The sequence below is a fragment of the Schistocerca piceifrons genome, chromosome X (assembly GCF_021461385.2).
Source record: "Schistocerca piceifrons isolate TAMUIC-IGC-003096 chromosome X, iqSchPice1.1, whole genome shotgun sequence".
Taxonomy (NCBI): domain Eukaryota; kingdom Metazoa; phylum Arthropoda; class Insecta; order Orthoptera; family Acrididae; genus Schistocerca; species Schistocerca piceifrons.
In genome coordinates, this window is record NC_060149.1 from 862,666,554 (window position 1) to 862,738,642 (window position 72,089).

The following is a 72,089-nucleotide window of genomic DNA, read 5'->3' on the forward strand; positions in this document are numbered from 1 at the left end:
TAATCTACTTCGTAATAACGTATGTGATACATACCGGATTTCTGGCAGGTTGTTTACTCTTCCTGTGTTAAACCAGACAGCAAATATGTCACACACATGCTCCATTGAACAGCCTCAAATTGTTGTGCAGACATGGTTGAGTTATATATAGTATATGTCCTGACTATTTTGTTAAAATTGTGAGACCGAACTGTTGGCCATAGTCACTTACAATAGGTTACAAAGCTATTCTACCTCTCAAAGCTAAAAGTGTCTTCCCAGGGAGGAGAGTGTGATATGTCGGGGGGGGGGGGGGGGGCGAAGGTTAAAAAGGAAAGGCAAATCACACAAGCTCCAGGATGAGAGGACCTGGAGAGGCCAATTTAAAACTACCAATGTATCATTTTTTACATCACTACATGCTTCAGCTGGTCATATATGTGATCAGTTCAGTACAGATAGAAACATTGTTTGACAATAATGAAGAATAAAGAAAATACTAATAGGCATGTCACTTTGATTTCCCAAAGTAGAAGGGAAAAAACATGTGTTTGCCAAAATTTTTTTTCATCTACCTCAAATATACCAGAAGCTATGGTGAGAAGTGCTCTTCCTAAATACTGCGAGTGAATTTTTGATCAAGGCAAATGTGACAAACACAATCCCCATTAATGGACAGTCTGAAAGGGTATAGATCATGTAAGGGAGAAAATTTTGAATCTGCCTACCATGAAATCCAACTGCTATAGACAGAAATCATCAAGAAGCTTTCTGTCTAAGATTACAGTACAATATAATGACTATAAAACAAAATGTAAAGCTTTCAAAATACAGCCTAGTTTTCACCAGTACAATTTATGATTCTTTGGGCTGAAGACAGATGAGTATCAAATGTGCCGCATTCAATCTGCTGAGAGAGTGTGGATAGCATCTGAAGCAAGACAGTGGTGGCAAAATTTGCAGACAGGTGATCTGGTTCAAACGAAGTGTAATGAAGACAACGTGAAAGTACATAGCGACTTTTTCAGCTAATATTTCTACCTACTAGCTCTGTTGGAATACTCCAATATAACACTGTGCCTATATCTTCTACATGTGACGACTATCTGTGCGAAATTTAAATACACACACACACAATCAGGATAATACTTTATACTAATGAAACAAGATGATCACTAAAAGATGGTCTGTTAAAATCACCAGGTATGTTTATGCCTATGTGATGGCACTACCAGACATTACAGAGGTAAGGATGTCTGATGGGTCTGGAGTCAGCAGCATAATTCTACATTATCAGCTTATTGCCCTGCACAACAATCCTGTAAACTTTGTGCGTATTGATCACACATTTTTTGGTAAAGGTCACACAGAAATTGAAAATATATATTCATTCGAAGCTAGAGATGAAAAGAAAGTATGTCCCACTGTACTTCCTGAAGGATGATTCAAAATGTTCAAAAATACTGGAAGAAGATTCCTATGAAATTTGATGAATAATATTGCAGTTTGTGAGGACAAGAGTTGTGTAATGCATTGTCTGAATCAGACATTGAACAGGGCTGACACAGAATTACATTTTTTACTTACAGCTTAACTGATAACTGAATTTTTGTTTGCCATCTCTCTTGCCTTCTCTGTCTATAAACAGTTTTTGTATGTCCATCCTTCTGGTTGGAGGGATTTCAGCCATTCACTTATGTAATAAAATGGAACACCTAGTCTTAATCATGATGTTATTTTTTTATATGGTTACGTGTTTTGGTGCTTCCAATTTAACACGATTCATCACTTGCCACCATTCATGAACTTAGTTTCGCAGACTACCTGCAGTCGATGATTGGAGACACAACTTCGTTGTTATAGGTAGTCTGTGAAAACCAGTTCATAGACACTGGCGATTGATGAATCATGTATACAATTGGAGTTAACACCCTCAGTGTTAGTTAAGACCAGAAGATGGTGCACTGAAGCACCGAAACTGGTAGCCATATAATAGATAACATTGTGAGGATGGCTGTAGGTGCTCCATTTTATTACTTTCTATAAAAGGTACTTTGAAGCCATAAGACTTAAACTGGCACAGCCAGCAGATTTCATTTACCTGTAGTACCAATGTGAAAATCCAATGTTTCTAATTCCAGAAAAATGTATGTTAAATGGTTATCAATACCATATCTTAACATTTGTAAATGTGGTAAGAATAAATAATATGTAGGACAATTCTTTAAAATATCATAGTTGGTTTTTAAAACTATGTAGAATGCTTTATCACCTATGTCTCAAAAGCTACTGAAATGTACACTCATTGTTTTGAAGAAACTAACATGATTAATGCATTCAGTGGTGATTTGATTCATTGTAACACATTTACTATCAGGAACAGGAGTGTGAATTTAGCATTGACACTGAGACATTAAACTGCAATATTCCTTCGTTTTTAGCAACATTAAGCCGTCACATTCAAAGACTACAATGCATGAAGTAGAGTGTAGGTGCCTCTTGTCCTATTTCCAAGAGCCACACATTTCCACAGACTGAAGGAAGTTACAAGTGCTCAGAACTTCAGGAACAGGAAACTAAATGGCCAACAATCACATCCTACAAGAATGAGATAAATAGTGTAGCTTGAACTGAGTATCCTTTTACTTACTACAACAAAGCTTCTGTATTGTCAATATAGATCCAGTTACTGCTCATGAGTAATAACTTATCATATGAAAATGATGGAATTCTTAAATAATTCTTGCCTCTTTGGGTTCCAAGGAGAAATCACACACACACACACACACACACACACACACACACACACACACACACACACACACAATAACTTCTCTGTCATCACTGTGAGCTGCCTGTTGGTCTTTTATATTTAAAAATTACATATTAAACACCTCCACACAATTAGTTACGACACCCAGCTCCTGTTGATGACTGTGTAGGAAGCTGCCAAAAGCTGAAGTTCTCTTTGTGCCCTGACATTGGAAAACTTTGTTTTAGAATGTTGTCCCAAAAGAAATTTTGTTTACTGGGAAATTATGTTTCAATATAGTATACGGTCATACAAATACAAGTGTTTCAAAGTTTTGTATTTGATAACAGCACATATCACAGACATTTATCTTCCACACATTATGGACAAAAGTATTGCATAATTTTGTTTCATCTTAGGGTTGTCATGGGAGAGAAGTGGTAAGTGACCTATACTTGTAGGGACATGACATAAAAAAGTTGTGCATGTCAAATAGTATTTTATTTCATTCTGAATGATGGTATAGCTACTTACACCATCACTGGATAATGCTGTGGGCACTCACAGCGATGCCTGTTTCTAAAGGGAGTGAACAATACACATGTAAAAATAGACCAACAAGTATATAAAATCAATTATTTTAGAGGTGATTACTAACAAAATAATGTGAATGAGCGGTGGATAAGTGAGAATAGATCAATAAGTAAACATTAGGTGTTTAGATGTTTATTTATTAGCCTTTCAGCATGTTTATCATGCAATTAGCTTTGTCAATTGTAATTATACATGTACATTTACCTTTTAGTTAAATACACATGGTTTGAAACTGCAATTTTTACTTAAATATAGTTTTTTAAAACATTTCCAAACTGATGATTCTCATTACATAGTTTGCATTACATATCATTATCCACGTAAATATATCATCACTTCCTTTATATATTAAATGCATATTAATTACATGAGTACACACGTTATTCTAGTTTCACATTATGTTATTTGGTGTATCTTCATTTTACATGAATGAAAAATTATGTTATGATTATACAGAATGATACTCTTATTTACTAGTAATTACGGTTGCCTCCCTCATTATGCATGTCCTTCCAGTTATTTTGGAAGTACTGTAAATGCAGGCTACTTGAGCCATGGAAGTTAACTTCAGCCCAAAACAGAAAAATGTTGTTTGGTTCTCTGTGCACTCTCAACAACAGTATAGATGTAGTTTACTGCTTCGCTGGTAGGCGGCAGCACTAAGCAGACCATAGCGTGAGTCTAGGTGGTTCAGGAAGTTGCTACTAGAAGCAGCACTGGTTATGCTACCTAGACACGTGTTTGTTGTTTATTTCACTCTGCAAACTTTCGTCTGTAGAGATATCACGAATAGCCTAAAACTGGCGGTAAGTGCATGTATTTCATATTTAGTTTATCATCAAAGCCAAATGAGGGCAGTTCATGTCCTGCATAACTCATTAATTGTATAATATGTGGTTAAGTACAACTGGTACATGTTACCTGCAAATACAGGTTACTTGAGCCCATTTCTTGCTGTTCTGTATATTAATAAGTTTGGGCTCAAGTTGCCCAGAAGAATTAAGGTTCCGCACTGGAAATCCTAATTTTGTGGTTTTCTTCTTTCAGGATTATCTGACGCAATGTCTTGTAAATATATAAGACTACCTGGAAACCGGACATACACTGACTTTACTCCCGAAAAGTTGGAAGAATGCCTGGAAGCTGTATGAAGGAGGAGGATAACACAGTGAGAAGCAGAGAGTTTTTATAATATTTGCAGAGCCAATATCTGGAGGAAACTAAAAAAATCAACATACAGGGAAACCGGGCCACCCGAGAGTTTTTACGGATTAAGAGGAGCTAATGTTTGCTACCCACCTCCACATGCTGTGTGACTTTGGGTTTCCTTGCGATGAACTTTGTTTTAGATTTGCCATAAAAGCTTCCTTAGGTTGAGAGGAATGTACCATTGGTTGTTTTAAGAATAATTTGCCTGGAAGAGATTGGGTTAAGTCCTTCCTACATAGGCATCCCAGTGTTTCAGTTTGATTTGCAGCTAACATAAAAAGAACAAGAGCGGCTGTCAATGAAAAGATCATAAGTGAATACATTCAAAATGCGGGAAAACTGCTCAAGGATAACCGTAAGGTTAACTTGAGCCCAAATAAAATAGAAAAATAAAAATATTTACTACATCACAAACAATACATACTGCACGTTAAAGTATCCATAATAAATGATAGTTTAATGACATAATGTGAGCATGGCGGTGAAAAAAAATCCGTTGTCCCCATTTTTAAATATAACGTCAGAAGTTTCGAAATCTGGGCTCAAGTAGCCCAAGTTTACCATATGCCATATTTTTAAACCATATTGCTAATACTACCTTAAATTTACTTAAGTGTGAGAACTTTTACTGAATGTGGCAAATATTATACATGTCCAGACTTACATATTTGTGATAAATAATATACATACATACATACATAATTTACATATGTATTTGTGATACATAATATCAGTGACAGTGACATCCTGGAGTATGGTATATAGAGCCTGCAGTTGTCACACACACACACACACACACACACACACACACACACACACACACACACACACAGTAAATTTCTATAAATTTTCTTTGACATATATTAAGCAGTTATACATACAAAGACTTAGGGGGACCATTATATTGAGTTGACTGAAAAGTTTCTTACAGGGTTCTCTAAGGCCTAATCCTTGAATACATCTGACTGCTTTTTTTCTGCCATCTGAAAATGCATTTTGTACCTGGCCAATTCAGAGGAGAAACAAAATATTGTAAACGATTACAATAAGAATAGGAATGATTACTATTATTGTTATTGCTGCTGCTGTTATTATTGCTGTTAATTTTGTGCTCTGCATTATTCACACAATATAATTAAATATTCCATAATTGGTTGACAGTATTACAATCGTCACATAGGGCAACTGAGCACACACACTTAACATTTTGTGGATATTACAAAAAATATGAATGTTTAGGTACCACATTTAGAACAAAACGTTAACTCTTTGCAAAATGCTGTTTTTCTCCATAAAGCTGACACCAAATATGAAACTGAAGAACTGTAGCTGCTGATACTTTGGGGCCAGGCAGATGGGTCCTGATAGCACCACTAGCTTCCTCTTCGCAAGGAAGCTGCAGTGCCTTGTTGAGTGTCAAATACACACTGCTCTGTGATGAGAAGTACAGACGGCAGATGCAAACCAGCAACATCAAGATGAAAAGGATCAACTTGGGAATCCAAGAAGTCTGAAATGGCCGGTACATCTAGGAACAGAGTGCCTGCTGGCTGCATATCAAACAGAAAAAAATCTGACAGAGGACTCAAGGGCAGCTTGTGCCTCACCAATGCTCATACACAGCAGATTGCTCTGATCACTGCACTAGCCCCTGGACCAACCCAATTGTTGAAACAGTTCCATCATTGCACCAGCCCCACGGTCAAACCAATTCCATCGTTGCACCAGCCCCACGGTCAAACCAATTCCATCGTTGCACCAGCCCCACGGTCAAACCAATTCCATCGTTGCACCAGCCCCACGGTTACATCGAGCAGCATATGTCCTTCAGCACAGGTCCTTGATGGCTAGAGAAGTTGTGAAGTGATGCTGAGTGCTACCACATATATCCATTCTGTTCTCATTGCCATCAGAGGCTCGTTCAGTGGTACCTAGTACTGCAGCGTATTCTTGCAGTAATGGTAGTGTGAAGTGCTGTCCACCAGGGCCATGACATCTTCTAGTAATGACGTCTTCATGGTAGTGCGCCAGCACAGCTCCTGTATATGCATTCCAGACCTCGACCCTCATATTGTCTCCCTAACGGACACAGATTGGCAAAACATCTTCCATTGCCCCACTTCAGTTTCAATGCACACAGTTCCTGTTGACACTTCTGCAACAGACTCCAGTGTTACTGCCCAGTGAAGTCACTCTTAGTCTCTTGGAATACACACTACTTTCAGTAGTACCAGCAGTAGAACAGGTTGACGGTGCTTGAGATGGAATCTTGGTGGTTGCTCACATTGGTTGATGTGACTACTCTTGCTGATAGGATAAATGTAATGGTGTTCAGTTTCTTTGACCATTATGCTGACTCCACTCAAAAATGTGTGTTCAGGTATGCAGGGGTAATTTTGAGAACATGAACAGCACAATATTGTTAAACCAACAACAACAACAACAACAACAACAACAACAACAACAACAACTGTTTCAAAGATAAGCTTAAATGGAAACAATATACATTACAACAGAGACAATAATAATATGAAAATTTCACTGTTCATGTAGAAATTACTTAAACAGGAAACATTACCTCAAACTTGACTGTCACTAAGCATGTATAGAACAACAGTATGAGAACTAGTAACAACAGGCTGTTCAGATCAAAACTGGTATGTATATACAAGCTAGACATATGATGTTTAAAGTGTCCTTACAAATAAATAAGGCAGTTTCTTAAAAATTTGGACTTATGGTATGTGGTAAACTAATAACCCTTGCAATACTAATGTGTGTAAAGACTTTACAAAATTTTAAAGGTATTATTGATTGTTGTAATTACTATTTGTAACACTGAATACAAATCGTATATATACTTCCACAACTGCAGAATTATTATTAGCAATGAAACATAGATAATGACCTCAACAGTCATGAATGAGCTTACCACAAAGTTTACATGGAATCAACAAGACAAAGGATGATAACCCCAAAAATGCCAAAGGATTGTCTGGGGAAAATGAACATGACATCATTAAGTGTTATGTAACAAAGGAGTTACACACCTACAGACACAACTACGCTATTTTACTGTGATGTTCTGATTACCATTTGTAAGCACATCCATACATATGCATAAGATTTAAGCAAATAACACTGAATCTAACAAAGATAGCAGTTACACCATCAAGTACCAGTACAGCACTTTTACTTTTAGAAGTGTCTATAGCAGAAATATCTATTTGCGGAAGTCAGTATACAGTAAGAAAGGAAAGAGAGTTTTTAAACATGACTTGTATTTTTAGTTACCTTGCTTGTAATTTTAGATGAAATTTTCACATACTTTGTGCAAAAATTATTTTGAACACCAGTGTATACTTTGAATTCTGCTGACATCTACGTGATTGCATAGCAAACACATGCTTACACAACAAAATGTATGAACAGGTTATGATATAACAAGAATAAACTACTTATGTTGCCAGAAGACTTTCAACATTAAAAGAATAATGATTCTATCAACGAAACAAGAAACTTTCAAATAGCTATAATTTTTGTAAGCACTCTAATTGTAGATTTGGATAGTGATGGCTACTATATTTAGGACATAGATCTTCATGTCATTTGCAGTTTACAGTAAATCATCAATTTTTTAAGAACATCCAAGAAATTTCAGTTAATTTCATTGGCACAATATTTGAGCAGTGTACAATTTGAGCAGTGTACAATTTCTTCAAATTATAAAGTTTCAAAGAAGCATCTTTGACAAAAAATACATGCACAACAAGTGTCACTCACCAACCTATTTGTACAGGGGAAATTTCGACAGGTAGAAGTTCATTTATAGTTGAGCAGTCTATTTAAATCTATATATAGCATAGGCTTTAGATAATCTTTTTCATGACATTCATTTTCATTTATTGAACAATATGTTTACTGATCTTTAGCAGTGCCCTTTCCCAAGTAATACCAACAATGACACAGTTTGGACACTTACACAACATCAAATTAGCATCATTCATGATCATGAAACAAGAGCAAGACTAAACTTACATTCACTGAGAGTAAACAGACAAAAACCACAAAACAGCATTATTTACAATGGAAAAAAAAATCTCTATTACAATGACATGGCTGATATAATTCTGTAAATGATCTTTGAATGAATGAACAATTAACTACTATTTTTTGCACATTAGTGCCATGATAATTTTGACTATGAACATAAAATTATACATAACACTGCGAAACTTAACATAATTCACAGCACCAAAGCCACCAGCACGTTTTTAAAAATCAGGAATATACAAGATTATTTGTGAGAATTTCCCCAGTTATTATCTTGTTTAGACTAGCAGAAACTGTAATATCATACCATATGAACACATTGGTGCTTTTAGATTAAAAATTTAATTAAATCTGTAGTTGCCATTCCTACGGAACAGACATACTGTTTTAAACATTAAAGATAACTCACAGGTGTCATATACAACTAACAAAGGCAAGAAAATGGACCTCCTGTAACAGTGGTTCCCAATCTGCAATCCCTTCAAGTGTAACATCAAATTTTCTGAGGGGTAAATACGAGAAGGGTTTGACCGTTTCAGTTGTGGAACTATAATTTTTAAAAAGATAATACTGATTATACAAGGTATCAATAATTACTTTTTCTCAATCACTAACACTAGTGTGACACTACACAAGTACACACATACTTTATGATTTCTAATATACATTTATGACTGTAAAAATGAGACATATGGGCCTATGCATAACAAACGCTAGATATATGATTAAAATGTCTTCTCCAAGTTATGCAACAAACTGGAAATTGCTTCATTACTCACTTCGAAACACGTAAGTGAATTAATCGGCAGCATGATACAACAGTAACTACATAAGGGCTATTTCAGTGGTGTGTATAGTACTATTATTACAGTGGCCAAACACAAAACATTAACACCATGAAATCTTTCAGGCTATGTCCATGCATAAGTAAAGAGTTCAACAATCAAGTGATTTACAATCAAGTGATTTACAATCAAGTGATTTACAATCAAGTGATTTACAATCAAGTGATTTACAATCAAGTGATTTACAATCAAGTGATTTACAATCAAGTGATTTACAATCAAGTGATTTACAATCAAGTGATTTACAATCAAGTGATTTACAATCAAGTGATTTACAATCAAGTGATTTACAATCAAGTGATTTACAATCAAGTGATTTACAATCAAGTGATTTACAATCAAGTGATTTACAATCAAGTGATTTACAATCAAGTGATTTACAATCAAGTGATTTACAATCAAGTGATTTACAATCAAGTGATTTACAATCAAGTGATTTACAATCAAGTGATTTACAATCAAGTGATTTACAATCAAGTGATTTACAATCAAGTGATTTACAATCAAGTGATTTACAAACAGTAAGTAAAGTGCACACATTTTAACTTGGTTGATCTGAAATGCGGTTGTAAGTTAAGCAATTGCTGCTAGGGAGAGGAGCGATGAAGAGGAAGCGTGTTTTCTAACAAGTCCCCACCCTCACTGTAGATTATTAGCTTTCTTACCTGAGAAGGAGTTGTAGTAGCAGTCACAATGCACCAGCAAAAAGCTTCATTCATTCATTCATTCATTGTATAACCCCACACCCCCAATCAGGCACCTTCCTGGGTGGTGGATAGGGGAAAGCCTCCTAGATATAGGTGGTACTGAGGAAATGAAATACCAGGGCAGACCAAAAACTGACAAACACCACAAACCCACTGGCATCTGGGATCCGGCGGCCACTGGTCAGCGTCTGTTCCTCTTGTTAAGATGGCTGCACTTAAGTCTTCAACTCGAAAATCGAGTGGTACACATGTGATCTCAGTCGAGATCACCACAAACCTAAAATTCAACTTGAAAGCATGATGGAAAAGATGATCATTGAAGCACTTCCCCCAGGCACCAGTTGATAGACTGGACTCACCTGATCATCGAATTCCTGGGGATGAGGGACACCATGCAGGAAAGAATAGGAGCTCCTAAAAAACTCCTAACTCTCTCAAGAGTGAATGTAAGAATTTTATTAGCGCAATTAATGTGAACACACTTACCAAAACAGACAAATTAAAAGATCTCACCAAAATCATGGAAAAATTTGACATGAAAATCACCGCACTCCAAGAGACCAGATTTACTGACAAAGGACACTTCAACACACAGAAATTCAGAATCTACAAGGGCAAACCTGCCAAAAGAGCCTAAAGGGCAAACCTGCCGAAAAAGTTAGAGACAAACTACCACTCCTGGGAACCACATTCACCGTACACAACTCAGCACACGACTGACTTCACTTCTCCCAATGAAAGACTCTTATTACTGTCAGTAAAATCATCTAATAAAGCTCTCACACTAATCAATGTTCATGCCCTTACAAATCAACATTGATCCTGAAGCTGTGGATAATTTCTGGGAAACTCTGGAAGATAAAAACAATAAAATACCAAGGCATTATATGAAATTCCTATTGGATAATTTTAACGCACAGATGGGAAAATAAAAAACAAAATACAACACACAAATGTACCAACGAGAACAGTGAGAAACAAATTAACTTATGCAGGAACTTTGGACTTAAAGTTATGAGCACCCAAATTCAAAAACCTACACACAAGCTAATCACGTCGTAATTGCCCAATCTGAGGCAGGGTGAATACCAAATTTATCACGTTTTGATTTCCAAGGTAAATATGAAAGAAATTCTAAAAATCAGACCTTGCAAAGGCACTTTTGAATCAGACCATCATCTCTACAAATAAAGACAAATTTTCAACCCAATAGAAGTAAAAAATATCCACCCAAAAACATGAAGCCAGATCCAGAATACCTGAAACTGAACAAAGCACAAATCATCAAACAAATCAATCAATCAGGAAAAATCAACAGACTGGAAGAAACTAACAAGGAAAATTCAGGAAGCCATGAAACTAGGAAGACCCCCTCGCACCATAAAACACCACTGGTGGAACAGTGTCAGCGATCAAGCAATAGACAACCAAATAAAAGCCTGGAAAAAATTCAACAGCTACAAAACCGAGGAAAACTGAGACAACTTTCTTAGAACTCTAAAACAGACCGCAAAGGTGATTCGAAAAGAAAAATGAGGATATGATAACAATAGACTCCACAAAATCCAACAGGATTCAAACAAAAATAATACAAGAAAGTTCTACAAGTCATTTAAAGAAAACCTACAGGGATACCAAGCACCCGGTCTGTGCTTCAAAAGACCCGAACTGCTCATTGGAAATGAACTCTAGGAAGAACTACAAAATATTAGCCCAGTATTTCTGCTCCCTTCTTAACTGCGAACCATGACAGAAGGAAACTTGACTTCACACCCCCAGTACTCACACATCCAGACTCGCAGATCTCAGAAATTATGGCAATAATGAAGCAGCTCAAGAACAACAAAGCACAAGGAGAAGATGGGATTATTGCAGAACTCTGGACACTGAATGATCCTACACTGATACAGAAACTTCATCACCTTATCTCTAACATATGGGAGACTGAGGAAATACCAGAAGACTGGTAATGCACTCTGATCCACCCATTACATAAAAAAGGATGACAAGACTGACAACTACAGAGGAATCTCCCTGCTCCCAGTGGTGAACAAAATCCTCTCCAAAGCACTTCTAAAAATAATCAAACCCCAGGCAAATCCACTACTTGGTGAATACCATGCCGGCTTCAGAAAAGGGTGATCATGTGCGGAACAGATCTGGAGCCTAAAGACAACACTACAAATGAGAAAATACAGTAATTACATTCATCGATTACAGAAAAGCTTATAACTCAATAGACTGTGAAACCCTCTTTAAAATCATGGAGGAATTCATAATCGACTGAAAGACCTGGAAAATCATAGAACAGACACTTACAAGAACAACTCCCAAAATGAAATTCATGGGCGAGATATCAGAACCCTTGGAAATTAGAATGGGTGAACGGCAGGGGCACGGACTATACCTGACTCTTTTCAGTACTGTTCTAGAACAGAACAGAGAATGGGAACCTCATGTGAAAGGTGTCCAAATTGGTATCAGAAAAGAAAACCGTACTAGGGTAAAATACTCTGCCTTCGCAGACAATATTGCGATTATCACAAACAACAGGACAGAAGAAATTCATGCAGTTGAAAAACTAAATGAAACTGCACAGAAAACTGGATTGTAAATTTCATATGGAAAAACCAGTATATGGAATGACAGCCAGAAAATAAATCCCCGTCAATCACAAAACACAGTAACATCACACAAGTCAGCCACTTTAAATATCTTGGAGAAACTGTACAGTCATCAGGGTTAAACAGAATTGCTAATGAACAAAGGACCAGCAAGTTGCAAAAGGCATATAAATTAACATGGGCCTACTACAACAAGAAATGCATTTTAGCAGATGCAAAATTGTGGACATTACAAAACTGTGATTCTTCCAGAAGCAACATACACAGCTGAAACCATGGTAATTGGCGGTCACTCCAAATTTATGGGAATAGAAAAACAGGAACAATAACTCCTTAGGAAGATTTATGGAGCAATCAACGAAAATGGCATTTGAATGAAGAGACTTCAGAACAAACTCCATCGAAAGACCAAGACAATAACTGAAGAAATCAGGGAATGCTGAGCAAAGTTCTACACAGACACCTACAGGATGGAGAACACTCGAATAGCAAAGAAACTACTCAAAATCATAACAACGAGTAAATGCAACATGGAGTGGCTAAAGGAGGTCCGGAGGGACATGCAACAGATCAACATAGAAAATATCTAAGACCACAACGAGCGACTGAGTAAAATCATGAATGTGAAGTTCGAGCAAAGAACAATGCAACAACCTGGTAAAAAGTGGACAGATGAATGAAAGAGAGAATATTCTGAGAGGATGAAGAGTTTTTGGAAGAGGAAGAGGGAAACCAGCGAAAAAATTGTGAATTAAATTCCTTCTCTCTCTCTCTCTCTCTCTCTCTCTCTCTCTCTTTCTCTTTAAAACAATTTGTCATTTAGTCTTTAAATCATAAGCTCACTCTTATAAATAAAGTATTTTTCTGTTGTTAACAAATGTCATCTTACAGTGAGAGATCTCTTTGCATAGCGGATAGTTTTAGCATAGTAACCAAAAACATTACATGTAAAGTACTTGTCTGAGGCCGCGATTGACATGATGAATACTGAAAAGTGTTCATGCGTCACAATGGCTATTTAGAAAATGTATCATTTTAACACCAACATTTTATGCATCATCCAGAAACAGTATAAGGACCAAAAAAAATATGAAACACCGTCCACTAAAATAGATGTAAGTACATGCAACTCTCATTTTATATCTTACCAAATGCAGCCACATCAGCATGTTTTTGCTTTCTACACAACACATAAAGGGGCAGTATGCAGTGCAGGAGCAGAAGGCATGCTGCTGTTGAATACATTACTGTAATTTTAAAGAAATAGCCAACTGAAGTTAAGCACAATTGTCTAAATACGATAAAGGCATTCCAATGAAGTTTTAAATGTTTTGGCAGAGTACTTGTGGCTGTTTGCGATCCTTAATGGCCATGCTGTTCAAAAAGTCAAGCAGGGATAAAACAACAATAAAATTATATAATTAGCAGACAACAGCCTTCTGATCAACATTACATATGTACAAAAAAATTAAAAAGAAATATGCAGGCTACAGAGCCAGTATGAAGTGTTAGCACAAAAAACTGACCAGTACGATGAACATAGTTGTCATGAAGGGCCAAACTCTGGACACACTAACTCACAATTCATAGTGCAATTCATCACATGTCCCATGACTGTCTACACATTGCAAATAATAATGTTGTAAGGTAATTATCACACACTATAAATGATTTCTTTGACAAATTGCACACCAACCTTTACAAATATTAGGCATGTTAATGAAACAGAAAAATCTCAGTTCTATATATTCATTCCAAAGGCTGCAACACACATCTCCTGGAACAGATATAACTCCACACTAATATTATAAATGTGAAAATAATTAACCGTTACATTTTCTGCTGAAACCCTTTCGATAAAATTTGATATGGAGGTATCTTAAGCCCCATGGAAGAACACTGGCTGCTTTGGGAAGTCTCTAGCACAAGAAATTACATGAAGCATGAAAAAATATTCTTTGAAAAAGCAATTTACTCTTTGCTTTCAGAATATCATATTAATGAAAATGCTTTTATTGGTTGATATATTCTACCTAACACAATGCAGTGTAATGAATACAATGCTTACACAGTATTCAATGAGTGTAGTCCATCATTTTAATATTATTAAATATGAAAGTAACTGTGTCTATTACATTTTCATGACTAAACCACTGAACTGACTTGGATGAAGTTTTGTATAGAGAGAGTTTGAACCATGAGGAAGAATATACGCTACTTTACGGGGAAAAATAAAAAAAAATAAAATAATATCTGACCCTTAAGAGGATGAAGTTGGGAACAGAACATTTTTCATGTCAGTGAACACAAACAATGTTAAAAATTATTAACTTTGTTGCATAATGTACACATTGTATACTGCATAGCTACTTCAACAACACAATGCATAGATGCACACACTCCCGCCCACATCACACTGCACGCATTGCACAGCAGCAATGCTGCACAGACCACATCATGCATTGGGGTAGGGCAGTTGGAAGTGCAGAGGGCACAAGAAGACCTACATCTACCTAAACAGGCAGGCACGTAAGGGCAGTTTAACAGCTAGTACATCTAAGAAATCCAACCCTAAATGTATGCTAAGTGAGAAAGTTTCACCAGTAACAGCTGATTCTAATGATCTTTTAGACTTCTTACACAGTCACAGATTTTTAGTATTGCATTCAACACAACTCACTAATACAATTTTTCCATGTTTGTTAAAGTGACTAAAAACCTTTTTCTTCATCAAATTCATAATGTTTTGCAACTCTCAATTATTTTGACACAAGCTAAACTTGTAGAACTTGAGTAAGGCAGATGGGTTTTGTGAAGTATATGGTTTTACATTATTTGATATTACAAGTTCTCAAATGGGTCCTACAAATAATTTAATTAAAAAATTGAGAACATTGAGAGACTGTGGCCCAGAGTCAAGTATCTACTGTTCAAAGCATGAAATTATGTACTTAGCAGAAGAAACCAATAGCACAACTCCATCTAAATATAACAAATCTGAGAAACTTTTCAATAACAATAGTTTTATTATTCCCAAAGAAAGAGGGAGTCTAACCAGACAACTATTAATTCTAAAGTCATTTCAGTGAGTAACAGCTTTTACCTAGATGCTACTTTTGACTGATAACTGATGTTCATTTATGCAGCGATAGCTGAAATTTGTCATAATGAATTTCAGTGGATTAAAAAAAAAAAAAAAAAAAAAAAAAAAAAACTGCATGAAAAAAAAGGAGCAAGTGACAAGCAAGAGGAATTACTTTTTCAAGAAAAGAATTGCAGATATGAAGAATGAATATAAGACACACAATATTTTTCAGAAGTAAATGTGTACCTAGTCATTATCAAATAAAGTAAAGCTGTTAGCAATTATTTGAAGATAGAGATTCAAATTTTGTTAACACTGTATAGGTATGTTTAACTGTAGGGCAGAAAATATTGTAAAGCCACTCACATCAGGAGTGGTTCATACCCCCTCCCCTTCCCCCCCCCCCCCCCCCTCTCTCTCTCTCTCTCTCTCTCTCTCTCTCTCTCATCTCCGACCAGAGGAGCCATCTTTGGAGACTGAAGTTTTACTTCCAAAGATGTATCATGCAATCACACAATCAGAGATGACATATGAGGGAGTAGTTTCATATATTGCCCATGCCCTCTCAGCCCTGAAGTTTTAAGTAAGAAGTGTTCTTTGTTATCCAATGCTGCAAACCTAGGTGAAACAACTGGGTACTCTAGAGATTTTAGACAAATCAAGACAATGTGAGCCTGAACAGACCTGTTTGCAGCATGAACTATTGCCCATTATAGAGGATGTGAAGGAAGTCTGCCGCCTTTAAAAGTGGGTTCTAGCTGCTCTGCGCAGCAACCCCTAATGAGTGGGGGGCTACAAGTCCCTGGTCCCACATTGCAGTCCTCTTTGTAAAAAGGAGAGAGAGAGAGAGAGAGAGAGAGAGAGAGAGAGAGAGAGAGAGAGAGAAAAGAAACTCACCAGCTGTTGCAAGCTGAGCCAGGTGCACCAAAATTCTTTAAGAATCTGTTGCTCTTACATCACTCCCTTTTAACCTGCTGTGCAGACAGGCAGAGAGGGTTCTGAAAGGAATCTGGTTTCAGTAATTAAAACAGAAGTCACATCATTTGAAGGTGTGGTCCCTGTAACACATTCAACTATTAGAAATAGACAAAATACTGAAACAATATGTGTGTACCATTTTAAGCACAAACTAAGAAATGTGTGGTCATGTTTTCTTAAAAACTTCATTAGCTTTTTAAGTAACACAGTATTTTCCAATGCCTTCTGCAGAAATAAAAGCTAACTGTTTAGTAACTATTCAAGACGTTGAATGAAAACTTAGCGTCTGTTCCAAACTTAAAATTTCAGACAGTATGTTGTATCTTTGTAATTTATGTGAGTATAAATGATTTTACTTAAGGGGAAGATCACAGACAGAGTTTTATCCATTAGTGTCCTGGATACCTAGTTATTAGTATATTTTATAATAATAAAAGTTAGCTCTTCATTTCAGATGGCCTGACAATGTTCCAAAATGCATAAGAGTACAGTGGGTATCAAATGGGGGAAGGGCACAAGAAAAACACTGAAACTGCCATAAAGTTCATCCAAAAGGGAAAAAGGAGGTGTCAAAGCACTTTAACGTCAAGAAACATACACTGCATTTCTTAAGATGAAAAATCAAATGGTCAGGCTGTATGGTGAATTTATATTCACCAAAAAGACCGAAGAAGGTGTTCAAGGAGAAGGGAAGCAGTTGCTTCTCCACTATTTGACAGTAGCAGTTGATACACACTAAACCCTTACAGTCACATAGGGTGTTTGGCTTATGACCTTTGCAAAGGCCAATTATTAAGTTATGTACAGGGCGTTTCAAAAAGAAAGAGCAGATTTCAAACATTTATTTCTCAAAAACTACAAATGATAGAAACACAATTCAAACGTTTCTTGTCAGAGAAAGGTTCAAAGTTTTTCAATGGTCCGCGCAGAAGTTCCATGCAAATCCGCAGTGGCGCTGGCGTTTGTTTGTAGGAAAATGGCGACGACACCACAGGAACGATCATTTTGTGTGCTGCAATTTGCAAAGTTAGAGTCCATTGTTGGTGTGCAACGTGCATTCCGCCGTCAATTCAACAAACAGCCGCCTCGTCATAAGCAAATTTATGAGTGGCATCACAGATTCGTAGAAGATGGTTGCATCTGCAAGCGAAAAAGCACGGGTCGTCCACGCACATCGGATGAAAATGTCGAGCGTGTCCGTGCAGCTTACGAAAGGAGCCCTAGAAAATCCACGGCACGGGCAAGTCACGAACTAAACATGTCTAAAACAACGGTATGGCGCGTTCTGAGTAACCGTCTGCACATGAAGCCGTACAAACTGCAGTTATTGCAAGCATTGCGTCCTGACGACCACAACAAAAGGTTCGAATTTTCAACTGCAATTCTACAGGACATGGAAGAGGACAATTTTGCCGAACGATTAATTTTTTCAGATGAATCAACGTTTCACATTTCTGGTAAAGTTAATCGGCATAACGTACGAATTTGGGCGAGTGAAACTCCGAGGGACGTTATTCAACATGAAAGAGACTCACCAAAGGTTAACGTCTTTTGTGCAATTTCGGTAAACAAAGTTTATGGACCTTTCTTTTTCATGGAGAAAACTATCACAGGAACCATTTACCTGGACATGTTAGAAAACTGGCTATTTCCTCAACTTCAGGAAGATTCAAATCACTTCATCTTCATGCAAGATGGCGCCCCACCACACTTCTCTGAACCTGTACGACGGTACCTAAATAACACCATTCCAGGACGGTGGATTGGAAGAGCAGGAGCACAAGATCAATGTCATCGTCTGTGGCCTCCCAGGTCACCAGACCTTACTCCCTGCGATTTTTATTTGTGGGGGTACATAAAGGACTGTGTTTATGTCCCACCTATGCCCGCTACTCTTCAAGAGGTACGACATCGAATTGTTGCGGCCGTGAATTCGGTAACTAAAGACCAGTTGCGTCGTGTGTGGCAAGAAATGAGATACCGGTTTGATATTTGTCGTGTAACAAATGGTGCTCATATTGAGGTACAGTTTTGATATTTGTTGTGTAACATTTGGTACTCATATTGAGTGAAGGACCGTTGGAATTGTGTTTCTATCATTTGTAGTTTTTGAGAAATAAATGTTTGAAATCTGCTCTTTCTTTTTGAAACGCCCTGTATACAACTTGGATTGTTAACACAAATGCGAGAAAGTCATGGCTGAAAAATTTCTACAAAAAACCTTCAGCTGACCCTTCCGAAGCCTCAGGAAACACGTTTACGTAGGGTACAGCATTCAACAGAACTATAGCAGCTACTTCTAATCACGCAGCCCACAACAGACTGGGTAATGTGCCATACACCAAGCAAGTTTGATTCCACAGCATTAACTACACATGTCAACAATTTTAAAAACTGATATGGTATACACCACATTAAACTTTCAAAGTATGACAGATGATGGCAAATTGTAGAAAGTAGCTGCAGCATAGTAAAGATTTTCACAGCTTTTTGGTAGTCTAAATAGTCTTATCAAAGCTGTGCAGCTTAATCCAAAAGATATTTATGATACAACTAAACAATCATTTATACAATGCAATTTTATTTAAAAAATCTGTAAAATATGTTTAAAGTTACATTAAAAAGATTTATTGTTGTTCAATTACTGCAGAATAGAGTAAACAGAGTTGATACAAACAACCACAGTCTTCAACAAACTTTGTCGCTAGTAGTAGCATTGTAGCTTTTCTGATCAGCCAGTCAACGAGATCGAACTCTACTTTTGAAATGATACAGCAAAACTATCACAGTCTTTTACAATAATTTTGAAAATTTTCTTTTTCCCTTACCAGTATCTGGAACATCCAATGTTCTAGATTCACTTTAGGGAAAACTGGTACTATTCACCCTTCATAAACACAGCAGTGACATCCAGTCCATGGTACACTTTGCTGTATACCCAAAAGCAACGTGGCATCCGTGAAATACGAGTATCTCTGCCCAACATGCTCCGAATGCTGCAGTTTGACATCCAACTCAAGTTAAAGGCCTGCCACACACTAGCACTAGATTGTAGCAGTATGTTGCCAGATTGCTATGGCTGCATTAATTGTGGGTCGTAGTCATATGGAGGACCTTAAACACGATGAGGGAGACTATGACAATGTTAGCTCTTACATTTACAGAGGTGTAACAAAAATTTAGTGACACAGATGTGTGTACTGCTTTCTGTGAGTTTCAGTCATAGTTCTACTTGTTGGTTCAACAATGGCAACAAGAAGTCGCCAAGAACAGCACAGTTTGTTAAAATCCATACACTCATTCTACAACTGTAAAATTTTCCAGGGTCTGATTTCAGTTCTGAGAGGAAAGACTTAATGTCTGTCTTCTGATTGGGTGAACCCAATGCTTCCTTCCATTTGAGTCCAGCATTTGCAAAAACTGCCATAAAGCAATAGCTACGCTGACTTCCTCGTCACACATGTTAGTTGCGCCACTGCTGGAGGAGAACAATACAAACAGTATTATGTACTGTTGCTTGAAACAAAATATTACCTCCCGCACACTGGAGCAGCAAAGAAGCAAAACGCTTGCAGCAACATTTCGTCAAGTGCCATGTGCCAAGCCTAAAGGCAACTGAAGACACCCAACATGACAAAAACAACACAGCGAACAGCAGCATCGCGCCGGAGAAGAAAGTAGCGTGTATGCTAATCACTTTACAGCTAGTGAGAGGAAGTTAGTATTGGTAACCATATGGATTTTTAAGCACATTGTTAAATTGTTTTGTCATAATTTCTTTAATAACAAAATGGGCACTTATCGAGTTTAGAGGGATAAAATTTTCGAAAATACTACTTCGCACTTTTTGATCAGTTAGACTACGTTGATCTGGAAGATTAATTTTCATCCCCGATAAAAACTTAATACATAGAGAGAAAAAAAATTTTTTAATGAAAAATTTCTCTCATTTTTTGACCGGACCACGAATATATTACTTGCAAACATCATTCAAGCTAAATCGGGGCACATCAAAGCACTCTGATAAAATCGCCTCATTCGGTTGACACTAAAGTCAAACAACAGTGTAGTTAAGTGTTAGTTCGGTGTGTGTTATGTGCGTTTGTTCTACTTACTCGTAATGACTAGAACTTTCCCTGATTTGACCGAATTTCGCATAGTAAATTTGTTCGAAGTTTGCCGTGATAGTGGTTGAGCTACTGAATGGGCTTTCGGTCATGATTTGCTGAAACATGGGAGATTCCGTGAAGATGGACAATGCCTTGGCGGTGCGAATAAAATGTTCTTAGAACGTAAGAAATCTGCCGACGGTTGTATTTGGTGCTGCTCCGTAAAACGCATTTGCAGGAAGTTTCCAATTCGCAAAGATTCTTTTTACGAGTAGTCATCCGTCTATCGAATGTATTATCAAAATGGCTTACTTCTGGAGCTTCGAACTCGATAAACAGGAATTTTTGATGCGTGAACTGCAAATCTCTACTAATACGGCTGTGGATTGGAAACAGTTCCGCAGAGACATTTGCCACGAGTATTTCGTGCAAGAGCCGATTGTTTTAGGCGGTCAAGAGCGTACAGTTGAGATCGATGAATGCTGTTTTGTTCGTCGAAAATACAATCGAGGTGAAAAGGTTAAGGAACAGTGAGTATTCGGCGGATACGACACTAAGACCAGAGAAAGCTTCCTCGTTCCTGTAGTTCGAAGAGATGCTGTAACTTTGCTGCCGATTCTACAACAATATGTGTGGCCTGGGCCCACTATTGTTTCCGATTTGTGGGGAGCGTATAACAGTACAGAATCTAGGTTATCAGCATTTGATTGTTAATCATTCCATGCATTTCGTTGATCCAATTACTCACGCAACTACTAATCATGTTGCCAGCGTATGGCAGAAACCAAAACAGAAAAACAAGCGCATCTTTGGTACTCATCGCAATATGCTGTCCAATTATTTGGCCGAATTTCTATGGCGGCAACGCTTTGGATCAAACCCATTTCACAATTTGATTCATCACATCAGGTGCGTTTATCTGAATGCTGCAATTTTAGCTTGCTGCAATTAAACCTGAATGATATATACGCATTGTTATATTTCGATTGCATGAGAATATGTTTTATTGTTTCGATCATTATGTTGTATTGTTACATTTTGATTAAATGACAATATGTTCTTTTACTGTTTCAAAACTGATGAAAAATAGGTCATATTCGTGATCAGCATAGTTAAATTGACGATAATCGGTAAAAAAATCAAAGATTTCATGGGTGTCCCCTAAACTCGATAAGTGCCACAAAATGTTGGTGAAAGCGAAACGTGTTATAATCTTAGAAGTAGATAGGCGGTGCAGCCTCAGGGTAATGAAATTGGGAGAAGCAAGCCGATTACAGGGCATGCCAGGCGAAATTAGTAATGTAAGTGAAGAGCATATTAATAAAGAGCAGTAATGGAGAATGTACAGGAAAAATTAGATTCAATGGTAGATGAGGAAAGTGTACAAAATCAAATAGATGATAGCTATTTGCCAGAATCATCTAATGTAGAAACTGAAGTTTTCCAAGAAAACAGTTTCTGATAGTAACAATAGTGAAATTGGAGAGGTGCATTCTGATGTAGATTGCATGAATGTAAATGATAAGTCCTCTGTGGTTCGTCCGTTTTTTCGGTCGCGACTAAAAAGCCCATGGAAACAATGCTAAATTTTCCTCATTACTGCGTTTCCTCTATATTACAATTTCCTCCATATAACGCTCATATTTTTGGAACCCTGGTCAATTATTTACCGCTTTATAACGTTTAAGTGATGTAGACGCATCGTTTTCCATTCTGTGGATTGCAGTTTGCACCGGCTCGGAAAGCCCGCGCTCAGCCAACACCTAACATACACAAATTACCTAGTCTTGACTTGTGGCCAAGTGCTGTCAGAGCTTAAACCTAACAGACATTTTTACTTCAGCTGTTCTAACAGTCCCTGTTTAAAAAAATCATCTGTAGAGTACAAAAGGAGTTACCTACGAAGAAGCTTTTCAACCTGTGCTTCATCTTAAATCAAGTTTTTAATGGTTGCTGGTAATTTATTGAAAATGTGTATTCCTGAATATTGGACCAAGGTAAGTGATTTTAGGTCCTTATGTAGATTGTTCTTATTCCTAGTATTGGTACTATGTACTGAGCTATTGGTTGGAAGTAGAGACATATTGTTTGCAACAAATTGCATTAAGGAATAAATATACTGAGAAGCAGTGGTTAGAATACCCAGTTCTTTGAGTAGATTTATACATTATGTTCTTGAATTTACACCACAAATGAGTCTTATTTCACGCTTTTGCATTGGTTAAATGAGCGTTTGTAATTAAACTTTTCACTGTGACAATATCTCCAGTATCTATGCGATCGCTGATGAGCCATTCATGCCGCAGTGAATTACATTTTTGTCCCAGTAATAAACTTATGATCACTACAATAATTTCGTTATCCTGTCTGTTAACTGTTACGAAGTATCTCTGTTAGTGTCATTTACTGACTAATGGATCTAGGTTTCTGTAGCGACGTTTCTCTTAATAAGTCAGTCAGATTTTGCATACGATTTTAAACAGAACAGAAGGAGGTCAAACTGTTGTAGATTGCGCGCGCGATACCATACAAGGGCGGCACAATTTCTCTGTAAAGGGCAAATTTAACGATCAGTGAATTTGTTATGGTTTCACGAAAGAAATACACGTTCATCGGCTCTAGCGCACAGGCTGTCTTCCAGCGGCAGAGGGGGTTAGCCTAGCGCTGATGACGTCATAGTTCCGCCGTGAGGCCTGTGTATCAGAAGAGGTTGGCTCAGCACTTATTCCACTATGTCTCCTAACTGTGTTGAAGACCGGGAAGTAGATGTGTTCGAGAGGTTAATGCGTTCATCGCTGAAAGGTGTATGTATTGACAGACAAGGCGACATCCATGGATTTTGCGAGACATAAGAGGATGTTGCCCAACTTCTGAGCAACGTGCACGTCCATGGCTACGCATACTAAGAAGTAATGCGTATTATCGCCAGCCCCCTTCAGGTGCTGCTAAACGTAAGTGAAAATGTTCCTAATTCGTTTTGTGTACAGATGTAACATAATTACATAATTGTTACATACGTGTATTACAGTTACATCCTTTGGCTTCGTTAAAAATTAATGTAATTAGTTATTTGTAGTAAATAACGTCGTTCGTAAATCAGATTTGTACATTTCTCGAGTTAAACATGTCTTGCATAATTTCATTTTGTGAACACATTATTACACTTTTCATTCTCGCACTACGTACTGTTCAATCGGGTAAATCAATCTTAGTAGGATGGGGAAGACAGCAAGCCATGTAGCACACACGAAACAATCGCCAAATAACATTAATGGCTATGCAGCTAAGATATAAATTTGCTTATGGGAATGGATAACTAAGAATGAAATTTCGAAAAGGGCGACCATTGCCAAAAACTATAGAATTTGTTACTGTAGTGTGGACGAAACAAGCAGTTTTCTCCATATACATCAGAAATGAGAAATGTGGGAGAAAAAAAAAAGACCACGCACACATTAACAGAATGCAGTGAACAAAAGGCATGTGGGAAGAAGAAATTAAAGAACTTGATTTTGGAAACATTTAAGGCATGTAGGGATTAAAATGTAGTTCAAGTGTAGATATGATACTTTTTTTAATTGAGTATTTGCAACAGCATCAACACACGAAACGCCAATCTTCCTGCCTCTACTCTGGCAAGATTTTTTTATAGTGTATCCTAAACCTCACTGACTACAGGCGACTCTGTATTGTACATCTATTGATCATTTGGTACATTGTTCCTGTACAGTTAAAACAGCTAAATTTACAAACTATCTACCCATTAGTGAGTGAAAATACTGCAACTAAGTACTGACATCACTTCCATGCTGTTTGCTTCAGTGGTCAAAGACAACTACTTGTATCCAGATATCCATTCGTGTATGAATAAACTGATCTTGATTGTACTAGTTCATGACCTGTTGTGACACGGTAATTGGTTTTTGCACTAAATTCTGTTGGTTTTTCATGAAGCTATCATTCATATTTTACATAGGCCTGCTATATAAGTTTCCATAGACATCAGTGGCCTACCCCATATATGTGCAGTGACATCATTGTGGATTTAATTAAAATTCTGTTTTTACCAGACGAGACAGGCTTCTACTACAGCCACACAAAAGGCAACATACCGATACAGTTTTTTGGCCCTGTTTTCTGTGTTGAAAGCCTAGTAAAAAGAGTGTACTCTTGGCCCGTTATATCATGAAAAGGAGACACCTGTTGCAGATCATCTGGTAAGTAAAATAAAGATCTAAGTAGCAATTATATATATTTTCAATCAAAAAGGAATAGTTACAGGGACAAAGGTGGACCATGTTCCCCCCCCCCCAAAAAAAAAAAAAGAAAGAAAAAAAAAAGAAAAAAAAAGAAAGAGAGAGAGAGGAGAAAAGTTATCATGGACACACAAAAGAAAGGCTGTCCAGCAACATTGGACGTTAAGTGTGTCAGAGTATTCCCCGATTATGTGATAAAAAAGTGAGTATCCAACTGAATAACGTGTGTAGATATACAGTATAAGCCTGATTAGATCATTAGCCTGATAAGTTATATGTATGTCATTTGGCTAGCTCTTGTATATAAATATTTTTAATTCATTGATAAATTTGTATTTAATTAAAGGTTACTGAGAAACTGACACGAGACGGAGTCGACACGGGCACCAAAAAGTTATCTGCAGTATTATGTGGCTGCCTCCCAAGCAAGCCGCCATTATCATGGCATTGAATGTGTGAAAACAATTCGCGCGCGCGCTCGCGCTCGCACACACACACACACACACACACACACACACACACACACACACACCTTTGCTTTCAAAAAAGATCAGGGATATAGTTACAAAGGGGACCAACTCAGTTAGGATTATTAAGTTAGAACTGGAAAGATTTGTGGAAAGCAATTTCACTGGGGAAAACAGACGAGATCGGATGAACATAATGTTTTACCGAACAGATAGTACAATTTATAGCCATATGTATCGGGCTCTGATTTGAAGAAAACTGTAATGGACCAAGATGCATTAAGGAATCAAATTAATGGGTGGAGAAAAGAATCTAAGGATGAGAGATTTTTTTTCAGACCGTTTACAGATGACAATGGAAAAGTGCAGCCATTGCTTTTTTGTTACCAGCACAAGTGGCAAAGGGAACTTTTGAAAAAGTATGGTAGGGTATGTTTGCTTGATGCAACATACAAGACAACGAAGTATGACATTCCATTATTTTTCTTGGTAGTGAAAGCTAACGTATGCTATTTAGTAGTTGGGATATTCTTCATTCAAGTAGAAAACATTACATTAATTAAAGAGGCTCTAGAAATTTTCAAGGCACGGAACCCAGATTGGAATCCAGTTTCATGGGTTACAGATTTCCCTGAGCCTGAGATACGAGCAATTGAAGGAACATTTCCAATGTCAAGGATTTATCTTTCGTTTATTTCATCGAAAGCAAGCCTGGCAACGGTGGCTTAGCAAAAAGAACAATTTAGACGTACCGGGAGATAGTGAGCAAATTCTGAAGCTGTGCGAAGTAATTGCTGAGTCACCATATGAAGAACAATTGTTGACTGCAAAACAAAACCTTCAACCTCATGAATTATTAACTAGAAATTCTGGTGCACTTTATTTTAATAAGCAATAGCTTTCAGTATCGAAAAGGTGGGTGAAGGCCTACGAGGACAAGGAGAATTTCTTTGCCAATATAACTACTACTAATGGTGTTGAATCACTAAATAAAAGAGTGAAACATTTTTTCTTAGACATTCAGCGGATAAAACATTGACAGGTGGTGTTAAAGTTTTAATAAATGATTTCCTCCCTGGCCTGTTCAAAAAATATTGTCTGAGGAATTCAGCTGTTAAATCTTACAGCAGAGAGATTCCTCATTTTTTACATAACAAGTCACACGAATTTGTGAATCACGTAATGAAAAGATATTCTTCTGCGCAAATTGAACTTACCAAAAGCTCAGTGAGTGATATGGGTGAGGGATTATTTTGTGTAGAAAGTGCTGAGGCCAACGATTGTTACTATGTGGTGAATTTTACAAAGCCTAATTGCACATGTGAAGACTTCCAAAGGTGGAAATATCCATGCAAACATTTCTGCGCAATTTTCATTTATTACCCTGGCTGGGACTTTCATAAGTTGAATGACAGTTACAAGAACAGCCATTTAATTTGTCTCGACGAGACCTTTGGGTTTGGCTCAAGTAGCAGTTGGTCTGAACCTGCCAGCCCTGTATTACGAAGTTTAGAGGATACCAGCAGTGAGGAGGCAGTAAACCGAGGCAGTGACAACATCAGAGGAGCAAGGTGCACGGGGATTAGCAACACACGTCATAAACCTGACCTACAACTGTAAAAACAGAAAAGCAATTGTTAGAACGCTGAACAGATTTCGAGAATGTGTGGACGATTTAACATCGTCAAACCCACAAGCTGGTGGTCTTCCATTATCAGGATCATAAAAGCGGTGTGTGTGTGTGTGTGTGTGTGTGTGGTTTGGTTGGAGGGGGGGGGGATTATATTTGCTCATTAGGGGGGTAGTCTCGTAATCACACTGTAAGAAAATTGATGGAAGGTGTAAGATACATGCTTTGCTTGAAAAGCTGCAACCTGAAGTATCCTACCTCTCAGCTGAAGCAAATTTAGCTCCAAGAATATGTAAATGAAAATAAATTTATTGTGCGTACATTTTCTAAAACTAATGTACTATAACTATAATCATTGAAAGAACTACTTACTTGCATTGATGCCCATACCAATCACCCTGGACTAAAAGAGGAACATAAATAAAATACAAAATACAGCTCAGCCCCATGAATCAGATGTAGACGCATAGTTTTACGTTCTGTGGATCGCAGTTTGCACCGGCTCGCAAAGCCCGTGCTCAGCATGTTTCATATGTCAGCGGCAGAACCCGGTCACGTGACGTGTGACGCACATTCTGCTTGCGACCTTTTTGGCGCCATTTCAGTCGATGCTTTGTATTCGTGGTAGTGATGGGCTACACTGCGATATCCCAATATCAGTGATTTCTGTGAATGCTACTTTTTAGTATCTTTTATTCTGAACTGTGATTTGTCGCAGTTGCGGAATCCAGGTCGTGCATCCCTCCGCACTACCACCGCGACTTCCGTGACTCCTGCGATTTCTGTGACTTACCACCGTATGAAAAAGTTACATTTGTCCACAAAAAATTGCATCTCAACGAAAGTGTCATTACTAAGTATGTTTTACATTTGTTCTTCCGTTGGCTTTAATTTTGTATTAAAGAAACAACTGGGAAAATATTAACCCTTTCCGGCCAAGTGGTTTCAGTCTGAAACCACGTTTTTACTTTGCCTGCTTTTGTGATCCAGAGGTTCAGTCTTGAAACCACCACCCCACGTTGATTGCTGGTGACATCTAGCGTCAGCGCCAGCTACTTGTTGCAGTAGCGAAGTGATTGTTGTCGGGTAAAAGCATTATCTGTACAGTGCTGCGCGGAGTACACGTGCTTTCGACACAGCCTTTACATAAAATTGTTTTGTGACGTATATACAGCAGACAATTTCAGGTAATTGATTATTCTTATGCTACATTTTATGATATTTGGAAGATATTTTTATTGATAATCATAAAGTTTAGTTTTCTCACGAATATGTAGGTGGTTTCAGAATGAAACCACTGGGACATGACCTTCAAACGGTAAATTCTTTTATTCTTTACAGCGTGTCATTATGGATAAGAGACCACCATCAAGAGAAGATCAGCAATTCAGAGCTTGTGACCTTACCACAAATATGCTAATGGACATACTTGCTGAAATTCCAAGTGATACTGAGGCGGCTGCTTCGGATACTGGAAGAGAATCACGCGAAATTGATGAACTTCGACTTCTTTTACCTGATGAGAGCGTAGTTGAATTTGAAGAGGATGTGAATGAAGGGGTGTGCTGAAAGTGACTGTTTGCGTTAGTAGTGGCAACAATGACGGCGATGTGTTTGATGACAATACAGAAATAAATGAGCATATTTAATGGGTGCAACAGACACTGTCAAATGCAACAACTAAGTTTTCACAGGAATATGGTTCAAATATCCCATCTAACAAACCAAGTCCCACTGAAATATTTGGTTGCTTATTTGGTGACGATTTATTAGACCATCTAGTCAGAAGCTTGGAGATTCCACAGTTTTCAAACCAACCGATAGACGAAATGAAATTTCTTGCCATAAATTTACTAATGGGTATAAAAAATATCCTTTATATAGGGATTTTTGGTCCTCTGATCCAGTTCTCCGTGTTTCATACATTTCAGATCTCATGCCTCGGAATAGATTTTCGTGGTTGCTAGGCCATATTCATGCAAATGATAACACCCAGCAATCAAAAAAGAGAGAAAAAGGCTTCGATAAATTGTTCAAGATACGCCCACTATTGGACTATCTTAGCAAGAGGTACGCAGAAAGTTATAGGCCAACAGAAGACCTTGCTGTGGACGAATCAATGAGTCGTTTCAAAGGTAGACCCAGCCTCAAGCAGTATATGCCACAAAAACCCATGAAACGTGGGTACAAAGTTTGGGTACTGGCAAATGAAACTGGTTACGTTTCAAAATTTCAGCTTTATACTGTGAAAATTGGTCAGGAGGTAGAAAAGTGTCTAGGTGCCAGAGTTGCAAAACACCTTAATTCAGAATTAGCAGGAAAGCATCATCACAAGCTGTACTTTGATAATTATTTTACTTCTGTACCCCTGATGCTCGATCTAAAGCAACAAGGAATATATGCCTGTGGGACAGTGAGGAAAGGCAGAGTTGGGTTCCCAAAATGACTTCGAAAATGAAAAGAACATGTCCCGAGGAGCGTTCCAGTTTCGTTGTAGTGGTCAAGGTATCACGCCATTGGTTTGGAAAGATCGTAAACCAATAGTTTCTTTCAAACTTCCACAACAATGAAAACGTGAACACAGCATCTCGGAAATCCAAAGATGGTTCTCGCACAGAAATTTCGTGCCCAGATTATGTAAAGGATTACAATACCTATATGGGGCTTGGAGGTAAGTCTGACATGTTGAAATCAACCTATGAGATTGATAGAAAAAGCAAGAAATAGTGGCACAGAATTTTCTGGCACTTTCTTGATGTCACTGTTGTAAATGCCTGCATCATTTATAATAAACATTGTGATCATGATCAGAAAACTCTGAAGCAATTCAGACTGTCCGTAATTGCTCCTATAGTTGGAGCAACTTCGTCATCAACTCCTAATCTCAAGAGATCTCAGATCCAGCAGAACAAATTCAGGCCATTTGTTGCACCAGAAAAGCGATTTGACAGTGCATCCCATATGCCAGAAAAAGGACCGTCTGTAAGATGTGCACACTGTAGTACTGCTAAAGAGCCACATCGAACAAGATCATTCTGCAAAACGTGTAATGTGGGTTTGTGCTTAAAAACAAAAAACTGTTTCACTGAATTTCATAAGAAAATGCAGACATGAAAACTGTCACAACAGCCTTGTGGTTTCACTATGAAACCACCAAGAATATTTTATTATGGAATATAAATTTTATTGTTATTACACTATATTATTGCTTTTTGAGACAATAAAAGCAGATTTTGAAAGAAATTGTTATAATTTTCTTCTTATGTTTATTCAAGGGCCTCAAAGAGTTAATAGTGTAATTAATATGTAAGTAGCCATACAGTACCGTAATAGTTCGTGTTTAGAAAATGAATTTAACATATTGTTAAGTTCACAGGTACCCGAACTACATTTCAGTCACTCAGTAAAGTGATAATTCAAAATAATGTATCATTGTCAGCAGATCTGGAGAAATTGCCACTTCGTCTTTAGACTGTCTTCGTCAGACGAGAAGTTAGTTTCTAAGTGTTTCGATGAACTTAATTGAGATCGTTCTTGCAAATGTGAAATATACCCCACTGAGTGGCTTTCATTACAGCAAATATTAGCAATACTACTCAGTCGATTACATTGCCTGTAATTAGTGACAGCAAAAATGTTTAATAATCCTTGTAATTTTGCAGACGCAGTTTCGACTCTGATTACTGATTGCTGTCGAATGTATCCACAACAAGGCTCTTGAAAGGGAATCGTGAAGATTCAAGACAGCTCTTAGAGGATTTGCAGTTTGAAAGTCCCATAGATATGAATTAAGTGTGCAGAATGAGTGATTAAACTGTGTTTAATTGGAGTTATGTGATTCTAAAGGAATGATAAATGTTAAGTACAGTGAATGAATAACGAAAATTTCATTTTCCGCATGCTACGCCGCCCTACATCAGTAAATTTTCCGCCACTTATTTATTGGTAAACAATCAAAATTTACCTATTAAAATGAAGCTTGTTAACTATCATATGTCCTATTTTCATAAGTTATTAAATGAAAACGTTCAAAATTCACCACAAATAATGTAAACCATTTATCGAAGGTCCTAGTGTAATTTTATTCATAGTCAAGGAAAACCATTATTACTTATGCAGTCTAAACTATCATGTGGAAGGTTACCTAATTATCAAATCGAATCTGCAGCAAGGCAATGCTGTAAGTGCTTAAAATTTTACGTCCCCTAAAATGTAGGTAGTGGTGACTGAAGAAAAAATAGGATAAATGGTTTATATTATTTGTAGACGAATTTTGAAGGTCTACTGTATTTTTTTCGTATTCAAGGAAAATCATTATTCCTTAGGTAGTCGAAATATTGTTGATTACCTAACTCAGATCTAATCAGCAGCAAGGTGACTCTGTATGTGCTTAAAACTCTAAAACGTAGGTAGTGGTGACTATATAAACTGCCTTTTAAGACACAGGATCCAACATTTTATATGAATCTTTAACTCGATCGTGTTAAGCCACAATATATCATTTACGAACTAGGCGATACAGTATGCAGTACTTTAATTGTAGGTTTCATTGTTTTCGTTACTTCTATCGTTAGTTAAATAGTTAATGTGCATTCCTTGCGCTACTTCAGTGCTAGTTTCTGAACTCAGCCGCAGAGCCGTGACATCACAGCAGGCGTTGTGAGGCTTTGTTTCTAGGTGGCTTTGGTTGGGCTCAACAGCGAATCGCAGACATGAGCGTAGTACGAACTTTGGCCAACAGATGGCACTTGACTGCGCTTTTTAGTTGCTACTTGCGACATCTAGCCGCGACTTGTCAGTGAAATCGCGGGAAGCAGTGCGAAATTCGGCCAACAGATGGCTCACGGTGTTGAATGTGGAATACTACTTGCGACTGCTAACTGACAAATCGCAGATTCTGTAAAGTTGTTATTGTGACATCTATGACTTCTCAGTCACTGATTTCTAACAGATAGATACGCTATTTCCTGCCCACCACTAATTCGTAGCGTGTTGTGTGAGCTGAGCAGCAAACAGTTCGTGTGTCTAGTGAGAGTGTCTTCGATATAACATTAAAAAAAAAAAAAAGCTTTCATCAGTGGACATGAGTGAAAAGCAGAAGAACATTTCTCTGAAGAGAAGGTTTCTGTTATTTAAAAAGTGGAGGCATTTCCTGGTGTCCACCATCGCACCCGCCCAGGCCGAGTGCCGAAGGGTTGAGCCTGCTCCCCTTAGACACAAAGCCGCGCTACCTGTCGCGGACTGCCGCGAAAGAGCTTCGGTTCACAGCTCCCGATAGCCTCCGGTTCCCCAACGTGATTATCACGTTCTTTTAGGGACTCTGAGACCGTACCAGAGCTCCTTCACAGGATCACGCCCGAGTGCTGCAGGCCTTTCTTCTTCCGCACCTCCTTTAGGTGCCGCGCTTGCACTAACAGCGCATGTTAGAACATACGGAACTCCCACTTCCATAGGGAACAACATAAACTTTCCTCGAATTTCGAGAAAAGCAGAATTGTCGTCTCCCCTCCCCGCCTAATAAATCATCCCAAGTGCGAGATGGCGGACACCGCTAGCACTTCTCTTACCGTTACCCGCAGCAAGACCGCAACACACGAGGCACGACGATCGACTGCACCCGCCGAAACTCGCGCCCCGCGCGCTACCGAAAGCAAGGGAGCGGCTGGCGACGTTAGACAGCTTGGCGCGAAAGCAGCTCGAGTCGCGCCGGCTAATAACAGAACCTTCCGGGGCGGACATGTCACCCACAAAAAACAGCGACACTAAACATCACACTACATTCCCCTGTAACTGGACAGATATGCACCATTGTCCCACCGACGTCGCAGCCTCAAGAGATCGAGGTGGCAGAAGCGGACCCAGAAAACCAGTACACAGGGCCCTGGCAGGTGGAGGGCCCTAGACGCAAACCGAGAAAAACGACATAGAAATGCGAGCAACCGAACTCGCTAGGCAACCGAAAGGCGCTGTTGCCTACACCAACTAGCACATCGCAGGCTAGCAACAATAACACGAAACAAAACGAACACGGCTGTGGCGAATAACAAAGCACACAAAGCCGCAGCTGTGCCCACACAACACAAGACTGGTTCCCCCAGTCGTTATACAAAACTATGGGAACCTTAGTGCCCTTAACACTGCATTCGCGGAGAGGCACATTAACAGCACATTGCACGCAAAGTACTCGGGGGTAGGGCCTCACTGTACGTTGCCGTAGACAATGAATGATCTTCTGACCTTCCTCGAAGATCGGAAGATCGAACACTATACGTACAGAACGCTGGACGAGAGAACCCAGCAGTACGTGATCAAGGGAGTGGATCCCAGTACCCCTAACGAGACAGTACAGGCGGCGCTCTTATGTGGGATTCGACTGCAAAAGTGCCTCCCGGATGACGGGGTTCCGCGCGCGCGCGCCCCAACTGCCAGCGATTCGGCCACTCGGCCCTCCGTTGTGGCCTGGAAACTTGTTGCCCCGGATTTGCTGGCAATCACAAATCCAACACATGTACACAAACACATCCAAACAAACGCTGTGCCAACTGCAGTGGGTCCCATGCGACCAATTTCAGGCAGTGCAGTGTATACAAACAGGCGCTGCAGCGTAAGCAAGACAAGCACAGGGTACTGCACGACATCCCACGTCTAAGGCCAGCGCCGAAGCCAGTTAGGAACGGCGTAACGTTTGCCACGGCTGCACGCCCTGGCGGAACGGCACAGGCCGCGGAACCTCAGCGCCCTTCACACGCACGTGACAACAGCCACAGACAACACCAGTGCTAACACCTATGCCCCCAAACAACACGACCCCACTCTCTGAAGTCACGTGCTGCGAAGAAACGCACACTATACAGGTAAACGCACCCACACAAGAACCCCTAGCCCAGAAGAAGAATAGACGGACACGTAAGAACAGGGCGGGGAACACCAAATCACAACAGGCCACCCAGAAACAACAGACCAATAACACACAGGCAAACAGTCAACAAGACATCGAGACTGTAACCCACACCACCATCCCCCTCACCACAGAAGTAACACAGGCGCCACAACCTCTGCCACAAAACAAACACAAATGCCACTCCAAACAACACACCAATACTCGTACAAGCGGCCGCTAACTCTACAACAGCACCTCAGGCTGCCACACCCAACACCAACACATCACCTGGGGAATATTGAAAACACTATTCCCTCGACACACGACCGTTCAAATCCTTACCCAGGTGCTGACGGCCGTCACAACACTCATCACCCAGCTCATGAGTGCCGAACCCGGGCAATACTGGGCTGTCATACACACTGCCATCATGACACCTTTTCACAATCTTACATGAATAACATATACCACACCTGGCCCGTGACGCAAACCCGCACACACTATCACAGATCTTGTTCTGGAATACAGACTCGATCTACAACAAAAGGGCAGAATTTGGCTCGTTCATGGAGCACAAGGGAATCATTGTCGCACTACTGAGTGAGACTAAGCTTATACCGTACAAACAAACTTTCCTGGCTACTGCGTCTATCGTACCGACCGACCAGGCGACGCCGTGGCAGGTGGAACTGCAATCGTCATATGAAAAGACATTGCGCACAGAAACATAGAGCTCCCTGAATTGGAAAAATCGAGGCCACGGCCGCCGGGGTCAAGTTCAACGGAGCCTACACTACTTTGATATCGGTATACAACAGTCCTGAAGGCATCTCAACACGCGATATTAGCACACTGCTCAACATCTCACTACAAGTAATAGTCGCTGGAGATCTGGACGCAAAACACCCAGAATGGAATTCACGCATACGAAATCCCAACGGCAAAAAACTATACGAACACTCACTAGGCAGAAACCACATTACACTAGCGCCGACTGAACCGACGCACATTCCCTATCAAAGGGGACACAGGCCAGACGTGTTAGACATAGCCCCCATGAAGGGCATTACACAGACACCATTTTCAATGTGTTAAGTGACAGTGTCAACATGCCATTGAAAGAACTTGAATCCGGCAAAGGATTCTCGATAGATCTACGACCGCCGACTTCCGATGCGCGGGCCTACGCGGCAGCCGCAAAGTGGTTTGGCAGAGGTCATCTTGAGAGGATCACAAAAAGTAAGCATCGAGCAGTGGTGTCCGAAGAGGCTATGGCCTTAGATATCGCTGAGTATGATCGTACCTATAGCCCTCGATTTGAAGATGACGTGCTCTTAGCTGTCATCGAGTCCGTTAGGCGAGACTTCACTCCCGACGAGCCTCTAATTCCGTGGACAACTGGCCACGTGATGAAGGGCTCTCTTCCAAAGAGTAAGTCGCCCGGGCTCCCATGGAGGGATAGAGGTTACAAGACAAAAAGGGAAGTTATCGAAGACCCCGATGCAGTTAAAGGGCCTAATCTCTGAGGAATCGCATGAGGAGAGAATAGCAGCGTACCAGGCGTCAGTACTTGAAACGGCACATTAACAGGCTACAGGGCATCATACAAGACAAAATACAAACACATAGAACACAACAGTGGAACCAAAAACTTGAAGGGCTGGACACCGCGCTACCTGGCGTGTGGCATCTAGCCAGACACTTCACCAGGGAGAAAATGTACACCCCAACGCTCCAAGGGCCTGACGGACCTGCATACTCAGCGAAGGAGAAATCAGAATTAACGGCTAGCACACTCGTAACGTCATTCACACCGAACCTGGTACCATCAGATCCAGCGTTCACACTTGCTACTGACCAGGAGGTTACACGCATTTTAGCCCAACCATCGCGCGACGACATTCGACATGCTAGTACAGCCGAAGTCTCCTGGGCTATAATGCATTCCGTTGCTAGGAAAGCTCCTGGTCAAGATGGCATTCAAAACCGTGTCCTCCAGGACTTCACAGATAAAGCCACTGAATACCTAACACACATAACGAATGCCATGCTAAAACACCAACACTTCCCCGCCTTTTGGAAGACGGCCAAGGTCTTGATGTTCAGGAAGCCGGGGAAAGACCACAGCCTCCCACAAAATTACCGACCCATCCGTCTTTAAACTCGCTCAGCAAGATTGCTGAGAAGGTGACTCAAATGCATCACTAGGCACTATATAACAAATAACATCCTGAGACCGGAGCAATTCGGCTTCAGGAATCACCACTCCACCACACAACTACTCTTGCGGATCGTTGAACATATAACACATGGCTTCAACACAAACAAAGCAACAGGGGCGGTGTTCCTAGACATCGAAAAGAATTTCGACCATCTATGGCACAACGGCCTCATTAGCAAACTCAGCGGCGCGGGGTTCCCCGATGGGCTGGTGCGACTCATACCTCACAGACAAGAGTTTCAACACTGACGTGCAGGGGAAGCATCCTAGGGCCCCTATTGTTTAACCTCTACATAAACGATCTCCCAACCCACACACAACACAACGACGGCAATCTACGCGGATGACAACCATCCTCGCGCAAGATTGGAAACCATCAAACATTACGTCACGCTTACAGACAGCACTCAGTGGCTGCGCCTTGGTTACAGAAATGGCGAGTTAGAGTAAACGTCGATATGTGTGAAGCCGTTCTGTTCACTAGAAGACCGAAGCAACTGCGCAAACACCGATACTGCAGACCAATAACTCTACATGCACGCCCAATACGTTTCCGCGAGAAAGTCAAATACCTCTGTGTCTGGCTGGACCGGAAACTACTCTGTGGGGGACCACATACAACACATGACCAACCGATCAAGCGCGAGGCTCAAACAGCTCTACCATATGCTCAACAGGCGTAGCACACTGAACACTATGTGAGCAGCCTGCGGTGCCTCAGTTCGGTGGAGAGCCTGTGACCATCGTACGTTAGCTGGGGCGAGCCAGCACACACAGGGTTGGGATAAGTAATATTATTGACTTTGTACATATGTAACGTGTATTTGTAAAAAAAATTTATGGGGTCTTGCCGCTGTAGGTGTTGATTTTAGCCTTTGACTATGCCTATTTAGGCAAGCTGTTTTATATTTGTTCTGAAGAAGGCGTTGTTACCCACGCTGAAACCTAGGTAAACACCAGGTAGTTTGTGCAATCGAGGCGGATTTTTCATAATTATTTCGATACTTACTATTGCTGACGCGCTGCAATGCTGAAAGTTCTGCACTTCGTAATGGCAATTATTTTCCGAAACAAAGAAAAATCGTGGCTGGCAATAGCAACGATCAAACATTTGGTTTAATGCCAGCAGACGACCAGTTTCGCCTAGCTGACACTGACGTTGCAAAACATGGCGTCTAAAGGCGCGTTTACGCTGAGCTCAGAACATATTTTTGTTCGGAACAGTGTGCAACTTGTTCCCTCAGCATGTTGGCAACATTGTTCGTTGTTTGCATTCCCATTTACACTAGCGACCAACATTTCTACGTATTCGCATAGTCTGCTGCGGTGAAATGATAGGTTACTTTGTGTACTCACATCAAGAGATACGCTATGTCAAGTGAAGAGGAAGAATTAATGACATTTGGTGCAGCATTAATAATACTCAACAAAGTGAACAGGCGAAGCAAACTACGTAGTCGTCGTTGGTGGACCAAAACATACTATACAAGACGGGACGGGAATGACATACTTTGTTAGCTGAATTTGGAAGACGGTTCTTGCTTTCGTAACTTCACTAGTATGTCGCCGTCAGGTTTTGAGATGTTTAATATTGTAGGACCAGTCGTTTCAATGAAAGACACAAATTTCAGAAAACCAATCCCTGTGAAGCAGACTTGCTGTTTCTCTTCGTTTTCTGGCATCAGGAGACTCCTATCAAAGCCTTGCATATTCATTCCACATTTCAAAGCCAGCCGTATCTCAAATAGTCCCGGAAGTTTGTGAAGCTTTCGTTGAAGGATTATGTAAAGGTGATTAAGCTATGTTAACAGCACTGAAATACATACCCCAGCAAGAAAAGTAACAACTCGAAAATGGCAGTTTTGAGTTTATGTCACTGAAAAATATGGATACAATTACAGTATTACCTTTGTATATAATATTACAAATACGTCGCAACCTGGCAAGTACAGTGACAATTCAAAAATGCAACATTAGAGAAAATACTTTTAAAGAATTATACGAAACATAGTGATTAGATATTTATTTTTATATTAGCATTTACATATTTGCATCATTCCATGAAGATAATTTCTTCAGATTCCAAATCAGATATGCTGCCAATGAATGTGACAGGGGACTCTAAAGTTGACGCTGATGATCCTGCTGCGTCTATGTTTATTACTGTATGCTGCTGCTTCCTCAGAGCATTCAGTTCTTCCTCGCACAGCACATCAATTATTTGTTTTGTAGCCACCGCCCTTTCATAGGACGGAAGCTCTTTCAACTTAGTGACAACAAAATTTCCAAAATCTGCTGCAGAGTCCTGTTGTTGTCGGCGTTGATGTTGCTGCTGCATAACATAATACTGTATTATGCAACATTTCTGCCGCATTAAGTATGGGGTCGCACGGAAATCACGTGACCTTCCGACCAATAGGAGTCGTCAGCCGTAGCGAGCGCCCGATTTAATGTCGTTCTGTGCGGAACAAGTTAACGACTGGTTTTAGCATTGTGTGTGGAGCTTTTTCGAAAGTTATTGCAAGGCATTGTGGTAATATGAGTGGCAACAGCAAATCTCACTCAGTATCACAAAGGCAGGCGAGAGAAATAATAGTTTGCGTGTATCAGTTCTTTAGACGGGAGCTGGAATAGGCATCCACAACTGACGAACTGGTATCGGTTTGAAAACTGTACAATGGATCGGCAGTGAAGCCAAAGCATCTACTAAAGAGGATGAATCACCTATTTTTAAGTCGCCTGGTAAGTGCCGAAATCGAAAGAAATTCGTTAAGTGAGCTCAACGATTTCAGCAAGAATGTGTTACGGCGCAAAATATTCGACATGTATAGCTAAGGTGAATATCCTACGGCAGATAAATTATGTTCCTACATGAAAGAAGCCGAAAGTTTCAAGCAGCAAATCTACCATGCTCAGAATATTAAGGTGGATGGGATTTAAATACAGAAAGAGCAACGACGGAAAAAACTGCTCTTAGAGAGCTGACATTATAGCAGCAAGAAATGTGTTCTTGAGAGAAATGCACGAGATAAAACAAGCCGTAAAATCGTGTATTTATTATCTCGATAAAACATACATTCACCAGAACCATTCATTCAAGACCAATGTGCTGGAAGACAAGTGACGATGCTGGGGGCCTGAAGGTTCCTGCAGGAAAAGGGATACGCCTTATTGTGCTTCACTCTGGTTCTGCAGAGACAGGCTTTATACCTGAGACTAAATTAATATTTAAAGCATCAAAGACGAAGGAATCAGATTACTATCACTCTGAAATGAGCTATGCTGTCTTCAAGCGGTGGTTTGTGTAACACCTACTTCCGCACTGGGCAGAGAATTCTGTTATTGTCGTGGTCAACACAAGCGTGCACTTTGCACAAGCGAATAAGGCTCCTACTCCAAATACCAGGAAGGATGAAATTATTTCATGGTTGCCGTCTAAAGGAATTCCTCACACAGCGTCACAGACCAGAACAGAGTTACTCATGCTCGTAAATGCATACAAGCCTAAATACCGTCCTTACGAGATAGATGAACTGGCAAGACAGCATGGTCGCCGAGCAATCATGTTACCACCATATCACTGCCACTACAATCCTATTGAGCTAGTATGGGCGCAAGTTAAAGCCCGTATCTCAGAAAGAAACAGCACCTTCCGATTTGCTGACGTAGAAAGACTCTCACATGAAGCAGTGGACAACGTAAGCATATCTGCATGGGCAAACTGCGTCAGACGTTCGGAAAAACTCCCGGAAGAATATTTTAAAAAGGAAATAGAGACTCGGCGATGAAGCCTTTCATAATTGATCTTCACGATTCGGATTCGTCTTTATCAGACAGCGAGGATGAAGATGATGGTTCGGGATACCTGTGATGATGCAATGCTGCAGTAAGCATTTAAACATGTATCGTAAATCGTAAGCCTATATTATGTAACTTGAGTCTAGGTTTGCCTAGCTGGTAACGTAATTATAAAAGGATTTTAGTTTCTTACGCAATTTCATTGGGGACTTTGTTTGAAGCTTGACTTCAGTGATTACACTCGTCGAATTATCCCTCAAAATATGTAAAATTTCGTTTGTATTTATGCTAGTCGGAATGCTGACTTCATTTTTGGTAAAGTAATTGTTCTTGCTTTCCCGAAAATTAGTCCCCACGAACAGCACGTGGAAACTTATATTGTGTATGACAATAACTATGTACAATAGGCACAATATCAACAATTATAAATTATTTTTTGTAAGTGAGGTGTCTAGAAACAAAGTGCCTTTGGTTCCTTTAATAACGACTTTTAATGTCTAACAGGCTCGTTTGAATTTTGTGAAATATGATTCAGCTATGAGCCGAAAAGATGCTCTACATGTAGAATGCTCAACGTTTGCTTAGGTCACTTAAAAACTGGCATGTAAAAATTTCACATATGCAAATATTTCCCCTGTAATCCAAATAAATAATTTTAACTGCAGATGGGAAGCCATCACGGGGTGAACGTATTCTCTGGCTTCGAAAGGGAGACAGAAATACTCCTGTATGTGCCGCGACTTTTCCCAGTACTCACACGTATTGCAGAACATTTTGTGTTTATTACAAAAATCGTTTGCTTATCAGTAGGTACACATTTTTTCGCGAGGTTTCTTCTTTTCAAATTTTATTTTTCAAGGCAGCACAAAAAGATCGTACTTTCTGAGTTAGAATAGGAAAGATAAATAAATGCGCAGCAGTTTTCCCAGTTACTCGACACGGTATTCTTGTGCTGATCGACAGACACAAACAATGTAAGTCCGTCTGTTATTCTTGTTAATGTTCACAGATTTTTTATTTTTACACATTTTATACAACTCCATATTTTAAGGGTTGACGATTCACAAAGACGTATAGATGTGCGTGCGTACTTCAATTCTCTGCGGTCAGTAGCTGACAGTCGAATGGAGTGAGCCCGGTCCACACGCAACAATCTGTCTGCGCAGACATGGGCGCAGTTGTTTGTACATGCGAAAGATCGCTACAAATGATGTGTTCACACGACACAAACCCCAATGTACTACTAGCCCGCCATCTGTCGGTGCAGAAAAGAAATATCAGTGGCAAGCGACTACGCTCCCCGTAACGGCAAAAATTTAATTCCCCCGTAACGGCAAAAATTTAATTCAGTTACTTTGAAATATAGAAACGGAGGAAGTTCTGTTGTCTGTGTTCGCAACTTGTGTTGCAAAAAACATTCAGACCAACCGCAGGAAACAAAGAAAGCGGTCAAAACGGTGCAGACAGTGGCTGCTAAAGCGAAAGCAGTTTTCTCACGTAAATTTACTGCGAGAGTTGCAGGGCGAACCTAACGACTGGCGAAATTATTTGTGGATGGATGTCGAAACTTGTAATTATCTCTTATAACTTGTAACCCCTCATATTATGAGAAAAAAATCCTTGTATGAGAAGGGCAATTTCTCCTCATGAACGGCTGGCGGTAACATCAAGATTCCTAGCAACAGGAAGGAGCTACAAGGATTTGGAATTTTTAACTGCAATATCGAAACAAGCGTTGAGTGAAATAATACCCAACACATGTGAAGCTATTTACGCTGTCCTGAAGGATGAGTTCAGGAAGGCAAGTCAAGTAAATTAAGTCTGTCAAGTTACAGATAACATTTTTGGTGTTGTAGACGTGTTTAAAACACAGTAGGCCTATATTATTAGAGATTATATACCTACATGGCCCATAACCTATGGTTTACTTTGTTTCTGAATAGGCATTTTCAGTTCGCTACTGTGTAGAAGCAACCTGTTACAAACTTTTGTTCCAGGATACAAAACACCACTCAATTCTAGACAGAGATTCGTTATCTGCCATGTTAGGTAGTAAAACAAGTGTAATAATCCCTCTGTCCAGAACACACAGTTGCAAGACCTTCCAATATAAGCTTAACACAATCTTCTGACTGCACTTTCTTCAGAACTGATAGGGCATGCTTTTTCTTATTGCTACAATGTCACATAAGATTATGGCATAGGACAGTACTGAGTGGAAGTGTGCTAACAATCCCTATTGCACGTAAACACAATGAAAAAGATCTCAAAGGGCAAAGCAAGCAAATCTTACAATTTTAAGTTATTCAAATTGTTGCCCCACCTAAAAATTTTGATGCGTAAGGTACGCCTGGATCCTCAGCACCCACTACAGTTTTGAGTATGCCTTGGTAAAAAGGAAAACAATTAGGTGAAATTTAAACATTTCATAAGGATGTCTGCGCACATCACAGCTGCGCAGACACATCGTTGCGTGTGGACAGAAGATCTGCACCAACCTGAGGTGTGTGCAAACCTAGAAGTTGGAGGTTTGAGCGAAACCTCTCAAATCTGTAGGTTCAAACCACATCTGCGCAGACAAGTTGGAGCGTGTGGACAAGGGATCGCCGCAAATCTGGCGCGAAACAGCTGTTTGCTCAGTCTAGTGTGTGTATTTGTGCGCACAGGGCATTAAAATGGCTGATACTCGTCGGTGTTCTCGAGAGTTTGTAATTGAATTCATTGAAATATATAGAAACCACCTATGTTTATGGAAGATTAAAAGTAAAGAATCTAGTGACCGAGACAAAAAGACAGCAGCATACACTGCTCTAATTGAAAAATTGCGGGCAGTTGACGCCTCGGCAAACAGAGAAACAATAATAAAAAAAATTCGTTGCGAGCTGTTTACCGAAAAGAGTTATCCAAAGTTCAGAAATCTAGAAGATCTGGTGTAGCAGTAGATCAGTATACCAGCCAACGTTATGGTATTTTGATCTGCTTGGCGTGGCTACACTGCCGCAGCTGGCAGCTCGCTCCCCCACCACCAACTGTGCAGAACTCCCCCACCACCCGCAAAGATACGTGACGCCCGCTCTAGCGCTGCGTAGCAGAATTTAGTGTTAACAGGCCACGAACAATGTTTCTTTGATCTAGCAACGTAGCCGTGGAACATTGATTTTGTGTTGCGAACATCGGTAGTCACGAACAATGTTGCGAACAATGTTAAACGGAACTATTTTGAGGGAGAAGGCGCTTCATATATCACTGCAGTTAGGAACGGAAAATTTTAAGGCGTCCAATGGATGGACTGATGAATTTCGACAGCGTCGTGGTGTTGTATAGAAAGCGGAATGTGGAGAAAGTTAACCCACCGCCGGGCGCAATCGGCCAGACAGGCACAGTTGACGTGTTTTTCTCCCCCTCTCGCCAAGTAGGCGGCGTGGGATTTCCCCGTCACTAGTAGCTTCCTATCTACAGGTGCTGTTTACAACTCACTCCATTAGTGTTCGCGTGACCCTCGTGGAGAGGTGTGACGTTGGTGGCCTCTCAAGCCCATTGCGCCTGACCACGTCTCACTTACGAAGGTGCGTATTTTTTGTCCTTTTCATCAGAGTGCCTATTTTGTTCATTTGATGGATGAGTAACATGAATTTTGTGAATTACTTACGCAAATATATACTATTTTGAGCTCTGTCTTTCAGGCACATTGCGCCTGAACACGTAATTATCCTGGTGTTTTCTCTTTTACGCCCCAGATTTTCCACAAATAAGGCTCGGAATTACTATGATCTGTCTAACCCACGTCATCTTGAGGAAATACAAGATTTGCTGATGTGCGCTGAAGAGGAAGACCCCATGCTGATTGAGGATCTTGGGGATGAGAATGACATTGATTCTGAATACGAGGTGGAAGAATGTGAAGGCGATTCTGTAACGGAGTAAGATGGTGAGGAGACTGATGAAAATGAAAGAAGAGACAACAAAACAAACAGCTTTTATTTAGGAAGAGAGAAGGCCACGTGGGCCAAAAGGCCACGTGGGAAAAGAAAGCGCAAGGAGTCTCACAACGTCATCACTCACCTTCCTGGAGTCATAGGAAATGATAAGAATGCTAAAACTGCAGTTGAATGTTGGAATAATATATTCACTGATGACATCCTTCATATGATCTTTAGATACACAAACTAATACATGGACACCATCAAGGATCGTTTCTCCAGAGAGAGACAGCAATTCCACAGGAATATATGAAAATCGCGCCCAACCAGAAATGTGAGATTCGCGCTACCCTTTGTGTCGGGCTTACCCGCGCTCGGGCCGTCTTAATCACCCTAAACTACCTGCTCCTCGGACACGGGGACCTGTCATATCCTACCTACAGAAATTTGACAATTTATCAGAAGATGTATATAGATACAATAGTGTTCAAATGTAAATAGCAACTTACATAAAAATTAAAAAATATTGATGCTTATAAGCTGATTTTAAACACACCTAAATGACTTTTGCTCTTTAGCCAGTCCAAAGCCTGGATTAAGTGTAATGGAAATCAGATTATTTTTAAAATACAGTATGTGTGTTTTACAATACACCAAAACAAAAGCGAACCCTTTTCAGAGTCAACCCTTTACAACCATATTTCTCATTCAAGAGTCACCACACCAATTCCTCGCTAGTTTTTATAAATTAAGAGTAAAAATTAAGTGACATTACTAATCGCCAAGTATAGAGTCACTTGATATTGCTGAGTATTCAATAAGTGTATTTGTTATAATGAAAATGACATTGATATTGACTGCTGAATGGTACTGCAAATGAAGCAAAAGAATGTAATCTCTTATTTACTGCAGTTTGAAGTGGTGTGTGGTAGAAACTTAATTTTCTCTCTCTCTCTCTCTCTCTCTCTCTCTCTCTCTCTCTCTCTCTCTCTCTCTCTCTCTGACGGCTGAAAACTCCAGCTCGGAAACCTCCAGGTAGCGTCCCTCAACTCCTTTGTCTGGTTAGCGGACCCGTCCTCGACCCTCACTGGGCGCGTTTTTCAGTGCACCGTTCCACAGATGTAATCGAACTAAAGCAGCCGATTCACAGCCGGACCGGTCCGCCGACCGGCTGGCGCTTGTGTCGGAAGTTGGGGTGCGTCGCCTCCTGCTACCTGCTTCCCCGGCCGCTTCCTCCTAGCCCACATTCCGTCAGTACGGTGCCCGACTGTGTTATTAATTACTACTATCGCTGCTTTTGTGATAATGTCGTTCGAGGAAAACAAAGACTTTTGGGCATGTTTCATTAATATGCACAGAGAATGGCCATGTTTGTGGGAGATAAAAATGAAGGATTACTCCAATAGAAATATAAGGAACAAAGCCTACTAAGTTCTTATAGCTAAGTGCAAAGAGAGAAATCGTGCAGCAGATAAGGAGTTTGTTATTTAAAAAAAAGTAGTTCTCTACGAGCTTCTTTCCGGCGACAGTTTAGAAAAATACAGGACGCTAAATCAGCAACTGGAAGCGCTGCTAAAAACGTGCCAGAGCCGACGCTTTGGTACTACCATCTCTTGCAGTTCAACCTGGATCAAGAAGAGGTGCCATGTAGGGTATCTTCACTAACACAGGGGAGGACTCTGGAGGGTGAACAGACTGAGGAAGTAAATGAGTCAGATATTGATGATGTTAGTATACAAAATATGAATAAATGTTGCTCTGGACATAAACTCTAAATGATCAAAGTTTCTTGAAATTCTAATTCATTCGCGTCACTGAAATATTGTTTGTATTTTCCTCGCACTTCCTCTGCAGTAACTGTGCTGGTTTGTCGTGTCGTATCGAGTCTTAACATTGGACTAGCTGACTGCAAGTTTTTATCTGTACATGCAAGTACGATACCCTCAACAGTTTTTACGTCAACCGCTATTGGCGTTAATAACACTCTAAATCTGTTTGCCATTATTCCAAAAGCATTCTCAACTACCCGCTCAGCTCTGCTACGCGTGTAATTGAAGATCTTTTTCTCCCTTGTTAAGTTCCTTTGAGGATACGGTTTCATTAAATTCGGCATCAAAAGGAAAGGCTTCATCACCTACGAACACAAATGGCACTGTAGAATCCACTCCTTCCAGAAAAACCGGATATGGTAAATTTAGTGTTCCAGATACTAGTGAAGTGTAGAAGTCTGTAAGCTTTAGAATACCACCATCTGACACTCGACCATTCGTACCGGTGTGAACATATATAAACTCATAGTTTGCATTTACTACAACAGCGAAAAGGACAACACAAAGCACTTTTGTAATTATAGTAATAGGAGCCACTACCAGCAGGTTTTTTTTAAATCAGGACATGCCTACCATCCAATGCCCCTAAACCGTTTTCAAAATTCCCTAATTCTTTAAACTGACGAGCAACGTTTCTCCAGTCTTCTTGAGATGGAGTCTAATTAAAATTCATACAATTACCGAAATGCACGATTAAGTGGCAAACTTGTACAAACAGTGAAAACAAGGCATATTTTTTATGCAGACATTGTGCTTTCCAGGTGACCCTGCCACAGGAGCTGCCTTCATCTGGAAGCACACCAGCTGCAACGCCCACTACAGGGAGAGAGAGATGTGGTCGAACTCAGGAGAGAACATCATGGACGAAAAAGATCTCAGTTAGCAGATACTGTGTCCCAGTATCTGCAGGGGCTGATTACTCTACCCCTGACAATGATACCACTTCCTTTGGTAAAAGTGTGGGTCACGAGATTCAGGCAGTTACTGATAACGAACAAAAGGACATGGCAAAAAAATTATTTCGGATGAACTCTTTTTGGAAAAGAGGAGGAAATTAAGTTGTGATTCCCAAATTTTTACGCCTCACTCAAATCCGCATATGCATGTAATGCAATCTCCACCACAGTTTCCACACCCATACGATGCAACACAATTTTAACACCATAGCAGAATATACGAAACAGGTGCGTATCACAACTGCAACCCCATGGAAGAACATTTGATGGAGGCGCATTAAGCCATGTACAAGTGATAGCCAGCAACAGTAACTATACTACTGATTGTATTTTACAACAATAAAGATGAATTTCATTAAGAAACAGCATCAGTTTTCAATAACAATTTTCCCGTAAGGAACCCTATACGTTTTAGTCAAATTTGTATGTCAATTCTGACTTTACCAACTAAATATTTCATTTGTGTGTACCAAACACGTTTCGTCTATTCATGCGAGGCATTCCGAGTGCTCAATAACAAAAAGAAAATAAATAATTATAAATATTCTGAAAAGCAAATTATTTTCTTTATATTACACTAGTTTGTATTTCAAAACTTCTTTTCTGAGGTCACGGTTATTTTTAGGTGACCTTTTATATTTAGTGCACGCTGAATTAAAAATTTAACTCACTTTGCTCAATCAGGTCAGGTTTCTTCCCTACCTCAATTTTCAGGTAGCGGCCTATTAGGTATATAAGCGATTCAAGCGTTTGAAATTTTTAGGTTTGTCACAAGGCAGAATTATTTCCATGTCATATTGCAGTAAGCTGGAAAGTAGCGCGACTCAAGTTTCCTGAGTGAAAGCAATATTGTTACAAAATGAATCGAAAGTGCAAGAATTGTCCTGACCGATTTTGTTGCATATTGGGTAAGTCATTAAGCCACACTAAAAGTTAAACACCACTCCTTTTGTGACGAAAATGTATATTGAACTCTTTGGAGCTAAAGCATCTAATAAGCAAGACCTTCCCTTTCATCTGGTTTGCACAATGTTAAGTCACAAGCCCTCCTGAATCCTCAGAAAATTCCACTTTCACTGCTGCACGTTAAAGTTGGTTTGATGAGGTTCTATATGATGGCACTGAACAAAGAAACTAGGGCTTTTACTTTGTCAAAACAAATTCCCATGTGTCATTGAGGCTACATTTAATGCAGGTATTTTTGATGGCCCACAGATCAGCAAGCTTATGAAAGACTCAATTTGATGAGAGTGTGGAGGATACAGTGATAAATGCCTGTCTGGTATTGAAATCTATAATAAAAAAATCTTTCTTGGCTCATATAGATGAGCCCAAAACATGAAAATACAGTCTAGAAATTTCGGCAAAACTTCAAAATACATGGTGTTCATATGTCAATAAAAATGCACTTTCTCAGCTCACATTAGATTACTTCGCTGACAACTGTGGAGACTATAGACAGGGGCTTCATAAAGTGTATCAGAGTCATGGAGGAAAGTTACCAGGTTCGCTAGGATGAGAACATGCTTGTGGACTATTCTTGGTGCCTCTTTCTTCCATAAAATGATGTTAATGTACGATCTCGTATACATGATCGAGACTTAATCCAAATGTAAGAGTTTTCAAACTACGAGGGTCGGTCAAAAAGTAATGCCTCCCATTTTTTTTCTACTTAAAAAATTAAGTTAAGTGAAAAATTTGAACTTGGCGCCATTCCTCAAACCTTCTTCTGCAATCCACTGCAGTAGTAACTTTCTGTGTCAACAGGTGGCAGCACAGCAGAAGTTTGTAAGATGGCCGACATCGATGTTCGTTTGAGACAGCGTTGTGTGATTGAATTCTTGAATGCAGAAGGTGAAACGCCCATACGCATTCATGAAAGACTGAAGAAGGTGTATGGTGTTGTGACAGTGGATGTCAGCACTGTTAGACGATGGGTTCGTCGTTGTAAGGAAGCTGAAGGGCAAACACCGTTGACTGACGAAAAGCGGAGCGGCAAGCCGGTGAGTGCAGTGACTCCACACAACATTCAGCAAGTTGATGACATCATTCGTGGTGACCGTCGGGTGACTGCAGATGAAGTGTGTCGCATTATTTCTCTTAGTAAAGGCAGTGTGATCACGATTATTAAACAATTGGGGTACTCAAAAGTTTGTGCACGGTGGGTTCCAAGAATGTTAACCGATCAGAATAAAGAGGCAAGGAAAACAATAGCCTCCCAACACTTGCAGCGCTTCCGTTTGGAGGAAGATGAGTTTCTGAAAAAAATTGTGACCGGGGACGAAACATGGGTGCATTTTTTTGAACCCGAATCAAAGAGGCAGTCAATGGAGTGGCGTCACACAAGCTCGCCGAGGAAGAAAAAATTCAAAACTGTGCGATCGGCAGGGAAAGTTATGGCAACAGTTTTCTGGGATACAGAGGGGGTGATTCTGGTTGATTTTTTGGAGCAGGGATGCACAATAAATTCTGTTCAATACGTCACAACCCTCAACAAACTTAAAGCACGTCTTCAGCGAGTTCGCCCAACAAAATCAATGGCAGATGTTCTTCTTTTGCATGACAATGCAAGACCACACACCAGTCGTCACACCTCTGACGAGATTGTCAAAATTGGATGGGAAGTTTTGCCTCATCCCCCATACAGCCCTGACCTGGCACCATCAGACTTCCATCTGTTCGGGCCACTAAAAGAAGCTCATCGTGGGATTCATTTTGAAGATGATGAGGCCGTCAAAACATCCGTGCGTCAATGGCTTAGGAAGCAGAGCTGTGATTTTTACCGTGCTGGGATACATGCCCTTGTTCAAAGATGGACCAAAACTGTAGAGATGGGCGGAGATTACATTGAAAAATGACAAAATGATCCTCAATGTTGTGGTTTTCAACCTATGTAATTGCATTTAAATTTCCTGACAATTAAACGTAGAAACAAAAATAGGAGGCATTACTTTTCGACTGACCCTCGTATAATCCGTATATTTATGTTGAAAAATTTCTTAAGTGCCTTATTTAAAAAATGAAATAGCAATAAAACTTTACCTGACTCAACAAAACGAGTTTCATTTTTTATTTCAGCGTGCATGAAATATTAAGAATCAGCCTATAAAACAACGACCTCAAAAACGACTGATACCAGTAAGACCACTGAAAATGCTTAACGTGAATAGGCGAAACATGTTTGTACAACAAATGAAACATTCAATAGCGAAATAAGTTTTTTCTTATCTACATGATGAAGCATAACTGAAGTAGCAACTGAGGAAAGTGGCTGCAAATATTGAAAACATTGTAATTTGAATAAAATGTGATCCACTTACTCTTAAATATATTAGCTGCCCAACATGTTTCGGGGATGATTTTTCCAATCAGCAGCTGAGATTAAGTGGCACAGCTGTATTTCAGGTCTTCATAGCTTCTGCCTGCAGCCAGAAATCAGAATGTTGCTACTAGTCGCTCCTCAGTAGTGATGGTAGCTCTTATATGTGTTTGTTTCTTCTCAATTTTAGGCCGTATGAGATCCAGTAATTCACCAAAAGTATTGTCAACCGTACGTAAAAAGTTTTTATAGTCTGTAGGCTCTTTACCTTGGAGGGTACGTAACAGATTTATGTGAGAAAACTTTGATTTATCTCTCAACCATTCTTTCAACCATAAACGTTTCTTTTTCTTGTCTTCATCTACACGTAACATCACTGCTTCAGCCACAGCAAGTTTTCCTTTTTGTTTTGGCATGGTGAGCGCCGCCACACGATTGTGCGCTCGCAGGTAGAGGTCGCCCAGTGGTCGGGGGTGGCCACTCACAGCAGCAAACGTTAAAACCTGCTAAGATCCCAGCGAGGATCCCACCCACTCTACCTCCCTGCGACACTCACCCCGCACTCAACTCGCCCACGATGGGTCCTCAACCCACCCCCATACCTCGCTCACGAACGGGACCTCACCCCACCCCCTATAGTTCCCTCACAACGGAAGACCGGAAACAGTACCTGCATTTGCTGTTTGGAGCCCAGGTGGTGGTGCTGCTTTGTGCGTCGCTTTGTGAGTGCGGAGAGCGCGTGATATTTTCGTGTGTCTTAAAATCATCGTGAGTGCGGAGTGCGCGTGGTGTTGCTGCAGTAGCTGTTTTTGTTAGTGCGGAGTGCACGTGCTATTTTGGCTTTGTGCGTCGCTTTGTGAGTGCGGAGAGCGCGTGATATTTTCGTGTGTCTTAAAATTATTGTGAGTGCGGAGTGCGCGTGGTATTTTTTTGTGCGTCTTTTTTTATCATTGTGATTACAGTGTAGCGTTTGTGTTACTAAAATGAGCGCTTTTAAATGCGAAGTGTGTGGGCAAGTGTATAATTACAGAAAGAATCTCAGTCAGCATGTTTGCAAAAACCGTCAACAAGAGCTGCCTGTTGCCACTACAACTACTGTAGCTTCTTATCAGTGCTGTGTGTGTGTGACAAAATTTTTTCTCTTAAAAATAATTTGTATCGCCACCAAAGAAATATTCATGGTTTGCAGGAAGGGGGGGTTGTTCTTCAAGTGTACATTGTGCCCATTTCAAAGTAGTTCAAAACGGGGTTGGATAGATCATTTACAAACTGCTCATCAAATTCAACTTAATTCCGAAGATCTGCAGTTCTCAAATGAAGACGAGTTTTTGCAGTGGAAAGAAGACACTGAACGCACGACACATTCAAAGTTTATTAAAACGCATGGGTCTACTAGCTCTACACATTATTATGGCTGCCATCGGTCAGGTAACTATCTCCAAAGATAAAGGCACAAGACGTCTTAAATTGACAGGCAGCAACAAAATGAATGGAAAGTGCCCTGCAGAGATGAAAGTAACTGTACACGAAGGTGGAACATACCAAGTACATTTTGTGTCTACCCACATTGGTCACAAACAAGATTTAACGCACCTGAGTCAAAAAGACCGGGAAACCATAGCAACAGATATTGCAATGGGACTTCCGTATGACAAAGTTCTAGATAACGTACGGACAAGTTTGCAGGATTCGGACTTGCAGAGAATCCGTCTGACTACCAAGCAAGACTTATATAACATTGCAGCAAGCTATAACATCTCCAAGTCGGTCAGACATAAAAATGATGCAATCAGTGTCGAAGCTTGGGTAAAAGAAATGAACGAAAGTGAGAATCCGTCTGTGTTATTCTATAAACCACAAGACTCGACTAGTGAACATCGAGAACTGAGGAGTGAGGATTTTGTATTAGTGATAATGAACAGAGCACAACGCGAAATGTTATCAAAATATGGAGAAGACTGTATCTGTATTGATGGAACCCATGGGCTTAACGGGTATGATTTCGAAATGACCACTCTCTTAGTACTGGATGATCTCAGGCAAGCATTCCCATGTGCATTTCTAATTTCGAACAGGAAGGACACCGATGTTTTAAGTATATTTTTGCAGTACGTAAAATCACAGGTTGGACCAATTTGCCCCAATGTATTCATGTCTGATTTGGCAGAGTCACACAGTATTGCATGGAACAGGACAATGGGTGCTCCTAAGATGATACACTATTGTACCTGGCATGTGGACAGAGCATGGAAAACTAATGTCAAGCGGAAAATTTCAGATCTGGATAAAAGAAATGAGGTGTATTGGCTCATTAAATCAGTGTCAATGCTGAGAAATGTAAGTATGTTTCAGGAATCACTGCAAAAAGCACTGCAGAAGCTCAGTGGTGACCCTGACACATCAGAATTTGCTTCATACTTCAAGACACACTATGAGGGAAATGTGGAGTGTTGGGCCTACTGTCACAGAATGTATGCCGGTCTCAATACCAACATGCATGTGGAGAGTATGCATAGGACGTTAAAGGAAATACATGGTAATGCAAGACAGGTAAAACGACTGGACAAAGGCATATCTACACTAATGTCCCTAGTTACAGCCAAGATGTTTGACTGGCTTATAGCAAATGTAAAAGGGAAGGTTACAAGCAAAGTTTAAGACATTCGTAATAAACACAAAACTAGTTTGTTAATGGACAAGGACCTCATCACTGAGGTAGATGGTGGTTGGGAAGTGCCATCCACATCATCTTCAGAGGTGTACATTGTTAAAGATAACAGAGTCAACTGTGATTGCAAATTAAAATGTAGTGATTGCAATGTGTGCATACATAGGTATTACTGTACATGTATGAATTACAGTATTAGATTCAATATGTGTAAGCACATTCACACTGTTTGCCGAGATGACAGTGTCGGTGAAAATCTCCTGCAAAGTCCAGAGGTACTGGGTACTGATGTTGATGCCACCAGTGAGAGAGCAGCAATATTAGCTGAAGCAAGCACAAAATATGTTTCAAAAACACCAAAATCATTGTTAGAAGGGAGACAGAAGCTTCTTTCAGTGTTTTCCAATATTGTCAGTGGAATGACAGACTGAACTGCAGTTGGCCAAAAAACACTAAGCGTAGTCCATCATCTCTTGCTAGTGGTGAAACACCAGCAGTGTCTAAGCGATCACGAGCTCAATTCAACGCACAAGAGTAAGACACCAAACCGTTATCCTTCCTGGCCACACCATGGGAGGAATAGATACATTTGTGTGTTGAACCTTGGCAGAGTAAAATGTAATTCATGGTTAATATACAAATTTGTGTTCAGTACCTGTCAACTTGGTGTGAATTATAATTTGAAATTTATTTGCAGAGCTCAACATGAATCATGATGTTCCTGTGGAGCAGTCTTGCCGTGCCAGATGTACAGCACAGCAAAACAGGTAAAACTTTATGGGATCCATCATTCTAAATGTGTGTGGTACTACTATAATGTCCTCACACCAAATAAACATGTTACATTAAGTACAATTTAGAATTTTGCTGTTCAGTAGCAATGCAGTGTGTTTGGAATCTGATATAATAGTTACTTGCAGAACAGTATATGTATATACTATCTTTCAGTACCTATCAATGTTGCCTCAATTGTGATATGAAATTTATTTGCAGGGCTTGACACCGAAAATCACTTGCATGTTGTAGAACAACCACACAGTATGTTATGGCAATCAGGTATTCATCATGGTGCATCAGGTGTGTGTAAAGTAAATTTAATGGAGATAACATATCTGAGTATGATGATAATCTGAATTCATATTAATGTATATTGATATCTTTAAATTCTATTTTACTGTGTCTGCATTATAATATAAAATTAATTTACAGAGCTGGACATGAAGCACATTGTTGCTGTGCAGCATGGTTATGCCGTACCAATTGTGCAGCACAGCACAACAGGTAACAATCGGACCCATTATTCCGAATGTATCTCATACTGCTCTAATGTCCTCATATCAGCTAAGGGTGTCAGATTAAGTAATATTCACAATGTTGCTGTTCAGTAGTTTGGATTCTGATTTAAAAGTTACTTGCAGTGGAATATATGCCACCTTTTAGACCTATCAATTTTGTCTGTATAATAACACAAAAAGTATTCAGCAGAAGTAAATATTCCAGCAATTCCAACTTAGTCAGAAGCAATATGTGCAACTCGGATTTGCCACATGCAGATGAATGCTCACTTGAGAAGAAAACAATGACAAAATATTAAGGTTACTGCATGCCAATATTTGTTGTTTAAGAAATCAACTGTTAGTATTACAACATTTTTGTAACGTTTACCCTTGAGTAACAAGGTGGGATAAAAAATTACCCCAATTGATATAATTTTTTATCCCTTGTTGGTACCACTGGCTTCTCTGACGGGAGTCATTGTTTACCTTTCCAGACAATCGAGTGTATGGTCAACATGAATCATGACGCACATGCGGCCGCACATATGCGTCTATTTGTTGACCATACACTCCATCTCCCCCCTGGTCCCAAGGTCGCCATGGCGCCTGTGGCTGTGGTGCTGAGATAGTTGGCTTTTAAAGCCGACTATCTGAGCAAGCACCCACGCCAGCAAAAGGTTGGCGGCAGAAAGAAATCGCGTGTAATCGGTCACGGCCATTTGCGCCATGCACTATATAAAGGGGTATGTTAGGGTCTTAGTAACCATGCCTTATGACAACTTGCTGGACACTTCGTCTACCTCTGACCTCGCCAAAGCTGCACTTAGTGAATTTTTCGTAAGTGCACTACGAAATGGTTTCTACTTCGTACAAATTGAGCAGATTAATAATAATAGGACACCTGGACAATGCTCTCCATTCAATTGACTTAAATATTCCGGATCTGTTGAAAGAGGATATTATTTTACATTTTAGAAACTAAAAAAAATCTGTTATATTCTTTCATGTTATCGTTTATCACCAGATTATATTTTTCACAACTCAGAAAATGTACCTATGTTGCGAGAAATTTTAACAGAAGCTTCTATGTTTGGAAGAAAGTTTCGTAATTCAGAAAGGAAACCTTGGAATGAATTGTGTGTATTAGCAATCAGTGATATGGAGCCTTTCAATTTCTTTAACAGTGTTTTCAAAATAAGTGTGCAGTATTATTGTATTAAGATCAATAATTCATACTTTAAGAGCTCAAGATGGAGAATAAATATTTGTGAGTGGTGTGTAAATGAAATTCTTTCTGTACGACCCAGAGATCTAATTTATAAAATGTTCTGTGTCAACAACATATCACTAGTTGTTAATCCGTTGGAAGTTGTGGAAGGTGTATTTGCATCACCCATTGCAACTAAATATAATTATTGGTGCTCATTTTGTGCAAACACCCCACTATTTCGTAGTGTACGTTGTGGAGGTTGTCTAGGTGCAGTTTCCGATTCTGATGGAGATGATGAGTTAATGTTTGCAGAATTCTGAAAATGGAACACATCGTGGAACGGATTACCTTGATGTGGACGATGCTGGAAGCCGAAGTGAAGAAACCATCCATGAAGCTCCTCACATACCTGGTAACGAGTATCCTATCTTCACTGGGAGAAGACGCTGGAGCTTTGTTAATGTGCTTGAATATAACCATGAACTGTTCGACAAAATACTAACTGACTTCCTATTTATGTTCCCATGGTTTACAGGATTTATTAAATTATGTGAGGTCTCTACCAGGTGGTACTACAGTGACGTCATTGTCACAGAAAGACCGGGAGATGCTGACATCTTGCATAGCAAACTTACTGAGTTCTCACAGAGATATCCTGAAGAAATGCTCTTCTGGAGAGAAGATGGAGACCACTTCCACGTCATTCATGACTGTGTCTATTCCTCAAGGAGATGCAGATGTTGGTTCCGAAATGATGCATTTATTTCCTCCAGAATTAAGAAGCTCCACAGATGGAAAAGAGCAATTGCAGCAATGTCAGATATCGACTGGGTCAATGTACTGTTATACCTCTCTGTGCAAAAGGGGTATGGCCGTGGACAAATTTGGATTAGAGGAGCCATTAAAAGACTACCTTATCCAGCTGAAATTGTACAATGGGAAAGTTGCCTCTCAGGATACCAAACAATACTGGAAGGGGAAAGTAGTCGATCTGATGGTGACAGCGAACAGAGGCACGCAAATAATGCACCATGTAAACAGTCTCATTCGAGATGCAAACAGATCATTACAGGAAAAGGGTGCAACCCGACAACAATCGCGCGCCAGGTTCTTTCCGTACTAATTCAGTACAATTGTATACCACCTGAGAACATTACAAACGTGCTTCCTATTGATCGTGGTTACTTCATGAATTTTATTGATCCTAAATTTAATTGATTTTTCGATATGGGATTAGTTATACAAGAAAACCATTAATGATTTAGATCCTAGGGGAATTTAATCACTTTTATGTTCTGGTTCACAGGATAGTATATTTTATGCTACCTCTAACAATGTATGGGAATATTATTACACTTTGGGCGATTCTTTAACCTGGTTAAACAAAATTCTATTATTCCAATGTGAAAATGACAATAATAAAGCTACAGAATTTTTGTTAAATTTAGTTTCATGGTTCAATAAGAATGGATTGTATTATTGGGATAATGATAATTATGTACAGTCAAAAAAGTTAAACACTTTGTGTATTGCGGGTCCTCCAAATAGCGGTAAAAATTGGTTCTTTGGTTGCTTTGTACTTTTAGTTCTTAATGTTGGTCATATAGATAGATGTAATAAAACAAATCAATTCGCAATGCAAGAAGCTGTTAATAGAAGATTAATTGTTGGCAATGAAATTAGTATTGAAGAAGGAGCCTTAGAAGAAAAAGTGTGCAAGGGAATTTCATGCAACAGAGTGAAGTATACAGGCGATGCAATTTCCAGGATTTTCCATGCTCCTTTAACAGGTAAAGTGTGAAATTTTGTGTTTGGGGTGAAAAAAATAAAAATCCCCCAACCTTGTTATTTACATTACATTTTTTGCTTATAAAATAGGTGGTACTTTCTTTTGCACGCATAGAAAATGTCTTCTCATGAACTGTTAAGAACTCCAGAGCAAATAATGAGACGACCAGGAGGATGAAGAATTCAATGTACAGCCATTTGAGGTTGATTCATCAGACGAAGGATAGCCAAGTAAGGAAAATTTTATATGGCAGAAATAGGTGTTGTTGACACACACATCCCTTCCACAATAAAGTGTCTAGAGAGCCAGCAAAGAATATAGTGGTACATGCAGTTGGTGCACTAGGCAAGGCAATAAATGAAACGTCTCCCCTGAAATTATTTGAACTGTTGTTTAGTAGTGACATTGTTTCACTAATAGTTACATACACAAACCAAAAAATTGCCAATTTAAGGGAAAAATTCACATCACTGCAATGGTATATTGGAGATACCAACCAAAACTAAATAAAAGCTTTATTTGGTATTTTTTTATGAGTGGAGCTCTAAAAACTGCGCATCTGAATTGTACTGATGCATGGTCTTTAGTATACGGGTCCCCATTTTTCCGAGGAGTTATGACGAAAAACCAATTCGAGTTTTTGATCAATAATATAAGATTTGATGACCAACATACCAGATTGCAAAGAAGAACGACAGACAAGTTCGCTGCATTTCGTGATTTATGGTGTGTGTGTGTCAAACAGTCAGCAATTGTACACTCCCTCTGCCCTCCTAACCACTGATGATACACTCTTAAGCTTTCGAGGCAGATGCCCATTCAAAATGTATCTGCGAAGCAAGCCGGACAAATATGGGTTAAAGATTATTTCATTATGTGATGCGAAGACATTTTTATGCAGGAATTCCATATGTGGGGAAAGATACTAGCGACAAATGTGTTTCAGTTCCTACATATTATGTGATGAAATTATGTGAACCTGTATATGGAACTAACCGGAACATTACAATGGACAACTGGTTTAATTCTTGTGAAGTAGCCAACAAGCTGGCTGACAAAAAGTTGACAACAGTTGGCACCTTACGCAAGAATAAACCAGAAATAAACCAAGAATAGGCCAGTTTCTTCATCTGTATTCATTTACAGGAGAGAAAAAATGTTGGAGTCACATTCCAAAGAAAAATGAAAACATTCTTTTGTCAACGATGCATGAGACAGGTGAAATAGATGAGAAGACAAAGAAATCGAACATGGTACTTTTCTACAATGATAAAGTGGGAGTCTATGTATTTGATTTACTATGCCACAACAAGACCACAGCACAAAAACCAGGCACTGGGCAATGCGATACATGTATGGGCTTTTAGATGCATCAGGAATAAATGCCTATGTCTTGTATAAGGATAATGGCGGCACAAACAGCCGAAGCAATTTTCTCTAATCACTGGCATTCGGGCTGGTTGAAGAAGAAATTAAGGACAGAATCACGAGAAAAAAAATTTACCCAAAGAGCTTCGCATAACCATGGAACAGATTGACACATTTTGGGAGAGAGATTCCCAGATCAGCAGCACAACCTGAAACGATCTCAAAAAAAGAAAGTGGGCGATGCTTTCTTTGCAGTCGAAAAGACCGGAAAGGTTCCTTTGAATGCTGTGTGTGTTCGAAACCAGTGTGCAAGGACCATCGGAAAAATATTTGTCGAAGTTGCCATAACAGCTTAGTTTGAAAATGTTTGGTATATTCAAAATATCATCAAATTTTGAAAATAATTTCTAAAATCTGTGTTTCCTTTCGCACGAAGAACTATTTTTTCGTAGTAGTTAGCTTTATACTTTTTACCAATTTACATGTTATTTCCTTCAATGATTCTTATGCCTTTTGATTTATTCTATTGTGTTTTGCAATGTCATAACACAAAGGGTAACTGAATGCAATAGATTAAGTGCAGTGTCATATTTCTGTATACGACAACCATGATACAATAAAATGCATTGATATTATAGTTATGATTTGCTTTGTCATATTATAAAACATAACTATACTTTGTAATAAATGTTTCATATTGTGTGATTATTACTTTATGTTACTCCAGAACCTCTTGTGAAATAAATAATTCAGAAAAACGTGGGGTAAATTTTAACCCCACCTTGTTATTTATGTCTTGAGATTAACACCTTGTTACTCTAGGGTTAAGGATGTAGATGTGATGTGTGTGTCAGAACATTGGCTAACAGAAAATCAAGTTGACAGTTTTGTTCCTCAAGGATATGTTTTAGCTGACAATGTGCAGGAAAACCAGAAAAAATGGGGGTGCTGGAATTTATTCAAGAATGGCCAACAATTTTCAAAGTTACATATAACACCACATTGTTCAGAAGTAAATGCTGAGTTTAGCTGTATAAGACTGACTCAAAAAAACATAATTGTTAGCCTGTATAGGTCTCCAAATGGAGACAAATCTTTTCTTTGAACAGTTTGAACTAGTAGGCATGAAATTTTTAAGTTTAAAACAAATACTTATTTGTGGTGATTTTGATATCGAAATGGGAAATTCAAGGCTCCAAAACATTTTTTAATATACTAAAATCTTTAAACTTTCACTGCACGAACATGTGTCTTACTTGTAATGATGCATGCCTAGAAAATATTATTGTTAATTTGCATAGAGAGGAATATGTGGTTAGCTTGGCTGATGGTATTTTTGCAGATCATGATCCATTGCTTTTAACACTTTACCATAATAAACCGTCTTATTCCAATGAATTTAATGTGGCATGGGTAAGAGGTCAGAGAGAGGAGCACATTTGTTATTTACTAACAAGTTAAAGGACGCAAACTGGGACTCTGTTCATGAGTGTAATCCAGGAAAAACAGGAGTTGAAAATGATTTTGAAGCTTTCTTTAAAAAATGTAGACATATGGTACTCCTGTTCCCCATTAATGGAAGTTAGGGCCTCAGTTAAATGTAAAAATACAAAAATAAACTGGTATACAAAAGAACTGGCAGAAATTAGATATAATATGCTCATACTGTATGTAACACATAAAAGCAAGGACAATCAAGGGTCTGAGCAGAGGGATATGGTCTACAATGCTCACCTTAGAAATAAAAAGTATTACAAAGCTAAGCTCAGAGAAGCCAAAAAAAGCAGCTAGTGAAAGGTATATAGAAGGTGCTCAAAATGAGTGGAAGGCAGCATGGGAAGTTATTAGACAAGATAATTCTTCCAACCAAGTATGTCAAACTCTTGCTTGATCCAGGAGAACTGAGTGACTACTTTGTCACATCAGTCCGACAACTCAGACAAAATCAAGGCCACAGACACATCTGCAAGGGATCTGCTTGGTCCCCGGCTGCCTGAAGGACTTGTTTTACTGGAACAATATCACACATGATGAAATTTGTAAAATTGCTGCTAAATTATTGAATTCCAAATGTATGGACTGCTACTGGATGTCCAATTATGTTGTTAAAAGAACAGTCCACCTCATAAGCAAGTCACTAAGCTTTATTTTTTTAACAGATGTTTAGAGAATGGAGTTTTCCAGATTTGCTAAAAATCTCAAAAATTATACCCGTATTCAAAAAGGGTGGTAACTCCCCAGAACTACCGAGCAGTATCTATTGTGCCAATATTTTCAAAAATAATTGAATCACTCATGCACTTTCAATTAAGCAATTAGTTTCAAAAGCATGATCTGCTTTGCAACAATCAACAGGGATTTAGACCAGGTAAAAACACCACTGCAGCTGTTCTGGAAATTGTTTATCAGACTAACAGCTTTTGAAAATAAGAAGATGGTGGCACTTGTATTATGTGATCTAAGTAAAGGTTTTGATTGCATTCCTTTAAACATGTTAGTAACAAAACTGGAGTATTATGGTGTACAAAAATCTACATTAGCAATAATTTCTTCCTATTTGACCAACAGAAGACAGTTTGTCTCAATTAGAAATAAGCATTCCCCTTAGAAGAAATTTGTACAGGTATGCCACAGGACTCTGTCCTGGGCCCCTTTTTCATTGTGGCTATCAATGACCTGCCCCATTCTGCATCAGTCTGTAATCTGCTATGCAGATGATAGAACTCTGCTTACTTCACACCATGCCACCCCAACCCTTGATAAGATTACACAAGAAATTCTTGACTCTGCAGTAAATTGGTTTGTAGCCAATAAACTTGTGTGTAATCCAGACAAAACTCAAAAGCTTATGTTACGATTATCTAAGAACATAGAAAATAGAAGTGTGAAGCTCTTGGGAAGAGCATATAAGCCAAATCTGCAAAAAATCTTAAGCGTGACCTACCTCATGTGGAAACAAAGATATAGTCAATAATAATTATCTCCATATAGCAAATGGCCTACTAATATGGGGACATTCTCCCCATATCACTAACATCTTAAAAGTACAAAGGAAAAAAATTGTTCGTATAATGTGCAACGCTGGTCCTGTAGAACACTGGCACCTTCTTTTTACCAGGCTTAGGATACTAACAGTGGTGAATCTGTATGTCTATGAGGCTGCACTCTGTCAGGAATAACATTAAAGAATGTATTGTCAGGGAAACAATTCACAAACATGATACTAGAAATAAGGCAAACATTGACATTCCAAGGCACAGGCTAGCAATAACAGTTAACTCCCATGAAGTAAATAACCTCAAAATTTTTAACAAATTTCCTCTTGCCGCTCAATCCTTGCCTATAAAAGTTCAAAATAAAATTATATGACTCGCTAACAAAAAACCCATGTTATCATATAAAAGAGTTCTACGATATTGACAATATTGATATTAACTATTAAGATTATAGGTGTACATAAGATATTTAATTTTTTAAATGTAAGATTATCAATATTTGTATCTTACTATCACTGTAAAAGCCTATTCTACTGTATGTGGTCAATGGCAATAAAGAATCTGAACTTTCAACTGGTAGCAGGGAAGGGGGGGGGGGGGAATGGCCTATGCAGATCGGCGAATATTTTGTTGTTCTGCACTTGACATCAGCATAGGAGCACGTTGTGTCAAGGCACTAAAAGTGCTTTTTTCATAGTGTTGTTTTGTTTTAGTCTGTGGTGTTGTTTTGTAAAAGTTTTGCTTTAAAATGCCTGGGTGTGCTGTAAGAGGGTGTCTGTCGTACAGCTGAAAGACAAAAGGCTCTGATATAATTTATCATTTGTGGTATCAGCCTTAGCAATTTTTGGTCCTATTTGAAGCACCAAATTTTCAACGTCGTCACTGCTTGCCTTTCTCAAGAAGTTCTTTAAACTCCCATCTGCCCTCAATTCTCCTGACAGTGGATCCACATCATCCTTGTTTAGATCTTCTAATAGTGCATTGCACCTAGCTCTTGCTCATAGCGACAGTTTGATTCAGTATCTTCTGGGTGCTCTTTGAGTAGCAAAAATAATAACAAGTATTTGCTGCACTAACTACATTCTCTAATCTCCCCATCTTCAATCCGCACTGAACACTACCAATGAAGCTCCTTTTAAAATGTACAAAAATGTTTAGAACTTTTTTGTTTCAAACCAAAATGTCTGAAACAAAATTGTTGCTAGCAAAGCTAATAGTTGCAAACTGCATTGTAAACGTGCCTTTAGTGGCCAAATGCGCAACACGTCGTTAAGTTCTCTACACCAGTGACATATTTTGTGCTGTGCCAATATTTTTGAAAGGTATGAGTTTTCTATTTGTTTCTTTGCAATGCATAATGCCTTATTTAAAGATATGACATTGTGCATGAAAAACTTGCAATGAGTTCCATTTGGCTTATTTTGTGTTATGACGCTATTTCAGAAAAGAATCACTTTCATTACGGTACTATATTGTTTCAATATGTTGTTACAAACAACAGTAATTCATTTCTTAACCATCGGTTTTAGAATCATGTGCTGTTAGGACACTTGCATTAAGTTGTCGTCATCAATATTAACTTTTTTTTTAATTATCTATGTCTATGCCATTGTTGTAATAACTTACCGTAACTTAATATTTGATGACCATCAAATGGGCTTGAACAATTATTGAGATGGTTTATTCGATCGTATAATTTTATTACCAGTCCGAGAATCATGCAACCAGACAGTCGAGGAAGAAAACTGGTGCTAATGGCTCACAAGAAACAAGTAGGAAATGTGGAGGAATGGCACATAAAATATACCTCATTAGCTCCTTCTGCAGATCTGAATACCAATTCTGTGTCTAGTGAAGAACTTTCACAAGAAAGAGACGTCATTAATTACTTCGTGTACACTATGTACGGTTGAGCCAGATAGTAGGAGAGCCTATATTTTCTTTGAAAAGGTTTATTTCATTTTCTTGTTACTGTCAAGCATTAGCCAGTAGCGTAAGATGCCTGTAATTTTCTGATCCCATTGCCTGGCAGCAGCAAGTAAGCACTGAGGTGGGCATTCTTGATCACGTGCCTCCCTCATGTGCTGACAAGATAACGCCGCTTAGGCGAAGCTGACCAGGCCACGCTTCGGAACTTTCCATGCCACCCCCACAGTTTTCTCAGCTCCTGGCCAATCAGAGCGGAGGAAATCACGTGGCCATGCTGGAGGTACCCTGCCGCCTGTTGGCCGAAAATGTTGTCTCTGTCATGTCCCGGTGGCTATCATCATCATCATCATCATCATCATCATCATATCTTCCCGGTGCTGTGGCGCCGAGGACTTTGTTTCTGTAGCTGCCACGCCATTCGGTCTTGTCCGAATAGCCACTGCTTTTGTTTCACTTCGCCTAAGTTTGCTGCGAACTATGTTTCGCCCATCACTTTGTCTTGGTTCACCCTCGCCTCCCCAGGCCTGACTCATGTTGCCTATTTGAATTCACATCTGTTGGAGGGAGGGGCGGAGGGAGGGGTGTTGCTCCTGAGGTATGTGGTGCAGGAGCAACAAGGAGGGAAAAGCCCACCACCATCAAGGGGGCAAGTGTAGTCTTCCGGCTCTGAGAGGTGACCTGGGTTGGTGGAGCTGATGGTGCCAGAACTGTTGTAGCAGCGGCGTAAGATGTCATACGCAAAGGATGTAGGCGTTCAAATTTTCTCTTAGCCTCAGTGTAGGTCAGCCGGTCGAGAGTCTTTTACTCCATGATTTTTCTTTCATTCTGGAGAATCCTGCAATCAGGCGAGCAAGGCGAATGGTGCTCTCTGCAGTTGACACAGATGGGAGGCGGAGCACATGGAGTATTGGGATGTGATGAGCACCTGTAATCTCGGCATGTGAGCTGGAAGTACAGCGGGAAGACATATGGCCGAACTTCCAGCACTTAAAGCACATCGGGTGAGGGATATAGGGCTTCACATCACACCGGTAGACCGACACCTTGATCTTCTCGGGCAATGTATCTCCCTCGAAGGCCAAGATGAAGGCACCAGTGGCAACCTGATTATCCTTCAGATCCCGGTGGACACGCTGGACGAAATGTACACCTCGCCGCTCTAAATTGGTCCGCAGCTCAGCGTCAAACTGCAAAAGAAGGTCTCTGTGAAATATGATACCCTTGACCATATTTAAGCTCTTATGGGGCGTGATGGTTAAAGAAACATCCCCCAACTTGTCACAAGCGAGTAACTCCCGGGACTGGGCAGAGAATGCTATTTTGATCAAGACTGACCCAGATCTCATTTTGGACAAGCCCTCCACCTCGCTTAACTTGTCCTCCAAATGCTCAACAAAAAAACTGAGGCTTCATCGTCCTGAAAGATTCACCCATCAGCTCTCGAACATACAAGGTACCAGGGCGAATAAGATCCGCTGTCATCCTTAGCCTGACATTCCTCCCATGGTGTGGCCAGGAAGGAGAACGGTTTGGTGTCTTACTCTTGTGCGTTGAATTGAGCTCGTGATCGCTTAGACACTGCTGGTGTTTCACCACTAGCAAGAGATGATGGACTACGCTTTGAGTGTGATCCACCCTGATGCCACCCACTCTGACCAGGGGTCCTCCCCACGGGTGCCACCCAGCCGCAGCAAAAGCCACCTGCCAGAATGGCCATTCCCGGGAGTCCAAATGGGCATCTACCCCTTGGCATACGTGGGGATTTAACAGCGCAGGCATCAGCAGAGCGACCCGTGTGTAATCAGGGGGCTACAACGGACTGGCTACTGGGATGGATATAAAGTGAAAAAACGTCTATGGTCATCATTAACACAGAAATCGACACTGCATAGTGCATGGTGGGAAATGCACCCAGGAAGGTGTCCTCACCCAAGAGATGGAGAATGAGTGGGACTGAAATGCGACGATAAGAAAGTGGACTAGAGATCTCAATGCACAATGGACATAATGCACCATGTAAGGCACCCTTCCCCAATTGGCTCACTCTTCAGGAAAATTTTGAAGAATGGAGGTCAAACCCTACAGGGGACCATCACATTGAGGCTGAAACGTGTGGAACTCCTTTTAGTCGCCTTGTACTACAGGCAGGAATATCTCGGGCCTATTCTAACCCCTGGACCCGCAAGGGGCAGGAGGAGAAGGATTATGTTTTATTGACATATGACCCAAATGAGCCCTGGAGGACTCAATCATATACTCACCTACTTTCAGGAAAAGGAAACAAAATGGGCCTGGTTCACAGAGGTGGAGAAAGATCTTAAAGAAGTGGGAACCACCCATGACGACATCTTTGAGCATGTCCCACTAAAGGAGAAACTTATGGCGTGGCAGGGTTTCCATGAAAAGCCAAAACTAAAAACAGGGAAGGCTTGGACCCAGGAGAGGAAGGATCAAGACCGAGAACAAATGCGGAAGCACAGGGCAATCATCAGAACACGTAAAGCAAGACAGTTGAAATAACGTGGTCCAAAGATAGCCTATACAAAATAAACGAATGAATGCCTATTTCCGTCTGAATGATCAGGAAGTCTGAGTGTGCAAATTGCTTTTGAAGAACACAAATATAGACGATTGCCCTATTAGACGGTATAGAAAAAACGAAACAAGCTGGCATATTTTCTGCTCTAAGAGGATCGCCGACGAAAACATGGTAAACAAAGGAAAGTCTATGAAGATTGAAAGGCGTTAAAATTTTTATCGATATAATTCCAAACATCGGAAGTCATTATACTTGTACCAACACCAGTAAATATTTGAAGTAGGGTGCATAGATTCCGAGTAATAGGCAAAAACATGAAAAAAGTGCTGAAATTTCTTGGTTTTTTTGGCCACAAAAAGTTGCCCCGAGGCCTTTGGAGGTCGAAAACTTGAATTCAATATATTGGGTCATATGTTTAAAACGGAGACTATACTTTTTACTCAGAAGTTCGGAGAAAGTTCTCTGGTTGGCACGAATAAAGAGTGTCTGGGAATATCCTCCATGTGAGTTGCAGGGTGGGGGTAGTAGCTCAAAATAAAGAATATTCTCCGATTTCGTATGAATAAAACCAAAGAAGTTTCTCACAAGTGGAGAACATCCTCTGTTTTTGAAAGCTTGAAACTTGCATGAAGCATGAAACTTCGAGCTGGGTAAGTTGTGTTAACCCTCAAATGGTACTGTGCAGGTCGGATACGACCCAGCGGTTCAGTTTTCCCCTACATTGCTCAAGCCGCTCAGTGCAGGAAATCGAGCCGGCCAGGAACCCTACTAGCCAATCATGCTCTGCCCATTGTTCTGACTGCAGTTACTGCGTAAGTGACCTTGGCTTGCTACGTGTATTCCGGGTCGTATCCGACCCGACTGTACCAGTAATATTACTAATTTTACTGTGCATCTTTCTCACAGATGTTATACGAACATGGCTTGGAAACAACAGTTACATGCACCTGAGGCAGTTCTAGCTGTGTTATGCTGTCAGGAGAATCCTTCAGACCACGAGGTCGGTGACACTGACCTGGAAGAGTCAGTTTTAGAATCTGACGATAGAAGTCTTCTAAACAGCGATATAGAAGAGGTTTGACTGATCATGTAGGTAAAAAGTACAAGAGAGAAGATGATGGAATAGACAATAGAAATTTTGAGTTAGGTAGGGACGAGCAAACAATCTAGACCAACAAGCCTTTACGTTCAAAATATTCACGAATCCCTTCTTCAAATGTGATTACTCATTTGCTTGGACCTAAAGGGAAGGCGCGAGGGATTACAGATGAAAAAACATTTTCACTTTTTATCACCGATAAAATGATGGGGAAAATTGTTAGTCATACTAATAACGAAATATTACACACACAGCTCAAGTACAGTGACCTCAGCAATTCATTTTTACATCCGAGATACATAACTGAGAAAAGCTTTTATTCATCTCTTGTTTATGAACGGTGTCTTTAAAGATTCTGACTTATGCCAAGATGATATGTTTTCCAAGATGTATGGATCACCGATCTTTTGCTGTGCTATGTCACAAAAACTATTTACATTCCTCCTATAAATTTGAGATTTGATGATAAAGGTATTAGGGAGCCGAGAAAGGCTAAAGATAAATTTGCTGCATTTCGGGAGATATGGGCTACTTTTGTAAGTCACTGTTTGCGGTATTACAGCCCTCAGAGTATTTGATGGCAGATGAAACATCACTGAGTTTCCGCAGTCGACGTCCGTTCAAAATGTGTATACCACCGAAACCTGTTAAGTACGATCTGAAAATAGTTTCACTGAATGATGCCAGAACATTCTAATTCATTTTAGGCATCCCGTATATTGGAAATGAGCAAACAAAGAACAAGGATAATTTATCCATACCAGCTCAGAATGTTCTTAGACTTACAAACTCCGTGACAGGGAGCAATTGCTCGCAATGTGGCAATTGATAACTGGGTCTCTTCATATGAGCTAGCAGAGAAATTGTCTGAGCGAAAACTTACGTTAGTCGGTACACTACGTAAAAATAAGCGTGAGATACCACTATCCATGTTGTCACCGGCCCCAGCTGGAACTGTAAAGTTCGTTTATCAAGACAAAATGTTGTTTTGTTTCACACCTGCAAAGAATAAAAACGTTATCCTAATGTCAACCATGCACCACAATGGAACAATAAGCGATGAATCAAGCAAACCAGAGATTTTTGAATTCTATAACTTAACAGAAGGTTGAGTGGACATGTTGGACAAAATTAGCAAAAGCAAGACTACCAAACGAAAAACCCAAAGGTGGCCATTGAGATACTTCTTCAGAATGTTTGACATCACAGCTGTGAACATTTTTGTATTAATCAAATTTAATACAAACCTAGATTCATCTCCAGTACACGCACAGGCCACATTCCTACAAACTCTTGCGTTGGGTTTGACTACACCCCTGATGGAAAAAAGAATACTCAACCCACGTATTTCGAGAGCTCTTCGTATGACAATTGCCAAGGTGTTAGGAATAGGAAAGGATCAATCGAAGATGATCTAAGTTGTGTGATCCTTCGAAAGACAGAAAGGGAAATGAATGTTGCGTCGAATGCAATTCATGTGTATGTGGTGAGTATAAAAGAGTGTTGTGTGGTTGGTTGGTGTGTGTGTGTGTGTGTGTGTGTGTGTGTGTGTGTGTGTGTGTGTGTGTGTGTGAGAGAGAGAGAGAGAGAGAGAGAGAGAGATATTGATTCTACTGAGGAAACAGATATGCCTTTGTATTTCTGTGAAATTTCATTTTTACTTTATATTATATAGTGTTTTGTGAAACAATTCATGTCTTTTTATTTTGTATAGTTTCTTCAATTTGGTTTTGACGGCCACTAAGAGCTAATGGTTGTCTGTTATGTCTACAAAAATGATTTCTGTCATGAAACTATATTCTTCAATAATAATACTTACTGTGTACTTATATGCACAGTAACCTCATTGAACAGGGGGCGGGTCGGGTCCGGCCCAACCATACCATCTATTTCGTCTCCAATCACTGTACTCTGAGGGTTAATTGTTACCGAGTGTTTTTCATAAAAATGGTGTAATTTATGGTTCTTGACAGGCCAAAAATGATATACATAGTACGAAGGAACACAGAAGAAAGAAACTGTAGACGTTTATACAGATTTAACAGTGAAAACTGTATTTGGCTGGTGAATCACTTTCTTCTCGAAAGTCACAAACGAAGAGGCAGCGCACTTTCCAACAAATGCAAAATGAAAACATTTTTGCACTATTTAGCAGATCCAGGCTTTCAGATTGGTGTAGGAGAAGACTTAAGAATACATCAGACTGTCACTAACATTTTCAAATGTTCTGCAGTAGGTTACAGGAAAGCACCATTGTGGATCTGATTTCCGAGAAACATTAACGAACTAGAAACAGCTGAAGTTACAGGGTGTTTAAAAAATGACCGGTATATTTGAAACGGCAATAAAAACTAAATGAGCAGCGATAGAAATACACCGTTCGTTGCAATATGCTTGGGACAACAGTACATTTTCAGGCGGACAAACTTTCGAAATTACAGTAGTTACAATTTTCAACAACAGATGGCGCTGCAAGTGATGTGAAAGATATAGAAGACAATGCAGTCTGTGGGTGCGCCATTCTGTACATCGTCTTTCTGCTGTAAGCGTGTGCTGTTCACAACGTGCAAGTGTGCTGTGGACAACATGGTTTATTCCTTAGAACAGAGGATTTTTCTGGTGTTGGAATTCCACCGCCTAGAACACAGTGTTGTTGCAACAAGACGAAGTTTTCAACGGAGGTTTAATGTAACCAAAGGACCGAAAAGCGATACAATAAAGGATCTGTTTGAAAAATTTCAACGGACTGGGAACGTGACGGATGAACGTGCTGGAAAGGTAGGGCGACCGCGTACGGCAACCACAGAGGGCAACGCGCAGCTAGTGCAGCAGGTGATCCAACAGCGGCCTCGGGTTTCCGTTCGCCGTGTTGCAGCTGCGGTCCAAATGACGCCAACGTCCACGTATCGTCTCATGCGCCAGAGTTTACACCTCTATCCATACAAAATTCAAACGCGGCAACCCCTCAGCGCCGCTACCATTGCTGCACGAGAGACATTCGCTAACGATATAGTGCACAGGATTGATGACGGCGATATGCATGTGGGCAGCATTTGGTTTACTGACGAATCTTATTTTTACCTGGAGAGCTTCGTCAATACACAGAACTGGCGCATATGGGGAACCGAAAAGCCCCATGTTGCAGTCCCATCGCCCCTGCATCCTCAAAAAGTACTGGTCTGGGCCGCCATTTCTTCCAAAGGAATCATTGGCCCATTTTTCAGATCCGAAACGATTACTGCATCACGCTATCTGGACATTCTTCATGAATTTGTGGCGGTACAAACTGCCTTAGACGACACTGCGAACACCTCGTGGTTTATGCAAGATGGTGCCCAGCCACATCGCAAGGCCAACGTCTTTAATTTCCTGAATGAATATTTTGCTTTGGGCTATCCGAAACATACAGGAGACGGCGTGGATTGGCCTCCCTATTCGCCAGACATGAACCCCTGTGACTTCTTTCTGTGGGGACACTTGAAAGACCAGGTGTACCGCCAGAATCCAGAAACAATTGAACAGCTGAAGCAGTACATCTCATCTGCATGTGAAGCCATTCCGCCAGACACGTTGTCAAAGGTTTCGGGTAATTTCATTTAGAGACTACGCCATATTATTGCTATGCATGGTGGATATGTGGAAAATATCGTACTATAGAGTTTCCCAGACCGCAGCGCCATCTGTTGTTGAAAATTGTAACTACTGTAATTTCGAAAGTTTGTCTGCCTGAAAATGTACTGTTGTCCCAAGCATATTGCAACAAACGGTGTACTTCTATCGCTGCTCGTTTAGTTTTTATTGCCGTTTCAAATATACCGGTCATTTTTGAAACATCCTGTAAGTACCAGTCTAGATGTAAGATGTGCAGTAGGGGCCCTAGACTGCACATCCATATCTATAAAGAAACCTTCAGCACATAGAGACAAATACATTAATCGAAAGGGCTTCTCGTCTATAAATGTGCAGGCGACATGTGATTACAGTGAAATGTTTGTGAGTGTTAATGCTTCATGGCCTGCATCTGTACACGACTCTAGGATATGGAGAAACTAAGATGTGTACCGCAGATTATGAGAGAACCAGTGCAATGCCTTAATTTTAGGAGACTAAGGATATGGCATTGCACCGTGGTTAATGACACCATTTCAAAATCCGGAAACACCTGGTGAGAGTGCTTCACTCTAAGAAAAGGGTGATAATCTAATGGTTCTTTGGACAGGTAAAAAGGCGTTTCGCAATTCTGTAAAATAAAATACAGCTTGCTCAAACAAAAATCCCCAGGGTGAAAATAACTATAATTTTTGCGCAACATAGCAGAACATATAGGGAATGAGGAATATTAGGCACCTAGTGACGATGATGACAATCTTCCAGTACTGGGAGAAGAGGAAGCAGTAAATGTACGTGTACGTGGAACAAATAGAAGATGGGAAATTATTAATGTAATTCGTGAAGTATAGTGTATGGAAGTCTGTCAAAACATTGCATAATAAAACCTAATTGGTGTATTTTTGTAATTAAAATAATTTTTTCTTCTTCAGATACAACGAAATAATATTTTGATGAAAATAAAATACATTGCTCTGATATCACACAATAAAATGCAGTTTAGTGTTCCTTCCTCCTCTCTCATTGAAAATGCAGTTTAGTGTTCCTTCCTCCTCTCTCATTGATTTTACTTCCATCAAAAATTGATTAACCTGTAACAGTTGAAACTGGAACAGAATTTTCGGATACTACAGTAAGTGCACGAACTGTTTGTCCTTTAAAATAGGAACAAGTTAATCCACTTTTCCAAAAATTGTTTGAAGAATATGGGGAAGGTATTTGCCTGGCAACAGTAAATAAGTGCACACATCTTAACATTTCAAATTGGATAATGTTACTCTTACTGTTTCACTGAACAAAAATTTGTACTGAACTATTTCTTTAAGGTGATATGGAATTTCATAAATGAAGAATGTAAACGAACATTCACTTAAACATTGTTATTAAGTAAAAAC

General features: G+C 39.8%; 3 protein-coding genes across 3 annotated transcripts; all 3 read left to right on the forward strand.

The window, feature by feature from the left end:
• Nucleotides 1-1,231: 1,231 nt before the first annotated feature.
• Nucleotides 1,232-28,857, forward strand: LOC124722740 (heat shock protein DDB_G0288861-like). The gene is made up of 4 exons (XM_047247881.1): nucleotides 1,232-1,393; nucleotides 6,915-7,006; nucleotides 9,551-9,953; nucleotides 28,630-28,857. The coding sequence occupies exons 1-4, from the start codon at nucleotides 1,232-1,234 to the stop codon at nucleotides 28,855-28,857; spliced, it is 885 nt and encodes a 294-aa protein (XP_047103837.1).
• Nucleotides 28,858-29,224: 367 nt separating this feature from the next.
• Nucleotides 29,225-29,734, forward strand: LOC124722741 (piggyBac transposable element-derived protein 4-like). Its single transcript, XM_047247882.1, has one exon. The coding sequence runs from the start codon at nucleotides 29,225-29,227 to the stop codon at nucleotides 29,732-29,734; it is 510 nt and encodes a 169-aa protein (XP_047103838.1).
• Nucleotides 29,735-51,621: 21,887 nt separating this feature from the next.
• LOC124722742 lies at nucleotides 51,622-52,869 on the forward strand. The gene has a single exon (XM_047247883.1). It carries the CDS (start codon nucleotides 51,622-51,624, stop codon nucleotides 52,867-52,869), a length of 1,248 nt encoding a protein of 415 aa, XP_047103839.1.
• Nucleotides 52,870-72,089: the final 19,220 nt, after the last annotated feature.

Coding starts and splice junctions, on each gene's coding strand:
- LOC124722740 (XM_047247881.1), top strand. CDS start 1,232: ATGTCTGATGGGTCTGGAGTCAGCAGCATAATTCTACATTATCAGCTT. Junction 1,394..6,914: donor AAGCTAGAGATGAAAAGAAA/GTATGTCCCACT, acceptor ATGTGTGTTCAG/GTATGCAGGGGTAATTTTGA. Junction 9,954..28,629: donor AATCAAGTGATTTACAAACA/GTAAGTAAAGTG, acceptor TATTCTTTACAG/CGTGTCATTATGGATAAGAG.
- LOC124722741 (XM_047247882.1), top strand. CDS start 29,225: ATGCCTCGGAATAGATTTTCGTGGTTGCTAGGCCATATTCATGCAAAT.
- LOC124722742 (XM_047247883.1), top strand. CDS start 51,622: ATGGCTGCCATCGGTCAGGTAACTATCTCCAAAGATAAAGGCACAAGA.